Source organism: Capsicum annuum, chromosome 2 (genome assembly GCF_002878395.1).
Source record: "Capsicum annuum cultivar UCD-10X-F1 chromosome 2, UCD10Xv1.1, whole genome shotgun sequence".
Taxonomy (NCBI): domain Eukaryota; kingdom Viridiplantae; phylum Streptophyta; class Magnoliopsida; order Solanales; family Solanaceae; genus Capsicum; species Capsicum annuum.
Window position 1 is genome coordinate 48,470,632 of NC_061112.1, and position 72,089 is coordinate 48,542,720.

At 35.5% G+C, this 72,089-nt stretch overlaps 1 protein-coding gene and 1 pseudogene across 1 annotated transcript; one reads left to right on the forward strand and one right to left on the reverse strand.

Annotated features, from left to right (window-relative positions):
- The first annotated feature begins 29,767 nt into the window (after nt 1-29,767).
- On the forward strand, nt 29,768-30,946 carry LOC107857819 (cytochrome b561 and DOMON domain-containing protein At5g47530-like). The gene has a single exon (XM_016702626.2). It carries the CDS (start codon nt 29,768-29,770, stop codon nt 30,944-30,946), a length of 1,179 nt encoding a protein of 392 aa, XP_016558112.2.
- Nucleotides 30,947-31,665: 719 nt separating this feature from the next.
- On the reverse strand, nt 31,666-45,575 carry LOC107857817 (annotated as a pseudogene).
- Between the last annotated feature and the right edge of the window lie 26,514 nt (nt 45,576-72,089).

Sequence of the window (72,089 nt, forward strand, 5' to 3'; positions counted from 1 at the left end):
TTTAGATAGACATAGCCACCAACCTCGAACTTGAGATCCGTTCTACGCACATCTGCATAAGAATTCTGTTGGCTCAAAGCAGCCCAAAGTCTTTCTCTGATAAACTGGACTTTCTCTAAGGCATCGAATACCAATTTAGGTCCTATCATCGAGGCCTCACTGACTTCAAACAAACCAACTGGAGATCTATATCTCCTACCATAGAGAGATTTGAATAGAACCATCCAACTACTGGAATGATAGTTATTGTTGCATGCAAACTCAATCAAAGGCAAGTGTTCATCCCAACTACCCTTGAAATAAATTACACATGCCCTTAGCATATCTTCTAGGGTCTGAATGGTCCTTTTCTGCTTGACCATCTATCTGAGGATGAAAGGTTGTACTGAGATAAACTTGGGTACCAAGACCCTTTTGGAATGCTTTCCATAAATGAGAGGTGAACAAGGTACCTCTGTCTAAAATAATGTATAATGGAATGCCGTGTAATCTTACCAACTCCCTGATGTAGAGTTTGGCGTAATCCTCGAATGAATAAGAGTTATGAACTAGAAAAAATGGGTTAATTTGGTCATTCTGTGTAAAATGACCCAAACTGAAACATGATGGCAATGAGTACGAGTCAAACCCATGACAAAGTCCATATTCACTTCTTCTCACTTCCAAGCAAGAATATTGAACTCCTACATGGACCCACTAGGCTTTTGATGCTCTATCTTAACCTGCTGACATGTAGAGCACTTAGCCACAAACTCTACAATATCTCTCTTGATCCCACTCTACCAATAGATCTCCCGCAATTCGTGGTACGTCTATGTGTCCCCTGGATGAATAAAGTAGTGCGCACCATGTGCTTCAGTAAGAATTCGCTTCCTTAAGTCATCTACACCTAGAACACAGAGACGACCCTGACAATGCAATACACTATCTCCCTCGTGGGAGAAAACCTCTACTTTTTGGTCCTTAACTAACTCTTTCAACTTGACTAAACTGGGGTCTCTATCTTGCTTTTCTTTTACCTCAAAAACTAAAGATGATTCTGAACTACTCTGAACCCATAAGTCCCCCTCCTCTGAATCGACTAAGAGAATGCCTAGTCTAGCAAGCTAGTGGACTTCCTGAGCTAACTTCTTCTTACTGTCCTTGAAATGAGCAACACTACCCATAGATAGTCTACTAAGAGCATCGTCCACTACATTGTCCTTACTCGAATGATAAAGAAGACTCATGTCATAATATTTCAAGAGCTCTAACCACCTTCTCTGACAAAGATTGAGATCTTTCTAAGAAAAGACATACTGAAGGCTCTTATGATTGGTGAACACATCTACATGAACTTTGTACAAGTATTTTCTCCAAATCTTTAAGGCAAAAACTGCAGCTGCTAACTCAAGATCATGAGTAGGATAATTCTTATCATGGGGTTTAAGCTATCTGGAGGCATAGGCTATGACCTTACCATGCTGCATGAAGACACAACCCAAACCTACACTGGATGCATCACAGTACACTACAAACCTATCTGGACGGTCTGGAAGATCTAAGATTAGGGCTGAGGTTAGTTGAGTCTTTAACTCCTGAAAGCTCTTCTCGCAAGGATATAACCACTGAAACTTGACTTTCTTCTGAGTCAATCTAGATATAGGGGATGCAATAGATGAAAATACTTCAACAAACTATCTGAAATGGCCAGCCAAACCCAAGAAACTCCAGATGTCTAATAGAGAGACAGGTTTGGACCAGTTTCTTACCGTTTCGATCTTTTAAGGATCTACTCTAATGCCATCACCGAAAATGATATGGCCAAGGAATGCTACTGACCTTATCCAAAATTTGCACTTATTGAATTTTACAAATAACTAATGATTTTTGAGAGTCTGAAGTACAATTCTGAGATGGTCGACATGATCACGCTCACTGCGGGAATAGACCAGAATATCATCTATAAAGACTATGACGAACATGTCTAAGAATTGCTTGAACACATGGTTCATCAAGTCCATGAAAGTTGTTGGGGCATTGGTAAGACCAAAGGACATGACTAGGAATTCAAAGTGACCATACCGGGTACGGAAGGCTATTTTTAGAATGTTACTTTCTCTGACTCTGAGCTGATTATAGCCGAATCTGAGGTCTATCTTAGAGAAATAATTGGCACCCTGAAGTTAGTCAAAAAATTCATCAATTCTAGGGAGAGGATACTTGTTCTTGGTTGTGACTTTATTGAGTTGACGGTAATCTATACACATTCTAAGAGAACTATTTTTCTTTCGTATGAATAAGACTGGTGCACCCCACGGGGACACACTGGGCCTAATGAATCCCTCATCTAAGCGATCCTTTAACTACTATTTCAATTCTCTGAGTTTTGTAGGTGCCATTCTATATGGAAAAATAGATATAGGCTGAGTATCTAGAAGAAGATCAATATCGAAGTCTATTTCCCTTTCGGGAGGAATTCTTGGATGATCTTCGGGAAAGACATCTGAATATTCATTCTCTACTAGGACTAATTCAAGACTGAGAGTTTTGGAACTAGTGTCATTAACTCGAACAAGATGATAGACACATCCTTTAGAAATAATTTTCAGTGCCCGAAGGTAGGAAACAAACTGACCTTTGAAAAATGAAGTACTACCCCTCCACTCTAGGATTGGTTCATTTGGAAAATAAAGCTGGACTATTTTGTTTCTGCAGTCAACTGTGGCATAGTAGGAATGATGCCAATCCATGCTGAGAATGACACCAAAATTAGTCATCTCTAATTCGACTAAATCTGCTGAAGTAACTTTTTGAAATATCATAACTGGGCAGTTCCTGTATACCCACTGGGATATGATTGTTTTACCCAATGGGGTAGAGACTCAAAAGGGCTTTGCAAAAACTTTGGGGCTAATTCTGTAATCAACTGTTATATAGGAACTGACAAAAGACAAGGAAGCTCCTGGATCTAGCAAAGCATAAACATGCACATGAAAGATCTGTAATGTACAAGTAACCACATTAGGAGAATTTTCCTAATCTTGCCGAGACTGGAGATCATAGAGTCTATTTGGGCGTTGCCTACTAATAGTACTAGAAGTAGCACCCTGCTGATTTGGGCGATCGAATTGAGCTAACGAATGGTTCTGCTGACCCTGATAACCTGACTAGGAACAATCTCTGACTATGTGGTCTAGCTTGCCACATCCAAAATAGACATCGCTACAAGCTCTACAAACACCCTTGTGGTTCTTACCATAAGTCTGACAAAGGGAATTAGATCGGGCATTGCTGACACTACCCTGAGACTTAGATCCTGGCGCCCTATCTCTATTTCTATCCCTGAACTTAGGAGCTGGAGAACTAGATAAAGATGGTGCTAGAACTGATGGCTTAGGTGGAACTGAGAGAGTTTGTTCCCTCTAATTTGGGCTGAGCAAAGTTTAAACTACCTGTCTTTGCTCTCTTATTCTATTTCTCCCTCATCGTAACCTTTTGATCTTCTATCTGTGGATCATGATTTATAAGCCTGGCTAAAGTCATGTGACTATTCAACATTGCAGACCTACACTCGTTGACCATATATCGTTCACCCCAAAAATAAACTTACTCATCTTGGCCCTGCTATCTGTAACCACATGAGGAGCATATCTAGCTAATTGAGTAAACTTAAGAGAATACTCTTTCACCATCATATTGCCTTACTTTAGGTTGATGAATTCTAACACCTTAGCCTCTCTAATCTCTTGGGGAAAGAATCTATCTAAGAATACAGTGACAAACTCCTCCCACTCAATAGGCCCTGCATCATCTGAACTTTCTGACTTCCACTGTTTAAATCAAGTGTGGGCGACATCCTACAACTGGTATGCATCTAGCTCAGCACTCGCAACAGGAGTAACCCTCATGATGTATTTAACCTTCTAAACTTGATCAATGAATTCCTGAGGGTTCTTTTTTGACTTAAACTCGAGAAAAGGTAGAGGATTTATTCGGGTGAAGTCCCAAATCCTAGCTGCAACTGAATTGACCACTATATTGGCCAGAATAACGGTTGGTCATTCATTTAGAGCAGCAATTGACTGAGCAAGAGTAGTGAATACAGCTCTGAACTCTGCATGAGAAATATATTCGCCCAAAGGTTCTTCAGGCTGAGGGGCTGACTAATTTCCATTTCTTCTTTTAGGAGGCATATTCTATAGAAAAAATGGAGAAATGGATTAGACTGAGAGATTGACTCAAGATTATGCTCACTGGCATGACATAAATGCTTAAAGAAGGGAAAACTGTTCCTAAAACATCTTATAGCCTCCTGAACATAAATGTGGCGCACAACTTACCCATGTACAATACTCTACTAGATGCGGCTTTCAGACTTCCTAGGACACTATTTAACCTTAGGCTTTGATACCTGTTCGTAACGCTCCGAATCTGGTACTCGGAATGCTACATGGTGCTCACAACCCCGAAGGACCCCAAGCTAATCCATGATTGATATCTATACCTGTACACTATATAACATACTAAATATAATGCAGAAATGGAGGTTAAAAAGTCATAAGGATCAAAACTACATGACTGATAAAATATAACATCTAAGTAGGGTAATAGAATACCCAAAAATAAAATACTATCTGAACATACTGTAGTCTGAAAACCCTCTAAAACATAACTGTCTGGATAAAGAGTTGATGGGACATGTCCCTAACTAACTCCGACTTATAAATTAATTAATGAGATAATAAATAAATGATCATTTCCTCGAAAGATGAGGACTCACTGCTAACTCTGACTGTTGAGACTGGAATGCTACTAATGTTCTGGAGCTCGAGCTTCTGAACCTATGGTATAGGACAACATAGCGCAAATGCATCAGTACTTTGAATGTACTGGTATGCATTGAAGGTAGGCTAAATTTATGGGGTTCATATGCATGAACAATACTGGCTAACTGACTAATATGAATATGAGAATACATGCATGAATAAGTCATAACTTTATCTGAGATCGTGCTAATATGAATTTACTGATAACTAACATGACTGATAACTAAATTCTGATGATTGATATAACTGATGACATGAGTGACTATATCTGACAGTCCTGAATCTGATGGAACTACCAGAGTTTCGTGCTATTTTGAGTTGACTATATCTGACAGTCCTATATTTTATAGAACTATCTGAGTTCTATCACTGAGACAAAATGACTGTATCTGACAGTCCTGATTCTTTAACTAAAATTATGGGTAGTAGTTATGTAACCATCATTTCCCTAATACACCATTATGGATGAGTTGGGGTCCAATCTGTAACCCCAATTTGAAGGGTGTCAATATAGTGCCACTGATAAGGACAGGCTGTGAGTGGCCCTCATCTAAAAGTTTCCCCAAAAGAGAATAGTGAGGCCCTCATCTAACAGTGCTTATCCACCTTATCAACCCTCATTTGACAGTGTTGATGTCTTAACATATGCTGGCTACATAGTTTTGGAATGTAAGGATGACTTCTAAGAATCACACGCTCATCTGATAGTGTGTATTCCCATCTTTGGGTTCACTTGGTTCTAATTTCTACTCCCATCTGAATAGAAACTGATCATGGATTACTGAACTGAACTGGACTGAATTAACTGAGTCCTGTTGAATGACAGAATAGTACTAAGATTACTGTATTACTGAGCTTTCCTGAGTCACATGACTGACTGATTTTTATGGATCATGTCTTAACTGAGGATATCATGAAAACATGGCACGAACTCTAGGCACACAGCTATATTTTTTTTGGTACAAGTACCCCCAGGACTCGATAGAAGGAAACTGACTAAGCATGACTTTCTTGAGCAGAAGATCAATATCAACAATGCATAATCCATTGTCTAAGACATTTCATCAAACATTTGACATACATAACTTGTACATGAATGAATATTTTATATTATCATACTAGTATGGCACTTTTTCTTCACATAGGCATTTAATCAAACATAAGGGGAGCATGCTATGGTTATACAATCATCAACACATCTAATAATCAAGGATACATCAATCAACTTATGAATTGAATGGTTTATCATGAATACCGTGTAATTCCTCACAAGAATCAATTCTTGTAACTAATAGTCTATAACATGGAATGAAAACTAACAACAACATTAACATCACTTTTCAATTCAATCAAATCGTGAACATTCGTAAATATAAAAATTTTTGATTTTGAAAAGAGATTCTTGAGCTTCATGGGTGAAAGAGACCTATGAATCAATACATTACATACCTTAGGTCCTTATTTAGAGAAAATTGACGGAGAAACTTTCTTGAAATTTATTCCCTAACTAAAACCCTGGCTTGTTCTTAAGAGAAAATTAAGAGAAACTAGTATATTTTAGGTTTGAAATAGCTAAATCTCCTGTTAAGGGGCCTAAATAGTGGTGGGAAATTAACCCTTTTAACCCTGGACGTGTCTTTTAAATTGGTTAAAATTTTTTGACCTGGAACCTTGGTGTGACGCGATACTATCGCATCATGTCACTGGAATTTGACAATTGGGAAATATGGAAATGGCGCGATGTGGAGCCATCGCGCTTCCACTTCATTTGTGACCTAGAAATTTGGAGAAACATGGAAAAATCATGCTGGGACACTAGGAAAAGGACAATTACCATTTTATCTTGTGGCGCGGTGAGCCACTATTTAATATGGTGTTGTTTAATGATGAGGACTTAAAATAGTCATAACTTCTTACCCGGTTATCAGATTTAGGTGAATTTTATACGATGGAAATCTTATTGAATCTCCCACATGAAAAAAAGTGAAAATATTTAAAATTCCCCATGGAATAAACATCATTCAATTTATAAGCTAATACTTGATATTTTTGAGACAAAATTAGTTAGGAAACTTTGGGGTATTACAATATCTCCCCTTAGAAACATTCATCATCGAATAAGACTGACTGAGAGGGGTGAAATGATAATCCAAAGTACATACTAAACATGAACACTGAAACATGACTACATAACTGACATTTCTAAGATTCATACAGAGCATGCATATCTAATGCATGATTTCATGACTGAGCTGATACATGAATGCATGATTGAGAGTACTGATAAGTTGATCACACATATCTGATGTGTGAACACATAACAGAACTGATTACATGACTAAGATTTCTAATAACTGAGTTTTCTCACAAGGAGAATGCATGTCTGATGCATGAACACATGACTAATCTAATGCATGAACATATAATTGGATATGAAATGGTACTTAGTACCAAGTTTAAAAATGGAATTCTAAACATGAGGCTGATACCAAGTTATAACTAAAATATAGACATGAAAACTAAAAAGCTTAAGCAGAACTATTACCTTAAGCTTGATTTGAGTCAGCGTAGAAGAGGTAAGGGTACTTGGTACACATGTATACTTATGCTTCCCAAGTATCTCCCTTAATGGACTGATTTTGCCAAAGAACTTTGACTAGAGGGATTTCTTTCTTCCTCAGTCTACGAGTCTGGTAGTCTAGAATTTTGACTGGAATCTCCTCATAAGAGAGGCTATTCTAAACATCTATGCTCTGAATAGGGAATACAATTATTGGGTCACCTATACACTTCTTGAGCGGAGAGACATAGAAGACTGGATAAACTGAGGCTAGATCTAAAGGCAATTAGAGCGCATAAGCTACCTTGCCGAAGCGACTGAGAATTTTGAAGGGACCAAAATATCGTGGACTGAGCTTTCCCTTCTTGCCAAACCTTTTCACTCCCTTTACGGGAGATATCTTTAGATAGACATACTCACCAATCTCAAACTCAATAGCCTTTGTATGCACATCTGCATAAGACTTCTGTCGGCTCTGAGCTGCCCGGAGTCTTTCTCTGATCAACTGGACTTTCTCTAAGGCATCGAATACCAAGTCAGGTCCTATCATCAAGGCCTCACTAACTTTGAACCAACCTACTAAAGATATGTATCTCCTACCGTAGAGAGATTGAAATAGAGCCATCCAAATACTAGAATGATAGTTATTGTTGCATGCAAACTCAATCAAAGGCAAGTGGTCATCCCAACTACCCTTGAAATCAATTGCACATGCCCTTAGCATATCTTTTAGTGTCTTAATGGTCCTTTCTGCTTGACCATCTGTCTGAGGATAAAAGGTTGTACTGAGATAAACTTAGGTACCAAGACCCATTTGGAATACTTTCCAAAAATGAGAGGTGAACTGGGTACCTCTATCTAAAATAATGGAAAATAGAATACTGTGTAATCTAACTAACTCCCTGATGTAGAGTTTGGCATAATCCTCGATTGAATAAGAGGTATGAATTGGAAAAAAATGTGTTAATTTGATTATTCTGTCTACAATGACCCAAACAAAATCATACTGGCGACGAGTACGAGGTAAAACCATCACAAAGTCGATATTCACTTTTTTCCACTTCCAAGTAGGAATATTGAACTCCTGAATGGACCCATAGGGTTTTGATGATCTATCTAAACCTGTTGACATGTAGAGCACTTATCCACAAACTCCACAATATCTCTCTTCATCCCACTCCACTAATAGATCTCCCATAAGTTGTGGTATATCTTTGTAGCCCCTGGATAAATACAGTAGCGTGCACCATGAGCTTCTACAAGAATTCACTACCTTAAGTCATCTACACCTAGAAAACAAAGACAACCCTGACAATACAATACACCATCTCCCCCTTGGGAGAAAACCTCTACTTTGTGGTCCTTAACTGACTCTTTTAACCTGACTAAACTGGGGTCTATATCTTGCTTTTATTTCACCTTGGAAACTAGAGATAATTCTGAACTACTCTGAACCCATATGTCACCCTCCTTTGAAGCGAACGCTTAATTTGGCAAGCTTATAGACTTCCTGAGCTAACTTCTTCTTACAGTCCTCGACAAGAGTAACACTACCCATAGACATTCTACTGAGAGCGTCAGCCACTACATTGGCCTTTCCTGAATGATAAAGGATACTCATGTCGTAATCTTTCAAGAGCTCAATCACCTTCTCTAACGAAGATTGAGATATTTCTAAGAAAAGACATACTGAAGGCTCTTATGATTGGTAAACACATCTATATGAACTCTGTACAAGTAATTCCTCCAAATCTTTAAGGCAAAAACCATGGATGCTAACTCAATATCATGAGTAGGATAATTCTTCTCATGACGTTTAAGATGTCTAGAGGTGTAGCACTGGAAGTGGCACCCTACTGATTTAGGTGATAGGACTGAGCTGAGAAACGGTTCTGCTAACCTTGATAACCTGACTGGGGATGCAATAGACAAAATCCTTCAACAAACCATCTGTAATAGCTAGCTAAACCCAAGAAACTCCTGATGTCTAATAGATAGACAGGTCTGGGCCAGTTTCTTACCATTTTGGTCTTTTGAGGATCTACTCTAATGCCATCACAGAAAATGATATGGCCAAGGAATGCTAACGACCTTAGAAAAAAATTTTCACTTACTGAATTTGGAAAAAAACTAATGATTTATGAGTGTCTGAAGTACAATTCTGAGATGGTCTGCATAATCACACTCACTGTGGGAATAGACCAAACTTCATCTATAAAAACTATGATGAACATTTCCAAGTACTTCTTGAACACACGATTCATCAAGTCCATGAAAGCTACTGGGGCATTGGTAATACCAAAGGACATGACTATGAATTTAAAGTGACAATACCGGGTATAAAAGGCTATTTTTGGAATCTCACATTCTATGACTCTAAGCTAATGATAGATGTTTCTAAGGTCTATCTTAGAGAAATAATTGGCACCCTGAAGTTGGTCAAACAAGTCATTAATTCTGGGGAGAGGATACTTGTTCTTGATGGTGACTTTATTGAGTTGACGGTAGTCTATACACATTTTGATAGAACCATCTTTCTTTTGCAAGAATAAGACTAGTGCACCCTATGTGGACACACTGGGACTGATGAATCCCTCATCTAAGAGATCCTTTAACTGCTCTTTCAATTCTCTGAGTTCTGCAGGTGCTATTCTACATGGCAGAATAGATATAGGCTGAGTATCTGGAAGAAAATCAATGTCAAAGTTTATTTCCCTTTCGAGAGAAATTCCTGCAATACCTTTGGGAATGACATCTGAATATTCATTCACTACTGGGACTGATTCAAGACTGGGAGTTTCGGAACTAGTGTCCTTAACTCGAATAATATGATAGACATATCCTTTGGATATTATTCTCCATGCTCAAAGGTAGAAAACAAACTGACCTTTGAAAGCTAAATTACTACCCCTCCACTCTAGGATCGGTTCATTCAGAAACTGAAACTGGACTATTCTATTTCTGTAGTCAACTGTGGCATAGTAGGAATGAAGCCAATCCATGCCAAGAATGACATCAAAATAAGTCATCTCTAATTCGACTAAATCTGCTGAAGTGACTTTTTGAAATATTATAACTGGACAATTCCTATATACCCGCGTAGTTATGATGGTTTTACCTACTGGGGTAGAGACTAAAAAGGGCTCTGCTAGAATTTTAGGACTGATTCTGAAATCAACTGCTATATAGGGAGTGACAAAAGACAAGGAAGCTCCTAGATCTAGTAAAGCGTAAACATTCATATGAAAGATATGTAACGTACCAGTAACCACATCAGGAGAATTTTCCTGATCTTGTTGGGACTGGAGATCCTACAGTCTATCTGGGCATTTCCCACTAGTAGCACTGGAAGTGGCACCATACTGATTTTGGTGATAGGACTGAGCTGAGGAACGGTTCTGCTGACCTTGACAACCTGACTAGGGACAGTCTCTGACTCTGTGGCCTGGCTTGCCACATTTGAAACAGACATCGCTACCAGCTTAACAAGTACCCTTATGGTTCTTACCATAAGTCTAACAAAAAAATTAGTTTGGGCATTGTTGACACTACCCTGAGACTTAGAGCCTGGCGCCCTATCTCTATTTTCATCCCTGAACGTAGGAGCTGGAGCACTAGCTGAAGAAGAAGCTGGAATTGATGACTTAGGAAGGAACTGAGAGCGGTTTATTCCTTCTGATTTAGGCTGAGCAAAGTTGAAACTACCTTTCTTTTCTCTCTTATTCTATTTCTACCTCATCTTAACCTTTTGATCTTCTATCTACTAATCTTGATTCATAAGCCTGGCTAAAGTCATGCCACTATTCAACATCGCAGACCTACACTCGTTGACCACACTATTATTCACCCCAGAAACAAACTTACTCATCTTGTCCCTACTATTTGTAACCACATGAGGAGCATATATGGCTAATTGAGTAAACTTAAGAGAATACTCTTTCACCATCATGTTTCCCTACTTAAGGTTGATGAATTCTAACACCTTATTCTCTCTTATCTCTTGGAGAAAGGATCTATCTAAGAATGTAGTGACAAACTCTTCCCACTCAATAGGCCCTGTATCATCTGGCCTTTCTGACTTCCACTATTTAAACCAAGTATGGGCAACATCCTACAAATGGTATGCATCTAGCTCAGCACTCTTAACAAGAGTAACCCCCATGATATTTGTAACCTTCTAAACTTGATCGATGAATTCTTGAGGGTCCTTATCTGACTTAGACCCGAGAAAGGATGAAGGATTCATTTGGGTGAAGTCCCAAATCCTAGCTGTAGCTGAATTGACCACTGGGTTGGCTGGAACGATGGCTGGTCGTTCATTCTAAGCAGCAATTGACTGAACAAAAGTAGTGAATACAACTCTGAACTCTGCATGAGAAATATGTTTGCCCAAAGGTTCTTTGGGCTGAGGGGCTGACTAATTTCCATTTCTTCGTTTAGGATTCATGTTCTGTAGAAGAAAGGGAGAAATGGATTAAACTGAGAGATTGACTCGAGATTATGCTCACTGGCACGACATGAATGCTGAAAGAAGGGAAAATTGTTCGTAAAACATCTTATGGCCTCTTGTACATAAATATGGCGTGCAACACACCTATGTACAAGACTTTACTAGATGCATCTTTTAGACTTCCTACGACACTATAAAATGTTAGGCTCTCATACAAAGTTTGTAATGCCTTGAATTTGGTACTCAGAATGCTACACGGTGCTCCCAACCCTAAAGGACCACATACTAAACCATGACTGATATTTGTACCTGTACATTGTATAACATACTAAATATAATGCAGAAATGGAGGCTGAAAGGCCATAAGGTTCAAAACTGCATGATTGATAAAATTTAACATCTGAGTAAGGTAATAGAATATCCAAAACTAAAATACTATCTGAACATACTGTAGTCTAAAAAACCTCTAAAACATAACTGTCTGGATAAGGAGTTGATGGGACATGTCCCCAACTAACTCTAAATTAAAAAATTAATTAATGAGATAATAAATAAAAGATCATGTCCTCGACAGATGAGTACTCACTGCTAACTCTGACTTTTGAGACTAGAATGCTACTGATACTTTGGAGCTCATGCTTCTAAACCTATGGTATAAGACACTATAGCGCAAATACGTTCGTACTTTGAATGTATTGGTATGCATGAAGGTAGGATGAATGCATGGGGTTCATATGCATGAACAATACTAGCTAACTGACTATTATGAATGTGAGAATACATGCATGAATATGTCGTAACTATATCTGAGATCGTGATAACATGAATTTACCGATAACTAACATGATTGATAACTAACTTATGATGACTGATATAACTGATGACATGAGTAACTCTATCTGACAGTCCTAAATCTGATGGAAGTAGCTGAGTTTCATGCTATTTTGAGTTGACTACATCTGACAGTCCTAAATTCAGTAGAACTATCTGAGTTCTATTACTGAGACAAAATGACTGTATCTGACAGTCCTGATTCTTTAACTAAAATTGTGGGAAGAAGTTATCTAACTGACCAGACCCTAATAAGCCATTATGGCTGAGTTGGGGTCCAATCTGTAACCCCAATTGGAAGGGTATCAATACTGCTCCACTGGTAAGGACAAACTATAAGTGACCCTCATCTGATAGTATCCCCAAAAGAGAATGGTGGGGCCCTTATCTGATAGTGCTTATCCACCTCATCAACCCTCATATGACAATGTTGATGTCTCAAACTATGTTGGATACATAGTTCTGGAATGCAAGGATAACTTCTAAGAATCACACCCTCATCAGACAGTGTGTGTTCTTATCCTTGGGTTTACTTGGTGCTCATTCCTACTCCCGTCTGAATAGACACTGATCATGGATTACTGAACTGAACTAGACTGAATTAACTGAGTTTTGTTGATTGACGGAATAGTACTGATATTACTGTATTACTGTGCTTTCCTAAGTCACATGACTGACTGAGTTCTATGGATCATGGCTAGACTAAGGATATCGTGAAAACATGACACAGACTCTAAGAACACAGTTATATTTTTTGGGTACAAGTACCCCCAGGACTCGATAGAAGGAAACTAAAAAAGCATGACTTTCTTGAGTACAGGACCAACATCAACAATACATAATCCATTGGCAAAGATATTTCATCAAACACTTTACATACATAACTTGTACATGAATGGAGATTTCATATTATCATACTAGTATGGCACTTTTCCTTCACATAGGCATTTAATCATACATGGGGGGAGTATGCTATGGTTATACAATCATCAGCACATCTAATAATCAAGGATACATCAATCAACTTGTGAATTGAAGGGTTTATCATGAATACCGCGTAATTCCTCACATACTAGAATCATTTCTTGTAATTAATAGTCTATAACATGGAATAAAACCAAACAACAACATGAACATCACTTTTTAATTTAATCAAATCATGAACATTTGTAAATATACATATCTTTGATTTTGAAAAGAGATTCTTGAGCTTCATGGGTGAAAGAGACCCATGAATCAATAAATGTCATACCTTAGTTCTTGATTTAGCAAAGATTGACGGAGAGACTTTCTTGAAATTGAATCCCCAATTGAAACCCTAGCTTGTTCTTGAGAGAAAATTGAGAGAAACTAGTATATTTTGGGTTCCAAATAGCTGAATCTCTTGTTAAAGGGCTTGAATAGGGGTGGAAAATTGACTTTTTTAACCCAGGATGCGTTATTTAAATTGGTGAAAATTCCTTGATCTGGACCCCTGGCACGACACGGCACTATCGCGCCCTGTCACTGGAATTTGACAATTGGGAAATAGGGAAATGGCACGATGCGGAGACATTGCGTTGCCACCTCATTTACGACCTGGAAGTTTTGTGCAATGCAAAGAAATTGTGTTGGGACACTAGAAAAAGGACAATTGCCATTTTATCTTATGGCGCGGCGCACCACTGACCAATATGGCGATGTTTTATGATGGGGACTTGAAATAGTCATAACTTCTTACCCAGTTATCGGATTTAGGCAAATTTTATATCAATGGAAAGCCTATTGAATTTCCCACATGACAGAAATTGAAAATCTTAAAAATTAACCTTGAAATAAACATCATTTAATTTATAATCTAATACTTGATATTCTTGAGGTAAAATTAGTTAGGAAACTTTAGGGTATTACAGATGTCCAGAACAGCCTTTTTTATGAGGAAATCCCAGTTGAAATTCTGGATTATCAGGTTTGTAAAATGAGGAACAAAAAAGTTCCTCTATTCAAATTTATTTGACAGAATCAGTCCGTTGAGGGAGCTACTTGGGAAGAAAAAGTAGACATGCGGACCAAGTATCCTCACCTCTTCTCCGTAAACTCAGACTCAACTCAAGGTGTTGGTTTTCCTTGAAATCACTCAGTTCGATGCTCAGTTTACCTTTATAAACTCTGTATCGGTTCAGTTGCATAGCATTATCATATCATGCATACCTTTATAAATTAACTCATCCATGTGTCATGCCTTTAAAATTCAGTCATGTTTTAGTTATGCATGGTCAATATGAAAACTCAGTATATCAGTAGTTTCACTTATGAAATCATGCTTTAGTTGTGCATGTCTAGTATGTAAACTCATTCTATCAGTATCCTCAGCTTAGCCAGTCTCATTCGAGGATGAATGTTCCCAAGAGGGAGATACTGTCAGACCCCAAAAAATCCTAATCTTAACTCAGTCCTTTAGAGCATTAAAAGAGGTCCTGGACTCAGAAATTTTAACTAAGTATTTATACGTAGAATTTTTTGTCTTCATAATTTGGAAATCTTATTCTATGACCCTTAGGACCTTAAAATGTCGATCCTTGGATTGAATCATGATCAGGTATGTCAATAGGTCACTTCGGGTGAGTTTTGGATTTTTTTGACCTCGTTTGAATAATATTTAGGTGACCAAAATAGTGAAACGATGCGATCTCGATGCATCACATCGCCCATCGCATCGACGGATATTTTTCCCAGCTTTCAGTGTAAATTCCAGTGAACCAATGTGAATTTGATATGGCACGTTGGTCATCGCATCGACTCCTTCGATGGGGTGCGTCGGTCTGTGCGTCATAGGGTATATTTTTTGTTTTTTTTGTTTTGTATCCAGATGGGTATTTAGGTCAATTTTCCCACCTTATTTTGGTCCCAAAACACGAGATTAAGCCATTCTAAAGGCAAAATCCACTTATTATTCAATTATCTTCTCAAGAACAAACCCTAAGTCATCAAATTCAAGATCCAAGTCCTGATAAATTGACCACAACTTTTAGAGAATTAACAATCAAGGTATGTTAGGTTTTCATCCGAGGGTTTTCTTCCACCCTTAGAGCTCAAGAACCCTTTTTAAATTACAAGATGATTGTTTTCATGAATTTCATGTTGAATTAATTGTATTCATGATTATGATGTTATTTGGGTTTTAAATCCATGATTTATTACAAGTTTCATGTGAAGTAATTTACACGTGTATAGGGTTATGTGGATTTATGTTGAAAGCCCCTTGAATTTGTGAGTTGGAATTGTGATCATGATGCTTGCATATTGATTATTATTATGTGCACAGATTATGTCCTCAAGGTTTGATAAAATGCTCATGTGAGTTGAGTAGTGCAATCATATCATGTTAGCATGTATACAAGTCTACACCATGCAAGTATTTGATAAAATGCCTCAATCAATGAATTGTGATAAAGTGACTAGTTATCATGTTTTTTAAGATTGTGCTATGTTTTTTTTACTATCTATGCTATCGAGTCCTGGGGGTATCTAATACCCAACAATCTAGCTGTTTACCTAGATTTACAGCAGTTTCTGAATAGTCTCAGTGATGTCATGAACAGTAGTATTCAGTTAGTTAACAGAACTCAGTATGTTCAGTCAGTAACAGAACTCAATATGTTTAGCCAGTTAACAGAGCTCAGTGTATTCAGTCAGTTAACAGAGCTTAGTGAACTTAGTCCAGTTCAGTCAATTAGCACGATCAGTAATAGTGCAGTCAAGCCTTGTACAGTCTAGAAATTAGTTCAGTGTTTATTCAGTTAGGAGTAGAAATCAACACTGAGCGAACCCAGGGATGGGGGCATTCCTCTCAGTAAAGGGTTTGACCCTTAGTAGCAATCCCTGTGTTATAGAACTACGTAGTCAGCGTAGGTTGAGATATCCTCCTTCTAGTATAGGGTTGATACATCTTGTATGAGTTTTCCTACCAGCGAGGGTTGATGAAATGTCTTCCTACCAGAGAGGGTTAACTCATAGCCATTATTAGTATCCCTTGGCAAGGTGCTAACTCCCTTCCAACTGAGGTCACAAGTTGGACCCCAACTTAGTTCATAATTGGGGTATGCCGGTTACATAAAAACTCCTACAGTGTTAGTTTTAGTTTCAGACTCAGTATAAAACCTCAGTTCAGTTTCAGAATCAGGACTATCAGATACAGTCACCCAGCTCAGCACGAAACTCAGTTCAGTTCCACAGAATCAGGACTATCAAAAATAGTCACTCAGTTAACTGTATTACAGTATTAGTAAACTCGAATATCATTCATTCAGTTTTCATAACTCATTATCCAATGTTAATGTAAGACCCCACAAAATTCTCTCATAGTCTGAGCCTTAGAGCGTGATAAGTGAAGTGTAATTCCACTTTTAAAAAGATTGAGAAGTGACTTCCAAAGTTATAAATATTTTAAACCGTGTAGAATTTAATGAATATTGACTTTTTTCATGTAGAGAATTTAATAAGCTTTCCATCGAACCAAATTCGCCCAAATTCGACACTCGGGCAAAGAGTTAGAGCCATTTTAGTGAAACAGTGTGCCACCTGGCACTTTAGCGCGTTGCGGGGCCAGCCAAAATGGCAATTGTCAAATTCCAGTTAGCCTCTGTGATTCCACTGCATCGCGGTACCTTTCCAGTTTGCAACCAAGGTGGCAACGCGATTTCCACCGCATCGCGCCAAGGCTCAATTTCCCAATTGTCCAATTTCCAGTAAGTTGGCGCGATTATGGCGCGTCGCGCCAGCACGTAAAATTGGAATTTTTCCAGTTTTGGATAATTCTAGGGGAAAAAAGGTTCTTTTCCCAACCCCTATATAAACTCTTTAAGCACATTTACACCCAAATATTGTTGGTTTCTCTCAATTTTTTTCAAGAACAAGACCTGGGGCTTCTAATCCAAGACCTAAATCATCAAGGTTTCACCTTGAATCTTTTAAGAATTACATATCAAGGTATGTTAGATGTTGATTCTTGGGTTCCTTCCACCCAAGAAGTTCAAGACTCCTTTTTCTAAATTCAAAGATCTTATATTTATGAGTTTTCATGATTCATGTGAATTGAAATTGAAGTTCATGTTATTATTGAGTTAAATTCACGTTTCATTTATAAAATCTCAAGAGTTGATCCTAGTATGTGATATTCATGTAATGTTCATTATTAACCCTCTTCAAGTTGCATGTTAAGTGATGTGTTTATGTCAATTGAGTGTAGAAATTGTTGAATAACCAAAGCATGCTCCCCATATGTTTGATAGAATGCTTATGTGAAGGAATTAGAGCCATTATAGCATATTAACTAGAAATCCCCAATTGTGTGTAAGTTCATCCATGCCAAGTGTTTGTTGAAAAGCCTTAGTGAATGAATTGTGATATGTTACCATGAAATTTCCTAATTATGTGCTCTTCAATGCATGTAAAATGCCTGTTGTAAGACCTTGTTGAATGGAGTATGAGCCAATAGCATGTCTCCCTATACTATTACATGTTTATGATTTCCAAGTGCTTAAAGAGATGCTTTGATAATTGTAATGGTGAATGAAAGTCCATGGTCATGATTATTTAAGATGGTTATATTTTACTTTTATGTTATCGAGTCCTATGGGATAATTATACCCGACAATTTAGCTGCAAGTCTAGAGCCCGTGTTAGTTTTCAAGATAATCTCAGTCAAGTCATGATTCTTAGAACTTAGTCAGTTATAGAATTCAGTACTCTCAAATAGTTATAGAACTCGAGAAATCTCAGTAATCCAAGTATCATTAGCATTCTAGCTTCAGTTCAGTACTCATCACAGATCTTAGTAGTATTCAAGAATTTAGTTCAGACCTCAGTAATATTCAAATAAACAATTCAGAACTCAGTATCATTCAGTCAGATAATGAGATTCAAAACTATTCCATCAGATAAAGGAATCAAATAAACTCAGTCAGATCAATCAAGTAAGATAATCAGTAATAGATTTAGCTCAGTCTAGAACAACATCGAACGAGAGCAGGGATGACAAATTCACCGCTAGAGAGGTAGAGTCATTAGTAATAGTTACTGAACTTCAAAACTACATAGCCAGCGTAAGACCAAGAGTCACCCATTAGATTAAGGATTGACTATCATATTACCTTAGGCTTGACTTCCTGTTCTGGGTCACTCATTAGAGAGGTGAGACCATAGCAGAGATATTTACCCATGGCTTGGTATTGGCACCCTTCCCGCTGGGGTTATAGGTTGGACCCCACTAGATTAAATTTGAGGCATGTCGGTTAAGTGAGAACTCCCATAGTTGCAGTTTTTATATCAGTCTTTAGAGTAGAACTCAAAAATTAGGACTGTCAAACACAGTCACCCATCTTAGTAAAGCACTTAGATAGTTCCACAAATTCATAGACCACCTGCTAGATAGGCCTGGTCTCACATAAAGTTAATCAGTATCAGTACTAATAGATTTAGAGATCACCCGTTAGATAGGCCTGATCTCAAACTCAGTCCATCATTTCTATTATTAAAAGATTCAGAGATCTTTCGCTAGATAGGTCTGATCTTAGATACAATCATTCTTTATCATTATTAGTAGATTCAGAGATCATCCATTAGAAAGGTTTGGCCACAGATTTAGTCAGTCGATAGTAGCAAGCTCAGAACTTAGTCATTGATATGAGTAGATTCAGTTAATCAGCTCCAGTATCATTAGTTTCAGAGATCACCCGCTAGAGAGGACTGATCTCAACTTCAGTACTCAATTATCAATGTTAGAAGATTCAGTTATTTAGTATCTCAGTATTAGTAGTAAGTTCAAATGTTAGTAAAGTAGTATCCGAGTATCAGTATTCAGAATCATGATAATTTCAGTTATGGGTTGTGCATTCATATATATGTCCTTATTCAGTACTCTCATGATTATTCAGCTAAGTTATGTTCATGCATAAGTCCTTGCATTTATCCTTACCTCATCTAGCAGACCAGTATATTTAAAGTACTGATGTATACCTTTCTCTTGCACTATGGTGTCTTATACCATAGGTTCTGCAGCATGAGATCCAAACACCCTTAGCAGTCCAGACTCAGTCATCCGCAGTAGATAGAGCAGTGAGTCCTCTTCATTCGAGGATGATCCTTATTTTATTATGGCATTAGACTCAGTTTATTTTTAGTAAATGGAGTTATTTGGGGATATATCCCATCAAATCCACAGTTCAAATAGTTAGAAGCTTTTTAGATAGATGTATTAGTATTTAGTTTTCAATTTTGAGTATTTTAAATTTTTTGAACCTTATGGAAAGTTTCCGCTTGTTTTCTGCATTTATTTCAGTATGTTATGTAGTGCTTAATTACAGATATCAGAAAGGGTTAGCTTGTGGTCCCTTGGGATCATGAGCACCGTGTGGCATTCTGGTTTTACAAAATTAGGGCATTATAGTTAATGTGATCTCAGTTGCACTGTATGTAGTTATGTGCATAGCATTGCATAATCAGTATTTACAGCAGCTTTAGATATACATCTACTCTTGTTCAATTATACTCATATCATTTAGTTAGATATTGTTCATGCATATGAACCTATGCATTCAGCCTTACCTCATCTAGCATACCAGTACATTCAAAGTACTGATGTATACCTTTCTTTTATGCTATGATGTCTTATATCATAGGTTCAAATGCACAGGATCCCGACCGTACTTAGCATCCCATATTATCAATAGTAGATTTAGTGGTGAGTCCTCATTGTTTAGGAATATAGTCATCTTTTCAGTATTTCAGTTTACTTTTCAGTAGTCGGAGTTAGTTGGGGACTTATCCCATCAACTCCACCTTCAGACAGTTAGAGGTTTTCAGACTAGATTATTTCAGAAAGATATTTGGTTTTCAGTATTTATTTATCAGTATTTAGTATCTGATTTTAGTTATGAACCTTATGGAAGATTCAGTATAATTTTTCCACTTATTTCGTTATTATTATTTAGTGATCACAGCAAGTACCAGTCATGGTTTAGCTTGTGGACCTTCGGGGTCGCAAGCATCGTGTGACATCTGGGGTGCAGACTCAGGGCGTTACATGTCATTTACTTACTATTTTAGGAATATTGAAACATGTTAGGCAATCTGTTTCATTAATGTGTAACTATTAAGCTAAAATAAGAAAATTAGTAAGTCCCATACTCTATCAATTGGTATCTGAGCAAAATTATCTTAAAAGGGTTGGTATTTAAGATAAGATTATTATGATGAATTCCGCACCACCTAATGATCACAGTGAAGGAGAATCAACTACTCGACCACTTATCTTTGATGGTTTTCATTTTATTTGGTAGAAGGCTAGAATGTAAATATTTCTGCAAGGAGAAGATTATGAGTTATGGGATAGGATAACTGATGGACCAACAATTCCTATGAAATTGGTTGATGGAGAACCAGTCAAGAAGGTCATAAGTGAGTTTACTGCTGACAATTTAATTGCATGAAGGAAAAATATGAAAGCCAAAAATATCTTGGTGTGTGGACTAGATCCTGCTGAGTATAACAAGGTGTCAAACTGCACAACTACTAAATAAATTGGGGATGCTTTGGTAAATGCACATGAGGGCACTAATCAAGTAAGAAAATTCAGGATTTCCTTGCTTTTCACTGAGTATGAGCCATTCAAAATGAAAGAAAATAAATCACTATATAAAATGATGACAAGATTGACCTCCTTGACAAATGAGTTGACATCTTTGAAAAATTTTATTTCCACTGAGGAACAGGTAGAAAAGGTACTGAGGGTAGACAAGCAAAGGATCTCACTAAGATGACCTTGGATGACTTAGTTGGCAACTTGAAGAATTATGAAATACAAATATATGAGGTGAAGAAGGATGAATTTACTCCTAAGAAAACTCTTGCCCTAAAGACATCTGGTAGTGATAAGGATATGGAGCTAAGTAAGGAACAAGTTGTATTCATTACAAAGAACTTTAGTAAGTTTTTGTAAGAAAAGAAAGGAATAGGTAGCAAGAAGTTGTCCAATGATAATTAGGTTGGTTACTACAAATGTGAAAAGACTGATAACCAAATCAATTATTGTCCTATCTGGGATATTGAATGGAGAAAAGAGAGAGCTGCAAAGAAATTGAAACAAAAGGCTAAGAAAAAAAATAAAGAGTATGCTATGGTAGCTATATGGGGATAAGACTTTGATGAATCAGATAATAAGAATGTAGATAAAACTGCTCTCATAGACATTGGAGATTCAGATATGAAAGAAGAAGATGGAACCTCTGAGGTAAGTATCCCTGAATATAAAGAGAAGCTACATTTATTTTCAAAAAAATAAAAGCTTGTTTCCTTAATGAGTGTTTTACTTGATGATTTCCAAGATCTAACCTCTGATAGGGTAGAAATATTCAGCAGTCCTGCATACCTAAAGTTTGACTATATTTATCTAGAGGCTTGTAGAAACACTGTTGAAAAAGAAACCAACACTCTCAAAGAACAAGTCAGCAAACTTGATTCAATAAATCTGACTCTCAAATCCGAAGTCTTAAAACTGTCTTTTTCTAAAAAAGGTTAAGAGTGAGGAGTAAGAAAAACTTAAGTCAGAATTGACTAAGTTTAAACAAGAATGCTTTTACGAAAAAGAAAAGGTGAGTAAATTAAGTCAATAAGTGTTCAAACTAAACTAGATCTGCAAAGGGTAAATAGATGGACAAATTTCTCTAGAATTCTCCACAAACTCAGTGAAAGAACCCACAATGAAAAGGTTAGATTGGGGGGGGTTTTAAAAGTTCTAATGCTACTAATGATTTATGCTATATATGTGAAAATCTAGGATATCAACTATTGAATGTCCAGTTGCTGCAAAAAGCAAATCTAGAAGAAAAAAAACTAGCAAAGGAATCTGACTCCATGTTAGCACAGGCTAATGAAAGAAAGTTAAATATAGTCAAAGAAACAGGTCACACAACCTGTTGCCTTGATAGGCTAGAAGAAACCTTATTCACCTTTTTAATTATGAGAAAGGACCCAAGTTTGTCTAGGTTCCTAAAACTAACCCCTGAATTATTTTGTAGGTAAGAGTGAAAGGAAAAAGTAGTACTGGTACTTGGATAGTGCTTGCTCAAGACACATGACAGCAAATAAACTTAAATTCCTTTCACTCTCTAAAATTGATGAGGGAGGAGTATCATTTGGTGATGGCAAAAAGGGTACTATTCCTGGAGTTGGAAAGATTAAAAAATCTAAATTAGACCACTAGAAGATGTCTATCTTGTTGAAGGACTAAAGCACAACTTGCTTAGCATATCACAATTATATGACAAAGGTAATAAGGTAATTTTTACTTTTATAAGTTGTAAGGTCAAAAGGATGGATACCAAGGAGGTTGTTCTAATTACTGAAAGACACAAAAATATATACAAAGCTTATATCATGGGAATTCCTGGAACAAGATTGACTTGTTTAAGTGCAATCAAAAATGATCCCCTCTTTTGGCATAAACGACTTGGACATGTAAGTTTGAAGCAATTGAACAAACTAAGTTCCAAATACATAGTACTAGGCTTGCCCAAAACCAAGTTTAAAGAAGAGAAAGTTTGCAATGCTTATGCAAGGGAAAAGAAGGTAAGATCCTCTTTCAAACCAAAGAACCATGTCAGCACAACCAAGTGCCTTGAATTGGTCCCTATAGATTGTGGACCAATGAGAGTGCACAACAAAGGAGGCAAAAGGTATGTTTTTATAATTATTGATGACTATTCCAGGTTTCCCTGGACACTATTTTTGGCTTCCAAAGAAGATGATTTTGATGTCTTTTCTATCTTCATTAAGAAAACAGAAAAGAAACTAGGCACTTTCCTAATTTCCATAAGATATGACCATAGCACTGAATTTGAAAATGCAAAATATTTAGAATTTTATTCAACAAACGGTATAATTCATAATTTCTCTGCTCCTAGAACACCACAACAAAATGGAGTAGTAGAAAGGAAATATAGAACCTTAGAAGATATGGCTAGAACAATGATGCTTGAAGGAAATCTTGCAAAAAATATTTAGGTGAGGCCATAAGTATTGTTGGGTACATTGTAAATAGATGCATAATTAGACCCCTTTTAGAGAATACCCCTTATAAATTACTTAAGGGGAGAAAACCAAATATTGCTCATTTTAGAACCTTTGGTTTCAGATATTTCATTCATAATAATAGAATAGATAATTTGGGAAAATTTGATGCTAGAAGTGATGAGGGAATCTTTCTAGGGTATTCTCACCATAGTAAAGCTTATAGGGTCTTAATAAAAGAACAAAATATGTTAAAGAAAGTATGTATGTTATTTTTGATAATCTTGTGCTGAGACTAACATGTAAGATGAAAGTAAAATTGAAGAACAAGAAAAGGAATAGGTTGTACAACCTAGTCTAACTGTTGAACAAATTGGATGCAAATGGATAGGGGAACTGAACCACCAACCACTCCAGCATAAGTCATTCATAGTAAGCCTAGTAGCTCACAAGGATTGTTTCCAAAAGCTACAAATATCAAGGATCTCATCTAATTGAGAATATTCTCACTGATCTTACATCAGGGATCACAACCAAATCTAGATTAAAAAATATGTGTGCCTTCAAAGATTTTTTTGTCATCCATTGAACCAAAAAAAAATGAATGAAGCACTTCTTGATACAGATTGGATCATTGCAATGCAAGAGGAGCTTAACCGGTTTGAAAGAAGCAAAGTTTTGCACTTAGTTCTACCTCTTCAAGATAGGATTATAACTAGAACTAAGTGGGTGTACAGAAACAAAATGGATGAGCATGGAATAGTTACAAGGAACACGGAAAGGCTAATGGTCCAAGGGTACAATTAGGAGGAAGACATAGACTATGGTGATACTTTTTCCCTTGTGGCAATATTTAAAGCAATTAGGCTTCTTGTAGAATTTCTAGCCTACAGGGAATTTACTTTTTATCAAATGGATGTAAAGAGTGAATTACTAAATGGTTATCTCAAGGTGAAAGTTTATGTAAAACAACCTCCTGGGTTTGAAAGTGGTGAATTTTCTGACCATGTGTACAAGTTGGCAAAGTTTTGTATGGACTAAAATAAGCTCCAAGGGCTTGGTATGAAAGCTTGTCAAAATTCCCTTTAGAGCATGGACATGCAAAAGGTAAAATTAACAACAGTCTTTTCTTAAAGACTAATGGGAAGGATCGTTGATTGTACAAGTTTATGTAGATGACATCATATTTAATTCTACCAATAACAACACGACTCATGACTTTGCAAAACTCATAAGTAGTGAATTTGACATGAGCATGATAGAAGAACTTAACTTTTTCTTGGGATTACAAATCAAACATATAGCTATCGGAATAATGATTCATCAACAAAAGCATGTGAAGAAACTTTTCAAAAGATTCTCCATGGAGGAAGCAAAGGAGATAAGCACTCTCATTACCACTGCCATAAAACTATGTATGGATTAAACATGTCCATCTGTGGAACAAAAGATATATAGAGGTATGATTGGGTCACTTTTGTATCTCACAGCTAGTAGACCTGAAATTGTCTTTAGTGGGGGACTATGTGCAAGATTCCTAGCATATCCAAAGGAATCCCACCTCAAGTTTGTTAAGAGAATCTTAAGATATCTCAAAGGAACTACTGACTTGGTTCTGTGGTTTCCAAAATAGAAGAAATTTAAAACTGGTGGGATATGTTAATACTGACTATGCAGGTTATCTAGTGAACAGGAAAAGCACCACAGGTATGGCCACTTCCTTGGATCATGTTTGAACTCCTAGTCTACTAAGAAGCAAAAAACTTGGTAGCATTGTCTACTGCTGAAGTTAGAGTATATTGTTGTTGGGTCTCAATCTAATAAGAGGTAAAACCTAGCCCACCTAGACTCCAAAGAAAGCTCAAAGATCTGCTAAATCACCATTTTTTCCTTTTGAGAAGATTTCAAAGGATATCAAGCTATTAAAAGCACATTATACTCATCAATATGAGAACATCGATACCCATATTGCACCATTGTGCTTCAGGTCTAAAAATCATACCAACATCCTATATGGGTCCCACTTACAAAAATTACATTTCTGAAATCAACCCAATATTTCTTCATGCTTAAGGAATCATTATCCTTAAAATAGATAAAATTCGAGCTAATTTGGGGCTAAAATCAAGCCTCCAAGGTTTTGGAATTTTTTAACAAGAAATGAGAAAATTCACTATGAAAAGGGCGAAATCTTGCCACAATAGAAAGATAATTGCATAAATATGTGTTAGACAAGCTACCAAATTACCCACAAGCTCTAATTTTAAGACATCTCACTATTTAGGATTTTAGCTCTCTTGAAATGGATAAACAATGGGTAAAATCATGCAAAAAGGGTCTATTTATACCCATACCAGGTTCTCGGGTATCGTTATCGCAATTCGAGACTCGTGATAGCCATAATTTAGGGTTGCATGAGTGAGTCACGATTGCGTACTTTGACTCACGACCACGACATCTATTGTCCTCCTCAAATGAGTTGCGATTACAGCCCAGACCATCGCTATCACGATGTACCAGATACAACTAAGACTTGGAAAGTCTTCGCCAAGCCCTCGGGATTCATCCAAAATCTCATATACACAAACGAACTATGTAACGATACCAAATTTGATATTTCGTACTCAACAGAGCAATTAAAAATTATATTCGAGGTTGTTTTGATAAAAAGTGGGTCCCACATCCAATTTTTATTTTCTTAACTTTCTGACCAATAGGTCGAAATGAGCCTGGATGCCTCAGGATCCGAATCAAAAGTCCTCCTAGCCTAAAATTGATATTTTAGAGCTGCTGGAATAGTTATAATTTGTATTTGAGGTCGTTTGACTAAAGTTTTTATTCAGTGGCCATTTGGAACCAGCAAAGACTTTAAAATAGGAAATTGACTCTAAAATTCAAATGAATTACTTGGTAACTGAACTGTCAGTTCTAGCAAGTCATAAATGACTTGGGGTGACTATAAAAATGCTCAAACGGTAAAAATAAGCAAAAATATAGAAAATAACCTGAATGGTCATTACTTGCTTAAGTGGTTTTAGGAAAAATGGTAGATGCACAAGGTAGTGGTTTATCATCATCAAAAAGGGGGAATTTGTTAGGATCATTGAAGTTTTGATGATTGCCAAATGAATGAAACATGTTACTCAAGATGGTCCACAGATGATCCAATTATATGCAGAGTCAAGGATGCAAATCCACAGATATATTAAGATAATAACACTTGATTTCAGGAATGGATAAGTTGATGCAGTTAATAAACTCAAAATGTTAATCACATGTAAAATAGAAGATTTTGAGTTTGATTACAACACTTGAGGATAAGGATGGTTGAGCTAAATTAGGAGTTTTTCTTATGGAAGAATTTCACTTCACAATAAATTCTGAACAGTTGAGAGTTGCACTAGAAATGGAAGTCTGATATGAAGAAGGAATCTTTGAAGAGTTGTGTTTAAATAGAGGGAGTGAATTACACAATCACTCACGCACTGAGAAAGAAAAAGACAGTTTAAAAATTTACTTATAGTTCATAGCTTAAAGAAACACATATTTAAACCTGTTGCTATTACTTAGAAAGTAAGGTGTCTTAGTTTCTATGTATTAGGTTGGTTCTTGAGTTGTAATGTTTATTTAATTATAGTCTCAATAAAATTATAAACTAAGTTAGGGTTATTGTCTTCAAGTTTGGCAACTCAAAGACTTGGGAATCACATACCTTGGGAGGTTTGTGAGTAGTATTGAAGTAGGAGTTAGAGTTTATAATTTTTAGATTACAAATGTCTTGTAATTTGTTATTTTCTGAGGCTCAAAGTGTTTTAGTGAAGTTTGGGGTGAAATCCTGTAGAGGTAGAGGTCGTAGTTTTTTACACCTTTTTGAGTCGGGTATTTTTCACGTGAAATCATTATGTCATTTACTTATTGTTTTAGCATTGTTGAAACACTTTTGGCAATCTATTTCATTGATAAGTAATGGTTAAGTTAAAACAAGAAAATCAGTAGGTCTTGTTGAAACACATTAGGCAATCTATTTCATTGATAAGTAATTGTTAAAGCTAAAACAAGAAAATCAGTGGGTGTCATACTGTACCAACATAATACTCTTACATCAAATTTCAACATAACGTACATAAATATGATTCAAAATAAATGAAAAATGCAAGTCTATAACCTTATTCAACAATGAATTTTACTTTAATTTATGAATTAGAATACTAACAAAATTGTGCTAAATGAAAAAATAAACATAAAAATTTTTTTTTTAAAAGATAATACGAATATTGCATAGAATCACAAGAAATAAAGTTGAAAAATGAGAAGAAAATGAAATATAAATAATATAAATTAAAAATACGTATTTTAAATTTTTTTAGAATAATAAAAATAAAAATAATAGAAATAATAAATAAATTAAAATAGAAAAACGAAAATAAAAATAAAAAGTAACCAGCTTGTAATTACACCATCTAACTACCAGCAATTTATAGTTTCCCTCTGTGAATTGGAGAGTGTAATTATCCCTGTCAATTTCACCCAATTACTTGTTGATCAAGTTATTACCTGCCTAACCAGATATCTCAAACAGTGTAAACACACCCAATTACACCAAATTCAATTTTCAGGGTGGCTTTTCAAACAAGCCCGAAGAAATCTCCTATTTTTGGTTGAATTTTCTAGACAACACTTGATTCGTCTCCTTCACATGCATGATTTTCGTCTTTACATTATCTTCATCATTGCTGCTTGACATGCTTAAAATGGAGTCATTTTGGGTTAAAAATATTTGAGCCTCTTCAATGAGTTCTTTATAGGGTTAAAAGTGAGCTTTATTTTCAAATATTTAACTGTAGGATTTCATTTACAATTGTCTCCAGATGTAGTATTTTAGATTTTTCTTAAAACAAAAAAACTTCATTATCGTGAAGTTGGTTGCAACTTATATCTTGGCATGTCTTCAATCTGGACAATTGGCTTTGATACCAATTGTTGGTCAAAATTGGTAGGGCATCATACGAAAATTAATAGTTGCAAACCATCTGATCAAGTGACCTACATAATCTAAAAACTAATATTGAAAATATTCAAAAATAACATAAAACTATTTGTAGAAAATCTTCCACTAAAACAGACTCTTTTAAATAGGGGTGTACAAAAATCGGTTCAACCGATAAACCAAATCGATAAAAATATTACTGGCTTATCGATATCGGGTTATTGGATTAACGGTTTTTAAACGATTTGTAATTTTTTTTATTGGGCTATTTTAATTTTAAGATTTTAGTTAATGGTAAACCAATAACCCAATAAGATTATATTAAAATTATATTTTATTCATAATTATATAATAGTTGCTTTAAATTTAAATGCATATCTTATTGTCTTTTGTGTTTTATAGTTGTTGTCTTGGTGGTTATAATTTATGTAGACTTTATGCATGAATATAAGTATAGATCAAATGAAAATAAGAGAAATTAAAAAAAAAAATAGGAGAATATTTTCTTATCAGTTAAATCGAAAACCAAAATGATAAGGACCAAAAATTGATTACCCGAAACCCGATAACGAATATCTTATTGGTTAGGTTATCGGTTTAGTGTGTTTACAAACTGAAAATCAATAAATCAAATCGATAATACACAAAATTAAACCGAACCAATCAATGCACATCCCTACTTTTAAATGACTACATTGTAAATGTTATGGTATTATGGAATAAGAAGAATGATCTTCAATGTATGGAGGTACAAAAAAAAAATTTCAAGAAAAAGGTTAGCCAAAAGGGAAGAGGGTTATATTTTTCTTTTTAGAAAAAGTAAACTAATTATTGTAATACTGTGACTTTTCCTTGAAGGAAAAGTAAACCTCAAACTTGGTAAAAAAAAAAATCATGCAAAAACCGTAACACCAATAATAGAAAGATAAAGAATACGGAAACTTTTCCTGTTCCCACTCATAAAGGGAATCCTAATCCTTTCCAACTTGAGTAAACTTTCTAATCTCATTCTAAATGGGATTAGTTGACCTGTTATAAAAATGGGACACACGACCACCCTCAGATGATAACAAATTAGTAGCTTCATGGCATACTTTAATAACTTGTTAGCGTTTTACTTCTTGTTTTTCTCCTTGTTGTTCCTCTCATCATCTGCTCAAACAAACTGCTCGGATTTCCAGTTCCGTGGAAAATCCTACGACTCGTGCAGTGATCTTCGTACTCTGAATTCCTTTATTCATTGGAACTACAACCTATCTTCTGGTAGAGTTGATATCGCCTTTAGGAAGTCCGTAAACAAGTACGGGAGATGGCTTGCTTGGGCTATAAACCCAACATCTACAGGGATGATTGGCTCGCAAGCTTTTGTTGCATTGCAGCGTTCAGATGGTACTCTCGAGGCATATACATCACCTATCAACACCTATGGAATTGTGAAAGGCAACTTGAGTTTTAGGGTTCACGACGTTTCAGCTCAGAATATCAACGGACATGTCATCATCTTTGCAAGGTTTGAGCTACCTATGAATGGAACCAATATTGTGAATCATGTTTGGCAAGAAGGACCATTACAAGATGATGATACACCAGGAAGTCATGGCATGTCAGGAGATAACATGAAATCTTTTGGGACTTTAGATTTCCATTCTGGAAAAACTGAGGTTATAACTCATATAAAACCAAATTTAAGGTCTAAGGTAAAGATAGCACATGGGATTATCAATGGGGTTAGTTGGGGAATGATGATGCCACTAGGTGTTGTTCTTGCTAGATTGAGGTATCTACCATTACCACAGTTGCCAGCTTTGTGGTTCTATCTACACATATATTGTCAAAGTATAGCTTATGTTCTTGGTATTGTTGGAGGAGGTTTGGGATTTTACCTCAGGAAACAATCTCCTGGGGGAGTTAAACACACTTCTCATAGATATATTGGTTCTGCACTTTTAGTCCTTGCAACGTTACAATTCTTAGCTCATTGTCTACGGCTGAAAAAGGAACACAAACACAGGGTGTATTGGAATATCTACCATTGGTGCACTGGTTATGGTACTATCATATTGGCAATTGTCAATTGTTTCAAAGGTTTCCAACTGATGGATGATGGGATGTGGATGACGGTTTACACTGCTTCCTACATTGCTTTTCTTGCTTCCTTGGCCTTTGTTGCTTTTGGTCTTGAAGTTTTGAGATGGTACCTGATGAGGGCGACAAAAGAAACTACACCAAGAAGTTCTGCAAATGATATAGAAGATAAGGCGTAGAGTTGTAGCTGGTTATTTTCATTTATGTTCCACCCTCTAGAGATTAGACTAGATGTACTAGTTATTGATTGAAAAACGGTATAAAAGATTTAAGCGCATGCTGTGAAATTTCATGTGTTATTAAGAAGAATGATATTACAAGGAATCTGCAGTAAAACAGGTCATATTTCTACTAAGACAACTTCAATATGTTATCTACTTATAATTGAAGCATTTGGTTGCCTATGACTTGGCATCAATAACAGACCATGAGCTCAAATCTTAATGTTCTTGAAATCTTTCCCTATTAGTATGATCTCAAGAGATTCAAGGTTTCAGATTGTCATTCCTCAAAACTCTTTCAAGCTTCAGCACTTCAATTGCGGAACTTCGCACATTATTCTCTTATTGCTATTTCTAACCAGAGAAACACAGAAATATTCATTTATTTGTATGTCAGGCTTATTTTAATATACAGTTCAATTTGAAAAAAAATTATTTTGTTTACTTGAATGTCAAGCTTATTTTAATAAATACAGTCCAATTTGAAAATTTTATGTTGTCCTTAATTGAATGACTACCTAATAGCTACTCAAATTTCTAAATTAACGGACAGATGTGTAATCCACGAGGTTGCGTAGGTTGGCATTTATTTATGGCTAACTATAACGTTATCTCAATAGAGTGGAATAAATAAACTCTTAGATAACCTACGTAGATTAACAAGATTGAAGCGCTGAAATAACAAGAGAATTTATTGCTTTCAGGGACCTCAGTTGATTTACAATCCTTCACATACAGTGGCAAAGTTGGGAACCAACACTTCTGGATTTTACATACAATTATAAGATGAAAATCCTACGCCATTCACCTTGAGAAAGCTATTGGTCCCTGTTCAAACGATCATCCAAAAACAATTCAGATAAGAACGCACAGACGCGAGGAACATGAAAAGATGAACCAAAATTGGTAAAGGTATAAAGAATGACCAGAAGCAACAAGAGTTCATACTAACTTTCCAAATTTGTAAAGAAAGAAACTTATCATATAACAAATAAAAAGAGTGCATCATACGGACTTCGAAATAGCAGTTTAACCCACACTTGTTTCAAATATCTACTTGGATGTTTTCCAAGGTGTGGTAATGAAAATTCTATATTGAAGTGCTTCATCCCGCCGCAACATAGCAAGTATCTTCCCACTTGCATGTCAAGAAACTTAATGAGTCGCACACATATATAACAGTACTTTTTTTCTTCCAAAAGAGAGGAAATATTTTAAACATTCCGTGATGAGAAAGTGAATATCATCAGAAATGTTGTTCCAGTAGAAAAAATGGTATTCAAGTGTTCTGTTTTGATTTTCTACAGAAAGAATTTTATTTATACGCACGAGTCATTGACAGTTGACATTTGTGTGAAATTTGTCTTGAACATTTCTCGAGTAAATACCAGCATAAATTTCCTTGATAACATGTCACTATGTGGATTCCAACATCCCAATTTCAAAGCACAGAAGTTGCCCCGATAGTTTCACGTTACAAGATACAAGAAATAAAGCACCACGGCTTTTACAGTTCCAGTTGCACTATTATTCATCACACTTCAAGATGCAGTTAATGACTTAAAAATACTATTCAACAAAGTACCTTGTGTATATATACGCAGTCTCTCAGTTTTTGTACTTCATGGTCTCCTTCTCAAACCCAATTGTAGGGAACTGCTTTGCGTACTCCTCCACATTATGGCGAAGTTTTGAAATCTCAGACTGGATGGATGCCCTTGACTGTAGTTTTGTCACAAAGTCTTTCAATTTTGTTCCTGGAACGTAAATTGGTGAAAACGTGGTAAAGGGAGGATTGTTGGTGGTTAAGAAACAACGTAGGTAAATGATGTAAGCAACTGAGGTAACAACATCCTGTCAATAACTAGAAAAATGTAGTGCACATTACTCAGTAAATTAGAAGAAATGACCAGTACGTCGAGATTCATGAATGCATAAAGAGTCAGAGGGAAGCTATGGACAAAGATTGTGTTATTACAGGTATTCAGTAATATTTGGAAGCTTACTGACCTGAAGTTTCAGCCTTAATTTTCACTGCTATCTTCACAGCAGCATCAAAGAATTCAGCAACTTTCACAAAATCTTCATCGATAAATCCCCTGGAAGTGAGTGCAGGAGTTCCTACATACAAATTTTAATCAACTTGGTGGGGAAGAATAACTAAATGGTATCAAAAATTTCACAAGGAAAAATATGTACCCATTCTGATTCCACCAGGGACCATGGCAGATACATCTCCTGGAACAGTGTTCTTATTGGCTGCAATATGTACCGCTTCCAAAACCTTTTCAACCTTAGAACCATCAATACCCTGCAGAACCATGGGTCAAAATTGTGCCATCTTCTATCTCTCATGATAAAGCACAACAAGCATCAATATAGTATATATATGTAGCAAACTCATTCACTAATACCTCATCTAGTTACAAACTTACAATGGGAGGCTGGTGCCTGTGCTTAGAAGAAAAGATCAATGAAAAATCAAAGAGAGGTGGAAAGCTTCAGGAGGTAATAAAGTGATTCCAAAAAGTATTGAAGTCAAACAAGGAACACAGAACGAATCATTTCCAAGCCTATGGGGATCATTCTTCCAGAAAGTTTCTTTTGAATTCATTACAGCACAAATCACACTATTTCGTATTTTAAAACCATTAGTTTCAGTTTGCAGTCTTCTAGACCAAGTAGTTGTTTCACGAGTTCTCAAATTTCCAAGAATATATTAAGATTTTCCATATATAATAGTTCAAAGTTCTAACAGCTGCTGATTGGAAAACAAATCTGCAAACATGAGTAAATGTATTTTACATATTTCTCAAAACCATTTGCTGAAAAAACACTCCAGACTCGAAAGCGTTCAGTTCTTAATCCCCAAAAGGCTTATTTTATCAATCATCAGCTAGGAGAAATGATCTAGTATTTGCACAAAGCGAGTCAAACCATAACACATTAAGTCTGTCGCACTGCAATTGAAAATATTATCAATGAAAGTAGTTGAAAAAGATACATAACCTGTTTCAAAGCGACTGACAAGCCAGTAATTGTATGATTGTGAGGACCACCTTGAAGTCCAGGAAAGACTGCTTGGTTAATTTTGTCCTCATAATCGTACAATACCTTCACAAAGAACCCAAAAAAACATATTTAATTAAATCAGATACTGGGTGATATGTCTTATACTATCTAGCAAAGCACTGTTCAAATACTAACCTCCTTGCCTTGCTTGTTAACCTCCTTCACACCCTTCCTGAAGAAAATCATGGCACCACGAGGTTCACGAAGGGACTTGTGGGTTGTGGTTGTCACCACATCTGCAAAATCAAATGGTGATGGGATGACTCCAGCTGCAACTAACCCACTAATGTGTGCCATATCTGCCAACAAGATAGCTTTCTGCTTGTCACAGACCTGTAAAATACACAGGAGAAGGGAGTTAATTTTGTTCAATCAAAAGTCCCTTAAATTGATCTAAATAACTAAAGCAACAACTGTATAATAGTCTGATAAAATGTACCTTTCGGATTCATGCATAATCATAAAGACGTGCATAAGCACTAGCACCAGCAACAATCAACTTTGGCCTAAAGAGTATGGCACTTTTCTCAAATCTATGAAGAAAAATCACAAGTAATGGAGAAGGTTCAGAGAGGCATCAGTTATTGGAGATTCAACGTCAGAAATTATGAAAACTAGATAGCTTGTAGATCTTGAACAATACTTCTTATTACAGACTAAACATTCCCGCGTCTCCTGCATACGTCCAAATATAACTGGATGAAAAATCACTCGTAATATGTAAAAGGAAGGCCAGAAGAACCTGAAAATTGAAATCCACTCAAAATCATGCAGGACATTAAATTGTAATCACAAAAAGATGTACCTCTAGCAGTTGTTTTTTGTCAATTTTACTTTGTTTTATTTTCTGTGTCAACCCTTATTATTGAACTAATAAACTGATTTTTGCAATGCCGAATGTCGATATAAAACTGCAGTATTCAAGAAGACAGGCTAGAAAGAATAATGAGATAGCAGAAAACTGCCTGATCATAGTTTATATAGCCAGTGCTCTCATTCAGTCTGTATGGCATAGTCTCGAAAAATATAGAGACGGCAGATATCTTCTTTGTATCAGTCTGTTATATTTAAATATAACATAAGAAAAACCATACATAGCATAATTAGAATAATTTTATTGAATACCTACACTAGAAAGTAGAGATTGTTAGATTTTTTGTGGAGATATGCCAACTCCAACTCCAAACACATACACCATATAGTCGGGATACAGACACCAAAATGAGTTCCCTTTCTTAAATCCACTAACTGAAGTTGTAGATTTCAGAACAACTGTGCACAAAAAGTAAATCAACTTTTTCAGGAGATAGAGTCAACTAATGAATAACAGAAATTCCGGAAATGCTATAAATCTTCAGAATTTCACATATAATATGCACAACCTGAAAGCGGAATTTTATGTCCTTCAAGTGTACGGTGTCAAGGAAGTTCTGTACATCGAAGACAGCAAAATACAGGCCAACCTCATGGAAAGTGCATGCGGAAATACAAAGCATTCATACTAGCACAATCTTAGTACAAGGTTGTATATCAGATAGCTTATGGTGCATGGCCTAGAACCCAGTGAAGTTCTGAATCCACAAGAAAGCTAAAGCAGAACAGGGAAAACAAGGAAATAATATAACCAAATGTACTTATCCCAGAAAACCATTAATCATTCAGGAACGCGTAAGTATTCACACTACAGCCACTGTGCAAGTTTCTTATGTAATTGGACCTTTAACGTTGTGATATTAGTCCATGGAATCAAGATAAGAAAACATAGAAGGAGAAACAATAGAACATAAAAGCACCTGATATCCATGAGAAAGATGTCCACCATGAGGAAGATCAAGGGCCATGATTTTTTCATGAGGTTTTAATAATGCAGTGTAAACATGAAAATTAGCAGGTGATCCTGACAGAGGCTGCACATTCACTGCATCAGAAAGGTTAATTGGAGGTAAATACAGCTTTTCTAACAGTAGTTCAAGTGTTGTGGCCTGCAAACTTCTGAAATATAAGTTATTTCAAGACTATGCAGAAGTTGATTAGTAAATTATCTCCCCATTTTGCAGGATCCAATTGGAATGCGTCTAAAGCATGTTTTTGGCATAAGGTTTCCTCCATGTCAATATACCTAGACAACCACTCATTCCTTCAGAATGAAAGTAGAAAATCCGGCAAATAATAGCTGATAAAAATATACTATAGCATCAGAATACTTAGGATTTAGGAAAAACAAAGAAAAATTTGAGCATTTTTGCGTACTTGTTTCCTCCATAGTATCTAGCCCCAGGATATCCTTCACTGTACTTGTTTGTCATAACAGATCCAACAGCTTGCATTACAGACATAGAAGTGAAATTTTCTGAAGGAATAAGTTCAAGTCCCTACAAATTAAAAATTTTCAACTCATGTCTACTACTGCAAAGTATCAGCTTCCCGGCCAAACTTCAACAATGAATTTTACATGAAAGCAAAGAGTATCAATAGAAATAGATAATTACAGCAGATAAGATGACTAAAGGAGCAAACTTTTTTAAATCTTAGCAACTCCAAAAGCATCATAATTTACGGTAAGAATCATACGAAAAATTCAAAACTTAAGTTTTCCAACCTACTATGCTAAAATAAATTTCAAAAGACTAATTCACTGCCTAGACTTTAGTTAGAAACTAAAACAGCATACAGACTAGTTTGTTGCTACTCCCTTAGTCCCAATTTAAGCGTCTTACTTTCCCTTTTGGTTTGTTCCAAAAATAGTTTCTCTTTCTACATTTAGTAAGTTTTCCAATTCCAACATCCTACCTGACAAGTTTAAGATCACAAGATTTAAAGGACTACACACATCTTTAATCGAAAACCACAAGATTCAAAAGTCTCCTTTTATTTCTTAAACTTCATACCCAGTCTATTTAAGATACTTTAAATTTGGACACAGGAGCAATATTTAGTTAGAACCAAACATATACATGGACTCAAATATTTATTACTACTATTTTTTGATAGTCGTGGTGTCTGAGCCAGCTTTCGCGCGCCTCAACTAATTCCACGGAATACTTGCCACCTCCCACCAACAATAGGTACCAAGTATATTACTACTAATTGAAGTAAGTTCATCTATGAACTTCAAACTGAATTATAACCCGATCTACGGAACCTTCTTTCTTTATGTAGATTAGACTATAAACATACACATGGACTCAAACTGATGAATTGTTGAGCATGAATGCTAGAAGAAAAAGAAGAAGGATTGAAGAAAAGATGGAAAAGAAGAAAGATTGAAGAAAAGATAGAACCTTCCACTGGCGTGCTTTTTCATGCTCACTAATGTCAGCAATTTCAGGATCAACTTCCTCTAGAGGGGCATTCAGTTGCTTTGGCCACTGGAATTCCAGGTCTCCCAAGTTAGAAAACATTCAAAAGACATGAGCAGAAATCAAATAGAAATACAGTACAGATTCATAAAAGTTCAAATGCTTACTGTGACACCATTTTTTTCCTTCTCATAAGCAGCTTCATTAGGCAAGGATGACTGCAGGAATGAACTGAAACAAACTTAACCCTACAATTAATAAATTAACACCACTACGCATTCAACTGCACTTAGTATTTTCGATACAGAACATAAACACAAATAAGTGAAACCAATTAAAATTTTAGCACAACAACATATCTAGTGAAATCTCACAAGTGGTGTCTAGGGAGTGAAATCTCACAAGTGGTGTCTAGGGGGGCAGAGTGTATGCAAACCTTACCACTACCTCGTGGAGTTATAGAGGCTATTTCTGAAAGACACTCAGCTCAAGTGCAACAAATTCACGTACAATGAAGAAGGAAACAATGAAGAACCCAATAAATTTTAGTAAAATATTAAATCTTGACGATATAATTTTGCAAGTATAATAAGTTCAATCTGGAGAGCCTTAAAAATTGAACAATCAAATTTAAATCGCAATGTCCCTGACAGCATAGCAGAGCTTTAGTGCAATAGGCTGCCATTTTAATGCCTGTTATAACAACTACAGTATAGCAGGAAAAAAAAATGATACAACTCAATAAGAACAACCCAAAAGCTAAAGTAGGAGAGCCCAAGATCATATAAACACACATAACACGACATGGGACTGAATTTACATATCTTTGATATGAGAATATTGTAATGCAGTGAAGTAGTTGGCTGAGTCAGCATTAGTTAGTTGAGTCATGGATGAGTCATCATAACTGATTAGTTGATCAGGTTAGCTGCTAGTTCGTTGGTTAAGTGATTGTTAGATAGCAGGGAAAGTTGGTTACTACAAATACTTGTATGGACTACAATAATGAGGATAATTTTGAACAATAATACAGTTTTCCTAATTGAATTCTATTTTCATCTTCTTTCCTAACCCACCCCATAGCTGATTACTCGAGTTTTCTCCGTAAAAACTCTTGTCCAGCTGCTAAAACCTCGGATTCCTCTGTGAATCCCTGCATTTTGGCTATTATTGGTATCAGAGACACTCAGATTCTTGGCCACAATGACGAAATCAACAAGGTCTAATGATAATTCTCCAACGGAAATAGGGGAATTAAGAGAAATGATGCAGAAATTAGTTTCAGAAATGGGAGTCCTTACAGGTGAGGTAGCATTGTTGAAGAAATTGGATCGAACAGTATCAGAATTGAAGGAACAACTCGAAGGAAATCGAAGGGATAATTCTCCTGTAGAAGATGGAGTTGAGGTTTCAGGGGTTAGACAGTCGAGAGAGAGACAACCAATGGAAGAGGAACCCAGAAACAAAAACCTTATGGGGTACCAGCAAGGTATTGCTCGTTACTCTAAACTTGATTTTCCAAAATTTTCAAGGGAAGATGTGAAATCCTGGTTGTTTAGAGTCTAACAATTCTTTAAATTTGATGAAATTACTATGGATCAAAGAGTGGGATTGGCATCAATACATCTAGAAGGTGAAGCTATTCAATGGCATCAATCTTTTATGAGGTATAGACAGTACACCCACCCGCCTACTTAGAATGAATATGCAATGGCATTGGTGGAATGATTTGGGGTCGATTATGATGATCCTATGGAGGAGATCAAGAAGATTAAGCAAATAGGTTCAGTGAAAGAATATCAAGCTATCTTTGAGAGAAAATTGGAAAGAGTAAATCTATCTCAAGAAAATGCAATTAGTTGCTTTTTAGGAGGGCTTACAGATGAGTTAAATCTAGCTGTGAAACTGACCAATCCTACTAGTTTACTGCAAGTGTTCAAAACTGCTAGAATGCAAGAAGCCTACTTGACTACTCAAGCTAAAGCCATAAGACAGAATTCTTTCGCTAATACTCAGAATTTTTCATCCAAGAGATCAAGTGATCCAAGGTTTATTAATAAACCTTTATTATCAACACCAAATCCTGGTATTCCAGTAGCTCAAAAGGGGGTGAATAAGAGGAGGTTAAGCATTGAAGAAATGAATGAGAAGAGGGCACAAGGGTTATGTTACTTCTGTTCGGAGAAGTATAACCCTGGTCACAAATGTATGAATTTGAAATAGTTGTATATCTTGGAGATTGAAGAGCAAGAAGAAATGATGGATCAACAGTTAGATTACGGTGAAAGCCACAAGTTGGTACAAGAGCCAGTTATGGAGCAAATGGAAATCTCGATTCATGCCTTGAATGGGTCATTGGGATATAGAACACTGAGAGTAACTGGTTATCACTCAATAAAACCACTGCATATATTGGTGGATAATAGGAGTTCCCATAATTTATTGACCCTGAATTGGTGAAACTTTTGGGATGTAAGGTCTAGGAAACTAAACCTCAATTAGTGGCTGCTGCTAATAGGAATCGTATGAAGGTAAACCAAGTCTATAGAATTTCATGGTTATTGCAGGGTGCTGAATTCACAGTCAATTTCTTACTCCTACCTTGGGATCTTGTAGAGTAGTACTTGGAGTCCAGTGGTTGCTAAAACTAGGTGATATCAAAATGAACTTCAGGGAGCTCACTATGGAGTTCTGGTACAAAAGAAGGAAACACTTGCTAAGAGGTGCAGGGAAACAAATCACAACTTCTAGTGCTGGTAAATAGGAAAAACTCACAGGTATTGAATCTCAATTGTGTATGATTCAGGTGGTGCCTGTGGGGTGTAACAAATTATAGTGGTACTCATTAGAGGTATAAGGTGCATCTGATAAAGATCCTCAAATTTTAAGCTTGTTGAATGAGTTCCAAGAGGTATTTAATGAGCCTAAAAAGTTACCACCTTCAAGAGGTGTTTTTTATCACACCATAGTACTGCAACAGGGAACGAAACCCATCAATAAGAGGCCATATAGATACCCAGCAGTTAAGAAAGATATCATTGAGGAAATGGTCCAACAAATGTTAGATGAAGGACTAATACAACCTAGTAGCAGCCCTTTTGCATTGTCCGTTGTGTCGGTGGGAAAGAAAGATGGGACATGGAGACTATGTGTTGATTATCGAGATCTGAATAAACATATAGTGAAAAATAAATTTCCAATCCCAGTGGTTGAAGATCTGTTAGATGAGCTTGGTGGTTCTAAGATTTTTTCTAAAATAGATCTTAGAGCTAGATACCATCAATTGACGATGGTAGTGGAGGACATTCCTAAAACCATATTTAGGACACACTCAGGCCATTTTGAATATCTGGTAATACCTTTTGGTCTATCTAATGCACCCGCAACTTTTCAAGGACTAATGAATTTTGTGTTCAAGTAGTTTCTTAGGAAGTTTGTACTAGTGTTTTTTTATGACATTCTGATATACAGTTCGAATTTACATGATCACCTTGCACACCTTAAATGTGTATTTCTTGAAATGGGGAAAGATCAATTGTTTGCTAAGCAGAGCAAGTGCTTTTTTGGGGTTCGTAAAATTGAATATTTGGCCCATTTCATATCTGAGATGGGGTAGCAACTGATCCTCAAAAGGTCACAGCTGTACAAAATTGGCCAATACCAATATCTCTAAACCAACTAAGGGGCTTCTTAGGATTGGCTGGTTATTACGAGAGATTCATTAAAAATTTTAGGGTGATATGCAGGCTACTTAATGATCTTTTCAAAAAAGACAATTTTAAATGGTCTACTAAAGCTGATTCTGCTTTTGTTCAAGTGAAGGAAGCATTAACAGGAGCTTTTGTATTAGCACTACCCGATGCTAGTAAAACTTTTATGATGGAAACAGATACTAGTGGATATGGTATTGGAGCAGTCCATATGCAGCAAGGTCATCCCATTGCTTTCATTAGCAAGGGCCTCTCTAACAGGCATGCTTCTATGTCTGTGTATGACAGAGAGCTTTTATCAATTGTGCATGCTGTGATAAAATGGTCCCAATATCTTCTTGGTTAAAAGTTCATTATCAGGATTGATCAAAAGGCTTTGAAGTACTTAAAGGAGCAGAAAATTCATACCAACTCTCAACTGATGAGGCTGACGAAATTGATGCCTTTTGACTACACTATTGAGTATAAACAAAGAGTAGAGAACAAAGTGCCTGATGCCTTATCCAGGATTACGGGTTCTGAGCTTATTTCCTTAATAATTTCACCCTCAAGTTCTGATTTACTGCAAAGGATTATATCCAGTTGGGATTCAGATGTTGACATAAAGCATATTGTTGAGCAATTAAAAGCTGGTAAAAGCATCTCTCAGTTCACTTGGCACAACAATCAACTTAGAAGAAAAGGTAGATTGGTAGTGGTAAGAGTGTCAAACATAAGAGAATCTATCATCACATTATGGCACAGTACTTCTCAAGGGGGTCACTCAGAGGTGGATGCTACTTTGAAGAGGTTACTCACATTGTTCTATTGAAAGGGTATTAGACAAGATGTCAAGTCCTTTGTGCAAAAATGTGATACCTGTCAAAGAAACAAAGATTATTTGGCTGCTTACCCTGGGTTGCTGCAACCATTACCCATTCTCGAAGTTGTGTGGTCTTATATTAGCATGAATTTTATTGATAGACTTCCTAAATCAAATGGTCATGAGGTTATTTTGGTGGTTGTTGATAGGTTAAGCAAATATGGTCACTCCATCCCTTTGAAACATCCCTATTCAGCTCAATCTGTGGCTAAGGTGTTTATTGATTTAGTTGTACTATTGCATGGTTTTCCCGATGCTATCACGAGTGACAGAGATGCTGTTTTTCTTAGCTCTTTTTGGCAAGAGTTGTTTACAGGGAGTCCAATTAAATACTTCTTCAGCTTATCATCCACAATCTGATGGCCAGACTGAAGTCCTGAACAGGTTCTTAGAGACGTATTTGAGGTGCTCTAGTAATGAACATGCCACGGATTGTTATTCTTGTTTACCCATGGCTGAGTACTGGTACAATACTTCCTTCCACTCAGCTATTCAAACCACTCCATATGAAGCTTTATGTGGACGTCCTTCTCTCCTACACCTCCCATACTTAGCTGGTGAATCAGTTTCCCCAGAGGTTCACAACACATTACTTAACAGGAAAATAAAACTGCAACTACTTAAACATCACCTTAAGAGGTATCAAGTGAGGATAAAACAGCAAAAAGATAGTCATAGGAGTGACAGGGTATTTGCAGTCGGGGATTGGGTCTATTTTAAGGTGCAACCTTATAGACAAGTCACTATTGCTCAACATTCTTTCCACAAACTTGCAGCAAAATACTATGGCCCCTTTTCAAGTCATTAAAAGAGTTGGACCTATTTCTTACACTCTTTTGTTTCCTTCATCTATTAAGATTCATCCTACTGTACATGTATCTCTCCTAAAAAAATGTCATGTTGTTCCGGACCAAATCTCCTATCCCTCTACCACTGATATTGCTGATCCCCAGTTCCCAAATCCTGAGTCTGTGTTGCAGAGGAGAATGGTTAAGAAAGGCAATAAGGTTGTTGTCTAGGTGTTGGTCAAGTGGCAAGGCTTATCTGCAGAGCATGCTACTTGGGAGTTTACAACCATCCTTAAGACTAGGTTCCCTCACTTTGATCCTTGAGGTCACGGATCTCTTATTACAGGGAGTACTGATATGAGAATATTGTAATGCAGTGAAGTAGTTAGAGTCAGCATTAGTTAGTTGAGTCATGGATGAGTCATCGTAACTGATTAGTTGATCAGTTTAGTTGTTAGTTAGTTGGTTAAGTGGTTGTTAGATAGCAGGGAAAGTTAGTTACTACAAATACTTGTATGGACTACAATAATGAGGATAATTTTGAACAATAATACAGTTTTCCTAATTGAATTCTATTTTCATCTTCTTTCCTAATCCACCCCCATAGCTGATTACTCGAGTTTTCTTCATAAAAACTCCTGTCCAGCTGCTAAAACCTCGGATTCCTCTATGAATCCCTACTTTTTGGCTATCAATCTTGCAATGGACCATAACAGAAAAAAAAATTAAAAAAAGACAAACCATGTAATAGAGAGAGCCCCCATTATAGAGACACTTGATGGGTTTATTAACAGAAGAGGAAAGTCTACGAAGAGCTATTGCCATGGGCATCCTAAGCCTCCTTCTGCCCCTGTTTTAGGCACCCAATGAAATGAATGACTTCTTTTGTGTAGGGGTGATCATGGGTTGGTTTGGGTCGGATATTAGTCAAAATCATAACCAAATCAACTTAGTTGGTTTTTAAATTTCAAAAACCAAATCAAACTAATACAAGAAAATAACTGTTATTCTTATCTGAATGATGAGAATTTCATGTAAAAAGGTCAAGTGTTCAACTTATGTAATTTGAGGCAGAGCATTAATACATAACGAGATAGATTAAGTTATCGATATATTTCGTCACTATATTTTATACTGCTTCTCATATAAGTATCTAACAACATTTCGTATACTACTAATGCATCAGTTTGTGCCTCTTTCATAGAGTATTACCTTCAAGTACCTGGTCTATCACACAAACAATTCTCTTTCAAATAGATAAGGCCTTGAAATATAAATGTATAAAAATATATTATTGTGTATATATTAAATGCAAAACTTAAAAAAAAATAACATAAAAGTTTTAAGAAAAAAAGTGTATTAAAAAGAAAGATAATAATTCACCATCACACGAACAATAAAGAGAAACAACAACAACAACAACAACAAACCCAGTGTATTCCCACCTAGTGGGGTCTGGGGGGTAAGATGTACGCAGTCCATACCTCTACCTCTGATGAAGTAGAAAGGCTGTTTCCGATAGACCCCCGGCTCAAGGCACGAGATACCACACAAACACATAGTGCAGCACAGAAGTCAAAATCTGCTTTAAGTCACACCATTCCTGCTGCCTGTTGTCTGTATTCTCTGGAACAATGCTGGAATAAACAAAAAAGGATTAACTTAGTAAAAAAAAAAGCACTATATGAAAATAAAGAAATATGCATGTGGGAACCTAGGTAACATAAAAGAATTACATGAATACAAAGTTTTTCAAGAAAAAAAGTCTCAACCTCATCTTTCTCATAAACGAATACACAGTCTTTCTAACAAAAATTAGACAAACCTACCTACTCGATGGCTAGCGGCTGATATACACTATCAAATATTCACATATGCACATAGGCTTTAAAATCCTCAGAAAAAAATTAGCTATTGATGTTCTTGTTACTTGTCCTTTTCTTTTAAGATAAAGGGGACGAAGATACTTCTAGTTTAATGCCTTGGATATCAAGTGGCAAAAAATAGGAGAAATAAAAATATACAAAGATATTACATGAGCCAACGACTACAAGGATGAAAAACCCCAAGCAAAATACGACCAACACGATACTGATTTCCCAGCTATGTGTACCCATTATTTATATGGATATATGAGTATCATTTCCCTTCTGGCCCATTCTTTGCTAATCCATAATCAGAACGTAAACCGTAATCTTTCAACACATATTGATCATCTTTAAAATAAAATATGATGAAAAAAAGAAAGAGAATTGGAAGTAACTCATTGAATCTATTACGATGTTTGAAGCCTTAAAATCCTTGTATATGACTGATTTGTCGTTTTCATGGAGGAAGGCGAGATCTTTTGATTCTCCCAATGATTTATTCATCCTTATTGACCACGATAATATGATCGAAAATTCGACAAAATGCCAGAAATACATACATGACAGTTACTTATATCAGGTTTTCTAGTGCTAAAAATCACATGCTGCTACTTAATTTTTTCTTATGCTGTAAAAACAGGATCAATTTCTAGACCATGATCTTTTGAATACTATGATGTAATTCATTTTTTTATAGCCCTATATTCAAAATTCACAGTGAAAAAGAAAGTGTCAACTTACTTTCAAATAGTTGATTCTCCAAGCATTCCCTCGATAAGAATTCATAGACTAAGAATCTAACAACACAACAGTAAAAAAAAAAACTTTGAAGAGAGAAATAAAAAATCGAATCATTATGATTATAATACTATAAACCATCACCTTAACAAATTAGTGCAGCATATTGTTGGTTTAAATAACAAATACACGTTTAAAAGGAGTAAAACTTGCCACAACCAAAAAGAGAACCATTATTCTCGTCATACATAGTTAAAAAGGAAAAGAGATAAACCCCTTTAATTTTTATAGGTACTTCAATTGACAGATGACTACATTCATCGGCAAGTATGCATATTTAGTCCAATTATTTGATCAGAAATTTTCAACGGGAGAAATTATCAAAAAGAAAAATTTATTGTCAATAGTTCGTTATGTATAATTTATATTAATTATGTATAATTTATTTTACACAAATTCAACTACTATATTATAAATAAAAACACAAATCAACATATCATTATAATGTAATGCTAAATTCATAAGCAAGAAAGGAAAAAGTTTTAATTACTAATAGAAGCATAGGCATGCACATCCTACCAAACAACATATTTTTCTTCGTGTGGATCTGCAAAAAAGAAAAAGAAAAAGTATAAATTATGTGATTAAATTTATATTTTTTTTAGATTATTATATATAGAGAATAAGAGCGAATTTCTCTCTTTCAACTTCTTCTTCTTCTGGGTAATTAAGAAGAAAAGTTTAAAATAGAAGAGAATCTATATTTTTGGTAAACTTGATTAAAATATACTCAAAGAGAATTGTAAATTGTAATTATAAAAATAATTCTTCCTCTTCCTCCTCCTCCTCCTCTTCTTCTTCTTCCTCCTCCTCTTCCTCCTCTTTTTTAAATCCTTGGGAGAATTTTTTTTTAATACAAGTAAATTTAACTTAATTTAAAGTGTTGAATATTTAGATTTCTTACCTAAATTAAATAAAGACTTTAATAAATTTTTAGTTAATTTCAAAGTCCATAACTTCAATCGTATTTAGAACTGGGTATCAATTCAAATTAAAATGGTAAGTCTGTACCATTAGCGTGCATCCTTCGTGGACTTTCCATAGGTATAGTTAGTAGCTATGTACAAAAATTTAGTAATTTTAATTTTAGTTGGTTTCAAATACTCAAATGTTTTAGATATTTAATCAAAGAATAATTTTAAAAAATATGTGAAAAGATAATTTTGTGTAAAGCGAACACTTTTAATGAAGGGCAAAAAGTTCAAATCAATTTTTTAAGGGTGTTCACAGTTTTAATATATTATTGATTATAGATATAGATTATAGATATATATACAATCTATATCTATAATCCATAATCTATATCTATATTTATAATCTATCTATAATAATATATTAATCTATATCTATATCTATACTCTATCTATAATAATATTAAAAGCGTGAAAACTCAAAAAAAGTGATTTAAACTTTGTTTTTTCGCTACTTTTTTAATTTATTATTTAATTATTTTTTATTATATTAACTAGAATTTTTAAATATATGAATCTCCTAAAATATATGGTAGAAGAATTAATTAATATTTTCATTTTTATTAGACTTCCTAAAATATATGGACTCCTAAAATATATGGTAGGAGAATTAATTAATATTTTCCTTTATCTACTGTTCAATTAGAAAAATATTCCAAACATAAGACTCTATTAATAAAATACTTCTATAAATATTGAGATGTACGTTAAATTAGAGAATAAACTAGTTGGGAGAATATGATTGATGTTCATCTAACTTGATTCGATTACATGTCTAGATTGGTGGATGCTTGATTTTCTAACTCTCAAACTCCTTTACTATTTTTGTCAGCATAATAGAATTCAACATGTGTGTATATATATATCTTCTTTGTTTTCATTCAAAACCATTCCTTAGGGTCAAAACTTTTGGTCAGGCAAGAATTAGTTAGATCAAAATCAAAGTTTTGTGATCACTATTATATTATTTTTTTTTAGTTTATAGGTCGTAGATGAATGTTGGTTGACTTTGAAGAATTCTTGTGTAAAGATTAAATTTATTTGTATTATTTTGATATCTTTATTATCTTATTATTTTATTTTAATTTACAAATATTAGATGAATGTGGGTCGGCTTTGAATTTTTTTTTATGTAAAGGTTAGATGTAATTGTATTATCGTAATATCTCTATTAGTTTGTTATTTTATGGTAGTTTACAGTTCGTAGATAAATCTCGATCGGCTTTGAAAAATTTTTGTATGTAAAATTTAAGTTTAATTGTATTGTTTTGATATTACTTTTATCGTATTATTTTGTTGCAGTTTACAGGTGATAGATAAATGTTGGTCGGCTTTGAAATTTTTTTTATGTAAATGTTAGGTTTAGTTGTATTATTTTGATATCTCTATTATCATATTATTTTGTTATTGTTTATAGGTGGTAGATGAGTGTCGGACGACTTTGATTTTTTTTTAGTGTGTGTAATGATTAGATTTAATTGTATTATTTTGATATCTCTATCATTATATTATTTTGTTGTAATTTATAGATGATAGATGAATGTCGGTCGACTTTTAAAAATATTTTTTATAAAGATTAGGTTTAATAAATAAGTTCTCCATCTTTACATGCTCAAAAGATATTAAATTTAATTATTATATTCATCTTTATTATTTAAACAAATATCCTATTTAGTGTAATGTTTAAACTTATCAAAATAAGTTACACGTGCAAGGCGCCTAACCATATATATATATTGAGAAATATAGATATATATCAGACAAGAAATTTTAGCATTACCAAAGGCTAGACTTTATCATTTCATTTACCTAAAACCCGTTTACAACCAGAAATAAAACAAAGGCCGCACCCTTTCCAGGCACCAGCCGTCAAATGGAAAGGGAGGGAGACTAACTACTTCAACAGACTGCGGGGCCACACCTTCTATTCGAGTAAATTTCATCCATACTCACTTAATTTTGTGTCTATTAAACAAAAGTCACATTTCTTTTCTTTATTATACAAAAGTTATTTTACTTTGCTCCGATCATTATAAAAGTCATTATGACCGAATTTTACAATAATCACACCGAAAAAATGATATGACAACTTTAATTAGTTCTTGATTTTAATTTAAGAGAATATAATATATTAATCATATTTTGATCTTTTTTATATGTGTCCAACCCAATTTTTCTTATGCATTATTTAACGAAAGAATATTAATTTCTGAATAAATTAGACTACCTAGTGAAGATTATTTTTATAAAAAAAAATTGATTGATATTTTTATGAAATAAAATTATTTATTTATACTATATTATATATAAGGGAGGATACCAAAATTTGGTAGTCCTCACAATAGCACTATGGTAGTTTTAATTTTCTTAAAATCCTCTAAAATTGAGATATGTGTTGGTAAATTATCTTTCTCCTCTAAAATTATGACATATAGTTGATAAAGTTATGATAATTGTAATTTTTTAAAAATTCTCTAAAATTGTGACATGTAGTTGATAAAATTACTTTTTCTCCCTCTAAAATTGTGACATGTTGTTGATAAAATTACTTTTTTCCTCTAAAATTGTGATATGTAGTTGATCAAATTATTTTTTTCATATATTTCTTTTCTTGCCACTTGGACCTTTGCATTCGATATATAATAATAATATGATAAAATACTCTATTTATTGAGTTTTTCTTTATGCTTTTAATTGTTTGACTAATTGTTTAATTCTCTTAGAAGTTTTTATTATAATATTCAGTTTCTGATAAATTATATATTAATTAATTAATTAATTTAATTGATAAATATAAAAATTAAATATTCATTATTATTTTATCTATTAAATTACTTATATTTTATAACTTTTACTAACACAACTGTTAATAACATTATTTGTACAAATTTTTACAATACTTATTCGATGAAAAAATAAAGGTTTTATTTTAAAACTATCTTTAATATGTTGATTTATCTTCAAAGAATTAAAATAATCTTAAAAAAATAAAATTATATGCGTATTTCTATTTTATGTGTTTTGAAGAATTTATCTTGTTTATTACTCCTTTCTATGCACCTTTTTGACAGGTAAATGTAATATTATGAGATGTTTCATAAAAATATCAATCGTTTTTTTTTTATGAAAATAGTCTTCATTAGGTAGCCTATTCTATTAAAAAATTGATGTTCTTCCGTTAAATAGTCCATAAGAAAAATTGGGTTGGACAAATATAAAAAGGGTCAAGATATGAGTAATATATTATATTCTCTTAAATTAAAATGAAGAACTAATTAAAATTGCCACATAATTTTTTTGGTGAGATTATTGTAAAATTCAGTCATAGTGACTTTTGTTTAGCCAAAGCAAAATAAAATGACTTTTGTATAATGAATGAAAGAAAAGTGATTTTTGCGTTATAGACACAAAATTAAGTGACCATGGATGAAATTTACTTCCTTCTTCTAAAGAAAACCTCTAAACTATCACATTTAAATTAGGAAAATAGACACAAAGCTAAGTGATTTTTGCGTAATAGACACAAAGCTAAGTGACCTGTCTACTCTCATTTATTAGTTAAGCTACTATACTTATCCACGCTTTCCACGGTTATAAGAAAAAATTAAATATATTTTTAATAATTAATATACTATTTCATAAATATTCTAATGAATATTATAATTTAAAGAATTACAATTAAGCTATATCAGAAGTTTGCTTTTTTAGTAAATTGCTAAAAGAATATCCTCAAACTTTAAGCAATTAAAATCTACCATTAAAAACGAGGAAAACATAAAAGTTGATGTGATAAAGATTCATTTATAATTTGACAATATAATTATTAAAACTTTGTACAAAATTCAGTGATTATTATGACAACAATGTTGGTTCAACCAACAATATTAAGTTTACTCGATCATAAATTAAGTAATTTTTTTTTCTATAAATGAATTTGAAATAAATAAAGAAAATAAAAATATATTTGTGATAAATTAAGGCGAGAAAAATACTTGAATTATATTCCAATACCAACATAATCATGCACAAATTTAAAAATTTGAGAGATCCTTTTTTTTTTTTGGCGGGGGGGGGGGGGGGGGGGGGGGGGGGGTGGGGGGTGGGTAAGGGTTGGTATTTATTAGTTGTACTTACTCTCATTTAATGTGTATCTACGTTGCACAAGATTCATAAATATTAGGGATATCATATTCAAAATTTCATTCTAATAATGAGCATTGTGAGAAGGAAAATTAAGTTTTGATAGTGAAATATTAATGTTAAGTTTATATTTTTGTAATAAAAAATAAATTAATTAAAATACACGACATTAAATGAGATGTAACAAATATATCATGATATCCTTCTCTTTAAAGTATCAGTAATGTCATTATTTACCCCGTCCGCTACAATATTGGCTTGGTTAAAAAAAAATATCCAACCTTTCTATTTATTTTCTGCTACTTATACTTTATATTCCTCTCATGCTTTATATCCACATTTATATGCAAGAGAACATGTTTATGGACTATGACTTTTCCATAGCAAATGTGAAATCTTCATGGAAAAACATTTCTAATAATTGAAAATTTTGCGTAATACTTTTTTTAGCTTGTAAGTTGTAATATATGCACTTCCATTTTCAAGTTCGAGGATACATGTATTAACAGGCACAAGAGATAATTTTTGAAAAACATCTCATTAGTCATTTTTTTTATTATCTCTTTTATTATTTTATAAGAAATATATGTGTGTGTGTTGGTGAAATTACAAAAAATATTACAACTAAAAAAATTACAAGTGAAGAAAAATCAAAAGTTATCTTCTTTTTCTTCTTCCGCTGAGGCGCGGATATCTCACTCTCTTTAAGGAGATTCAAGCCCACTGCAGCAAATTATTTCACCGGTCCAGCAGTAATCTTCTTGACTAGTCCTCTCCAGGATACAACAGCCTTCTCATAAAGAACAACTCTAGACAAGAGTTGAGTTCAAAGCTCCACAAAAAGAACACCTCCCTTCAACTAATGAACTCTTTTTCTTACTATCTTTTGTAAACTCAATATTATCCTGTATATCTCAAAACCATGCAAGACCACCTCTATTTATAGATGAAGTAATCTTTCATGCAATGAATAGGAAGATAAATGTGGTAGATGAATAGCATAGAAGTTACAAGAGTTACAAATGTAAGAGTTACAACAGATAAAAAGTAGGATAATGAATGATTAAAGAGTGGGAAGTTACATGAATAATGTCATGCACATCCCTTGACATTATGTAACGTCTCGAGCCTGGTGCTCGAAACGCTACACAGTGCTCATGACCCCGAAGGACCACAAGCTAACCATGAATGATATATGTACCTGTACACGGCATAATATGACATAATAATGTGGAAACATGCACTGAAAGGCCATAAGGTTCAATACTGAACATGATCTGAATGATATAACATCTGTGTGGGGTAATAAAATACCCAAAACAAAATTGAACATACTGAAGTCTGAAACATGATAGTCTAGAAAGTCTCTAACTGACTGAACTGTCTGAGTAAGGAGTTGATAGGACATGTCCCTAACTAACTCCAACCAATAAACTGATTAATAAGATAATAGGGAAATAACTATGTCATCGAAAGATAAGGACTCACTTCTAACTCTATCTGCAGATATCTGGAATCTATTGTTTCTTTGGAGCTCGTATCTCTGAACCTATGGTATAAGACACCATAGAGCAAATACGTTATTACTTTGAATGTACTGATATGCATGGGGTTCATATGTGTGAACAATAATAATAACTAACTCACTATCATGAGCGTGAGAATACATGCATGAGACATAACAACTGACACTAATACTGTGATAACATGAATACTGAATCTGAATATAACTGATAGCATGAGTGATTGTATCTGACAGTCTTAAATCTGATGAAACTATTTGAGTTTTGTACTGTATCTGAGTTAACTATATCTGATAGTTCTGAATATTGTAGAACTATCTGAGTTCTATTACTAAGACTGATTGACTGTATCTGATAGCCCTGATTCTGTAACATGAAACTATGGGAAGTAGTTATCTAACCGATATGCCCCTAATATGCCATTATAGCTGAGTTGGGGTCTAATCTATAACCCCAATTGGAAGGGTATCAATACCACACAACTGGTAAGGACAAGCTGTGGTGACCCTTATCTGAATAGTGTCCCCAAAAGAGAACGGTGGGGCCCTTATCTGACAATGCTTATCCACCTCATCAACCATCATCAGACAGTATTGATGTCTCAACCTATGTTGTCTACATGGTTCTGGAATGCATGGATGACTTCTAAGAATCACACCCTCATCTGATAGTGTGTGTTCCCATCTTTGGGTTCATTCAGTGCTAATTCCTACTCCCATCTGAATAGACTCTGAACATGATTAACTAAACTGAACATGGGATGAGTTACTGAATTCCATTAACTGACAGAATACTACTGATATCTGACAACTGACTGAGCTCATGAGATCATGGAGATTTCCTGAGTCATAAGACTGTCTGAAGTCTAAGGATTCATAGCTTGACTGAGAGTATCATGAAAACATGACATGGCTCTAGGCATACAACTAATGTTTTGGGTACGAGTACCCCCAGGACTCGATGGAAGGAAACTGACCAAGCATAACTTACTTGAACATATAACTAACATCATAATCCATAATACATTTATAGAGGCATTTCATCAAAACATGTGATAAGCATAACTTGTACATACATGGGGATTTCATGGTATCATGCTAGTTAGGCACTTTCCTTCATCTAGGCATTTAATCAAACATATTGTAGGCATGGTACATATAAACATCATTGTACAATAATTAAACATCATGGTTCAATTCTAATTTCATCATTCAAGGGTTTAGTCATAGGTTTGCATGAATCTATATCTTTAATAATTTAACCCACATAGAATTTATCACCCAACATGGAGTAGAATTCAATTTCTCATTAGCCACATAAACAAGAGCAGCCCAATCATGAAATTCATAAGAAAATCCATAAACTCAAATTTAGAAAAGGAATTCTTGGGCTTCATGGATGAAAGGAGTTCATGAATAAACACTATGCACACCTTAGTTCGTGATTTCGTGAGGATTGATGGTGAAACCTTCTTGAATTCGAATCCCCAATAGAAACCCTAGCTTGTTCTTGAGAGAAACTTGAGAGAAACTAGTATATTTTGGGTGAATAATAGCTAAATCACATGTTATTGGGTTTAAATAGGGGTAGGAAATTGACCATTTTAACCCTTGGATGCGTCTTTTTAAATTGTAAAAATTTTTCGAATTGGACCTTTAGCGTGACGCGACACTATCGCAATGGTGCGATACGGGGCCATTGCGTTGCCACTTTCTTTGTGAGCTGGAACTTTGGCGCGATGCGGGGAAAATTGCGCTAAGACACTGGAAAACAGACAATTCTGAATTTGGTCCCTAGCGTGACGCGCCACAATCGCGGACCCCTACTGAAATTTTCCAAATGTCATTTCCTCTTGTGGCGCGGTGCGCCACTGACTAATATGGCGTTGTTTTACGATGGGAACTTGATATAGTCGTAACTTCTGATCCAGTTATCGGATTTGGGTGAATCTTATATAGATGGAAAGCTTATTGAATTTCCATATGACAAAAAGTAAAAATCTTAAAAATTCCTCATGGAAAAACCATCATTCAATTTAGAAGCTAATACTAGGCATTCTTGAGATGAAATTAGCTAGAAAAAAGTACGGGGTATTACACATTAACAGGCATTAGGTGCTTTTCAATGTATAAGGATTAATTTCTGCTACTTAAGGCATATGAACTAAATTCCAAAGAATGTAACTCAAGCCAAAGTATGTAACTCAAAGCACTTAAGGTGCTTAATGGTGCTTACTGCCAAGCATCGGCAAAAATACTTCATTAAAAGAATTAACATAAAACATAATTAATATTATATGATAAATAATAAAATGCTCAATATCCATCAATCCCCGCTCATTTTAATATTAATTCAAGAGAGTCTACTAGCTTAAGAAGGACTATCATGCATAATGAAGGTGTGCTCTGCATTGAATCTACACTTAGTAAAACAGTAATTTTTACTCCAGAGTCGTAGTGGTCTCAGACTTGAACTATGACAGCTTAGGAAAAATAAAAAGTTACCGCTTACACATAATAGTCAAGGTGTTGACATAAGCTTTATAGCCAATACATTACGGCCTTGTGCTATCCTAATTTTAATGAGTGTCTTTGAGAACGAGCCCAATTCTCATAGGAAGCGGCCTACCTTTATACCCACATAGGTGAAATCCGTTGAGAGTGCTCCTGTAATTTATCACCCTACTCATACGAGCTATAGATTTTCATTAAGAGTTTTTTAAACTCAACCTCACAATCTTTACAGGTAAATGCACTCATACCATAGAGAGGGATAAGAAATAGGGCATTTTGCACAATAAGTCATCATGTGATTCATTTTCCCATTAAAACTGGTTATAGGATCTTTAGTCCCCATGTTGTATTTCCTCACATATGACTCAAGATTCAATAGGCTTCAATCCCATTCCCCTTGATGTGCTCTCGATCTTTTCTCTTGCTAAGGCCTTAGTCAATGGATTTGCAAGATTATCACAAGATTTGACATAATCAACATTAATGGTACTATTTGTCAAATATAATCTCACATTACTGTGTTTTCTTCTTACAGGCCTGGATTTACCATTGTAATAATAGTTTTAAACTCTGTCAATTGTAGCGTTGCTACCACTATGAATTAAAATGAGAGGAATTGGTTTTTCAAAAAAAGATATTTAAAATAACAAATCTCTCAACCAATTCGCTTCCTCACTAGCCGAAGCTAAAGCAATTAGTTCAGCCTCCATAGTAGAGTTAGCAATAATTATTTGTTTTTTAGATTTCCAACAAATAGCACCACCACCTAAAGTAAAAATATAACTAGTAGTGGATAAAAAATCACCTGATAAAGTGTTTCAATCCGCATCACAAAAGCCTTCTAGTATAGCAGGATATTTTTTATAGTCCAAACCACAATTTTTTGTTCCAATTAAATATCTCATTACTCTTGTTATAGCATGTCAATGTTCATTATCTGACTTTCTAGTAAACCTTCTAAATACACCTACTGCATATGCAATATCAGGCCTAGTGCAATCAGTCACGTATCTCAAACTTTCAATTATGCTAGCATATTCCTTTTGATTTATAACATCATTTTCACTTTCAACAGAAAACAAGTGAACACTAGAATCAAATGGAGTTACAAATTGCTTGCAATCAAGGAAATTATATTTTTTCAATATTTTCTCTTATAATGTGACTGGTCAAGAAAAATTCCATCACATGTTCTAGTAATTTTAATTCCTAGAATAAAATTTGTCTCACCAAGATCTTTCATATCAAAATGGTTTCTAAGAATATTTTTAGTTTCACTAATAACATTCATATTAGAGCCAAAGAACAATAAATTATCAACATATAGGCAAATAATAACATGTGAATTATTTCAAGACTTATGGTATATGCACTTATCACACTCATTGTAATATCCCGAGAAATTTTTCGTTGAAATTTTATGCGTAAACGTGTTGGGTTCTATCTTCTAAAATAAATTATAAATTTTCCGTGCGGAATATCTTAGATTATGACCCACCATTGCGTAGAGTATCGAATAAGATTTTCAACGATATATGGATCATCCAAAACGGACACCCGACCGACGAGTTATGAACATTCCGATCGAACCGTGAATAGTAGTGAATAGTAAAATATGCAGGAAAAAGTACTGAGGCCTGGCGTATTTTTGCTCCAAATTTAAATGATCATAACTCGTTGTACATAATGATCAGGGTGATCTACTATATATCAATGGAAAGATCTGCGAGTCCTCTTTCCAATGAAATCAGTTTCATCCAATTTGTCTATCGAAGCAAAAAGTTATGGTCGATTTACTTCAGCCTATCAAAAGCGATTTTGTTGTCAACTTCAAACGATCATAACTCCTCATACACAATGATCTGGGTGAGATACTATATATCAACGAAAATATATGAGAGTCCTCTTTCTAATTAAATTAGTTTCATCTAATTTAGATATCGGAGTAAAACGTTATGGTTGATCTACTTCAGACTATCAAAACAGTCCACCAAAGGACAGATTCAAAAATTATTTAATTTTTAGGGGTGTTTTGGTCATTTCTCCTCACCCAAAATCCGTCCAAACCCTATATTAAAGCCTATTAGAAGCATTATATGTTATATTTCATCAAATTCCCTCAAAAAGAAAACCCTAAGCTCCTACATCCAACTTCAAGAGCCCCCAAAGTTCACCATTAATTCTGTAAATTTATTCAAGATTCCAAGTTCCTAGTTTAAGAACTTCAAGAACCTCCAAAGTTCACCATTAATTCTGCAAATTTATTCAAGATTTCAAGTTCCTAGTTCAAGAACTCCAAGAACCATCATTCAATAATAAAATTAACATCTCAAAAATGAGTATCGATCTAAAGTTCATCATTCAAGGTATGTAGGGTTTTTCAACAAGAACTCTCTTTCGTTCTTGTGCCCAAAAGTAATTTTCTTTACAAAGGCATGATTTTTATTTGATTTTTATGAATTTGAAGCATGAACCCATATCTTATGATAATTATTATAAAATCTTGATGTTTATGATTTTGAAAGATGAATTTACATGTGTGGAGATATAAAACATGAATCTTGAACGATATTTATCATGATTTTGATATTTGGATCGTGAATCCCCATTAGAAATTGTATTTTTTTGAGAAAGTGTGTGTTATAAGCACGTTGATGTTGAATATTTGAGATATTTTAAATGATTTGACCTTTTGGTCTTAATGGAGTTGTTTTGAACTCGAGTGTGAAAGAAATCCACAATGTGGTTGATTTTGATAGATGGGAAGCATGATAGCTCCCGATGTATATTTATATATTACTAAAATTATTTTGTTGTGGATTATCTTTGAACTGATCTAAGCTAAGTCCAGGAGAAATCTTTAGCACCGAGTGGGAGGTATAAAGCAACCTTACTTCCCTAGAACTACGTGCCCTCATAGGAGTGAACCTGAGGCTGATTTATATAGTGATCACTAGTTTGTTTGGATTTGATATCGATAGTCCTACTCATATGGCAAGGATAGGACGGCTTTCCCCAACGTGGGTTGTACGTTGGACTCCATGTAGCTCATATGGTTTATGTCGGTTATAGGATCTCCCAGTGTATGTATGTTTCCTTGTGTCTATGGTGAATGGTGAAGTGATTTGAAAGTGAAATTGTGAAAGTTATTGTTTCAAAAGATTTAAATGATATTTACATTATGAGAATTGATATTCTTGATGAACTAAAAGTGATTGACAAATTATATGATGACTCACATGTGTTATAGTACTTATTTCATCCTCTCATGATTATGATGATTTTCTTCGGGCTATGTGAGTCTTTCATACATCCTGCATATTTCTTATAAACATTTATGATGATGATGTTTAGAAAACTGCATACACCCCCATATACTCGGCTCCTTTCCATGGTACTGACCCACATCTTCGGATGTGGGTTGCATTGTCTTAGAATGTAGGTTCAGGTGCTCTGTTCCAGGTTCGACAGTGATTCTTCAAGCACGCTGTTCTACATTCTTTGTTGTGGTGAGTCCTCATGTTCCGAAGACGTAATGTCTGATGTTGGTTTCACAGAATCGTTTACATTTGATAACTGAGTATGAGTCAGTTGGGGCATGTCTCAATGGCTCGCTGGTTTTATTGATTTTCTTAGAGGCTTTTCCGACTAGTATAGATGTTGGGAGTTGACTAATAAGTCGTATTTTGTTATCTTTCTGAAATTCTTTTATTCTTGGATAATGATTACTCTATTGATATTTAAGGGTTATTTATGGAAACTCCATTGATTCGTGTTGAACTGAATGAAAATGGCTCAAAGGGTTAGCTTGGGGATAATCGTAGCCTCAAGCACCGTGTGACGCTCCGGGACCCATTTTCGAGGTGTTACAAACTTGGTATCAGAGCCTAAGGTTTTAAGGTATCCTAAGGAGCCTGACAAGCCGCATTAAGTAGAGTCTTGATCATCGGTGTGTAGCACGCCATATCTATGAGCAAGAGGCTACAAGACGTTTTAGGAAAAAGTATGATTCTTTCTTTCAGAAGTCTATCGTGCTTAAAATGTCTCTCTCTGCTATTGATTCCTGCTCTCCTCTTTCAGAAATATGCCTCCACGTCGAGCGAGAAGAAATAATGATGGTCAGTAACCTCAACCCGCTGACCCATTGAATGAAAATGTGTCTCATGCTGAATTTCGGATAGCCTTTCAGGCGCTGGCCCAAGCTGTTACTGTAAATATTTAGGCCAACCCGGCCCCGGCTCCACAGTAGCAGGGAGGTGATTCAGCTGCTGCCAGAAGCTGTGACTTCATGCGGATGAATTCGCTGGAATTCTATGAGTCCAAGTCTGATGAGGATCCACGGTTATTTTTAGAGGAGGTGCGGAAGATTACTCAGGTGATGCATATATCTGAGTAACATAGTGTGGAGTTGGCTGTGTATAGGTTGAAAGACCTTGCTTATGACTGAGTTGTTGCTTGGATAAAAGGTAGAGGTGAGGGAGCTGTCCCTACAACTTGGCAAGAGTTCCAGGATGCATTCCTGGATAAGTTTTTTCCTTTGGAGATGAGGGATACAAAGGTGGAAGAGTTTATGAACCTGTGACAGGGCTCTATGACTGTTAGGGAGTACTTTCTAAAGTTTAATCCGTTGGCCAAGTATGGTCCTGACTTAATGGCTGATAATCGGGCTAGTATGAGTAAGTTTGTGGCTGGAGTGTCTAGTTATGTGGTTAAAGAGTGTAGGTCTACTATGCTGAATAGTGAGATGAATCTTTCAAGGCTGATGACTCATGCCCAATAGATTAAGGCAGACAAGATTAAGGAGAGATATAGAATGAGAGGGAATAAGAGAGCTAGGTTCGAGCAGCACGAATAGGGTCAGACTAGATCGCAGGGAGGGAGTCGCCCTCAGTATCAGGATTGTTTGTCTATGCCAGCACCGTCATCTGCTAGTGCTCCCGTGCCTAGAGGTAGGCAGGAGCAAGGTAGCAGGTCATATGCATCCAGGTCCCAGTACAGTTCTGGCAGTAAGCCAAATCATCCCCTGTGTCCTAAGTGTGATAGGGCTCATTGGGTGAGTGTTGGGGTGAAAAGAGAGGTTTTTTCTGGTGTGGTGACATGGGTCACAGAGTTAGAGATTATCCACAGGATGGACAAGGGCATCGTGACTATCGCCCTCAGACCCAGACTCAGACTGTTAGTGCTCTAGTTCCAGCGACTCGCCCAGCCCCAGCCCAAGGCACCTCTTCTAGCAATGCTGGCGGGCAGCACCAGAATAGATTATATGCTTTACCTTTCCACCAGGAACAGGAGAACTCTCCCGATGTTGTTACTGGTATTCTTCTTATATTTCAATTTAATGTGTATGCTTTATTGGATCTTGGATCCAGTTTCTCATATTTTACACCTTTGATTGCTGTGAATTTGTAAATAAGTCCTGAGATTCTTCCTGAGCCTATCCTAGTTTCTACCCCAGTGGGTGATTCGATTGTTGCCCAGAAAGTGTATAAAAAGTGTCCTGTTACCGTTCTTTATAGAGTCTTGTTGGCTGATCTGATTAAGTTAGACATGGTAGATTTTGATGTGATTCTGGGTATGGACTGGTTATATTCTTCTTATGCCTCTATTGATTGGCGGACTCGAGTGGTCAAGTTTCAATTTTTGGGTGCATCCGTCTTTGAGTGGTCTGGGAATTCTGTGTCACCTAAGAGTCATTTTATCTCTTACCTTAAAGCTAGAAAGCTTATTTCCAAGGGGTGTATTTACCATTTGGTTAGAGTCAAAGACACTAAGTTTGAGACTCTAACTCTCCAGTCTGTTAATGTTGTCAATGAGTTTTCTGATGTCTTTCTGGATGATCTCCCAGGGATACCTCCTGATAGAGAGATAGAGTTCGGGATTGATCTTCTTCCCTATACTCAGCCCATTTCTATTCTTCCTTACCGTATGGTCCCTGCAGAACTTAAGAAGTTGAAAAAGAAACTCAAAGATCTACTAGATAAGGGTTTCATAAGGCCAGTGTTTCTCCTTGGGGTGCTCCTGTGTTGTTTGTAAGAAAGAAAGATGGCTCTTTGTGTATGTGCATTGATTACCGCCAACTGAATAAAGTCGCCGTAAAAAATAAGTACCCCCTTCCAAGAATAGATGATTTGTTTGACCAATTGAAAGGTGAAAGTTATTTCTCAAAGATAGACCTTCGTTCCGGCTATCATCAACTCAAAGTTAGGGAGTGTGACATCCCAAAAACCGATTTCCAAACTCATTATGGCCATTTTAAGTTTCTTGTTATATCTTTCGAGTTAACTAATGCCCAACAGCTTTCATGGACCTCATGAATCGAGTGTTCAGACCATATCTAGATATATTTGTCATAGTGCTCATCGATGATATACTGGTGTACTCCCGTAGTGAGGATGAACATTCTGATCATCTCCGAACTATCTTGTAAACCCTTAGAGATCACAAGTTGTTTGCCAAGTTCAGTAAGTGTGAGTTTTGGCAAAGGTCAGTTGCTTTTCTGGGTCATATCATTTCTTCAGAGGGTATTAGAGTTGATCCCCAAAAGACCAAAGCTATTAGAAATTGGCCTAGACCTATTTCTCCGACTGATATCCGAAGTTTCTTGGGTTTAAATGGCTATTACTGCCGTTTTGTTGAGGGTTTCTCCTCTATAGCGTCTCCTATGACTCGGTTGACCCAAAAGAAAATGAAGTTCTTGTGGTCCGAATCTTGTGAGAAGAGTTTTCAGGAGTTGAAGACTCGACTCACTTCAGCCCCTATTTTGACTTTGCCTGATAGTGTTGATAGTTTTGTGGTGTACTATGATGCTTCGAGAGTTGGGTTGGGTTGCGTATTGATGCAGAAGGGTAAGGTGATAGCTTATGCTTCTAGACAGTTGAAACCCCATGAGAAAAATTACCCCACCCATGACCTTGAGTTGGCTGCTATTGTATTTGCTTTGAAAATCTGGAGACACTATTTTTATGGTGTCCATGTTGATGTTTTCACTGATCATAAGAGTCTGCAGTATGTGTTTACCCAGAGAGAATTGAATCTTAGGCAGAGACGATGGTTAGAATTGGTAAAGGACTATGATATGAGTGTGCTGTACCATATGGGCAAGGCCAATGTTGTGGCAGATGCCCTAATTAGAGTGTCCATGGGTAGTGTTTCGCATATGGTAGAAGGTAAGAAAGAGTTGGCTCATGATGTACATCATTTGGCTAGATTGGGGGTTAGGTTGTTTGACTCTGCTGAAGGTAGTATAGGGGTTCAGAGTAGTTCCAAATCCTCCTTAGTTTCTGAAGTGAAGGAAAAGCAATATTTAGATGCTAGTTTGGTCAGACTGAAGGAGTCAGTCAAGGACCAAAAAGTAGAGGTTTTCTCCCAAGGAGGAGATGGTGTGTTGAGATTACAGGGTAGATTGTGTGTCCCGAATGTTGATGATCTGAGACAGAGGATTATGGATGAAGTGCACGGGGCTCGATATTTTATTCATCCTGGTGCCACCAAGATGTACCGAAACTTGCGGGAAATCTATTGGTGGAGTGGCATGAAGAAAGATATAGCAGCGTTTGTAGCTAAGTGTGCAATATGCCAATAGGTTAAGGTTGAACACCAAAGACCTGGTGGTATGATGCAAGAGTTTAGTATTCCCAGCTGGAAGTGGAAAGAGATAAATATGGACTTCGTGATTGGTTTACCTCCTTCCCGACGCCATCATGATTCCATTTGGGTTGTGGTTGATAGGTTGACTAAGTCTGCTCATTTCTTGCCTGTTCATACTTCATATACTGCTAAGGATTACACTAGATTGTATATCCAAGAGCTAGTCAGACTGCATGGAGTTCCCTTGTCTATCATTTCGGATAGGGGTACTCAGTTCACTTCGCAATTTTGGAAAGCTTTTTAGAAGGGTCTTGGTACCCAAGTGCTGTTGAGTTTTGCTTTTCATCCGTAGACCGATGGTCTAGCTAAGCGGACCATCCAGACCTTAGAGGATATGTTGAGAGCTTGTGTACTTGACTTTAAGGAAAGTTGGGATGATCACTTACCGTTGATAGAGTTTTCTTACAATAACAGTTTCCACTCTAGTATTGGCATGGCTCCATTTGAAGCCTTATATGGGAGGAAGTATAGATCACCCATAGGTTGGTTCGAGGTGGGTGAAGCGGCTGTGAGTAGTCCTGATTCGGTATTTAAGGCTATGGAAAAAGTTAAGTTGATTAGGGAAAGGTTGAAAACTGCACAGAGTCGTCAGAAGTCATATGCGGATATTAGAAGGAGAGACCTTGAGCTTGAAGTTGGTGACCTAGTGTATCTAAAAATTTCACCCATGAGGAGGGTGAAGAGATTCGAAAAGAAGGGGAAGATTAGTCCCCGTTATGTTGGTCCTTTCAAAATTCTTAGCCGTGTTGGTAAGGTAGCTTATGAGGTCGAGTTGCTTTCCGAGTTGTCCTCTGTTCATCCAATATTCCATGTCTCCATGCGTAGAAAGCATATTAGCGATGCTGTGGTAGTGAATTCCTCTGTGAGTGCTGACATTCAAGAAAATCTTTCTTTTGATGAGATTCCTGTTGAGATTCTTGATTTCAGTGTCCGAAGACTAAGGAACAAAGAAGTTCCCTTGGTCAAGGTGTTGTGGCAAAACCGATCTGTTGAGGGTGCAACTTGGGAAGCTGAGGCGGATATGTGATCCAAGTACCCGCACCTATTTTCCGCAAACTCCGATCAAACTGAACGTACCGTTCTTTCTTAAATCAAGCACTTTTGATAAAAGTTGCAGCAGTTCAGCTGTCATTTATTATGTGTTCAGCTGTAGTTTCTCGAATTTATGCATTCTATGTTGCATTCGGAGTGAGAAATAATGTGGTGCTAAGTCTAACGAATGGTTTTAGATGTATGCTCTATTCCCTATCTAATCTTGGCATGTCTAGCATCATTAGAGGATGAATGTTTCCAAGGGGGGATAATGTAATACCAGGGGAAATTTTTCGTTGAAATTTTTTGCGTAAACGTGTTGGGTTCTATCTTCTAAAATAAATTATAATTTTTTCGTATATAATATCTTATATTATGACCCACCATTACGTAGAGTATCGAATAATCTTTCCAACGATTTGTGGATCATCCAAAACGGACACCCGAGCGACGAGTTATGAACATTCCGATCGAATCGTGAATAGTAGTGAACAGTAAAATGTGCAGGAAAAAGTACTGAGGCCTGGCGTATTTTTGCTCCAAATTTAAATGATCATAACTCATTGTACATAATGATCAGGGTGATCTACTATATATCAATGGAAAGATCTATGAGTCCTCTTTCCAATGAAATCAGTTTCATCCAATTTTTCTATCGAAGCAAAAAGTTATGATCGATTTACTTCAGCCTATCAAAAGCGATTCTTTTTGTCAACTTCAAACGATTATAACTCCTCATACACAATGATCTAGGTGAGATACTATATATCAACAGAAATATATGAGAGCCCTCTTTCTAATTAAATTGGTTTCATCCAATTTGGATATCGGAGAAAACGTTATGGTTGATCTACTTCAGACTATCAAAACAGTCCACCAAAGGACAGATTCAAAAATTATTTGATTTTTAGGGGTGTTTTGGTCATTTCTCCTCACCCAAAATCCATCCAAACTCTATATTAAAGCCTATTAGAAGCATTATATGTTATATTTCATCAAATTCCCTCAAAAAGAAAACCCTAAGCTCCTACATCCAACTTCAAGAACCTCCAAAGTTCACCATTAATTCTGCAAATTTATTCAAGATTCCAAGTTCCTAGTTCAAGAACTTCCAGAACCTCCAAAGTTCACCATTAATTCTGTAAATTTAATCAAGATTTCAAGTACCTAATTTAAGAACTCCAAGAAACATCATTCAAAGGCACGATTAACATTTAAAAAACGAGTATCGATCTAAAGTTCATCATTCAAGGTATGTGGGGTTTTTCAACAAGAACTCTCTTTCGTTCTTATGCTCAAAAGTAATTTTCTTTACAAAGGCATAATTTTTATTTGATTTTTATGAATTTGAAACATGAACCCATATCTTATGATGATTATTATGAAATCTTGATGTTTATGATTTTGAAAGATGAATTTACATGTGTGGAGATATAAATCATGAATCTTGAACGATATTTATCATGATTTTGATATTTGGGTCGTGAATCCCCATTGAAAATTGTGTTTTTTTTAGAAAGTGTGTGTTATAAGCATATTGATGTTGAATATTTGAGATATTTTGAATGATTTGACCTTTTGGTCTTAATGGAGTTGTTTTGAACTCGAGTGTGAAAAAAATCCACAATGTGGTTGATTTTGATATATGGAAAACATATCATGATGGCTCCCGATGTATATTTATATATTACTAAAATTGTTTTGTTGTGGATTGTCTTTGAACTGATTTAAGCTAAGCCCGGGAGAAATCTTTAGCACCGAGTGGGAGGTATAAAACGACCTTACTTTCCTAGAACTACGCGCCCCCATAGGAGTGAGCCTGAGGCTAATTTATATAGTGATCACTAGTTTGTATGGATTTGATATCGATAGTCCTAGTCCGATGGCAAGGATAGGACAGCTCTCCCCAACGTGGGTTGTACGTTGGACTCCATGTAGCTCACATGGTTTGTGTCGGTTATAGGATCTCCCAGTGTATGTATGTTTCCTTGTGTCTATGGTGAATGGTGAAGTGATTTGAAAGAATGGTGAAAGTTATTTTTTCGAAAGATTTAAATGATATTTACATTATGAGAATTGATATTCTTGATGAACTGAAAGTGATTGACAAATTATATGATGACTCACATGTGTTATTGTACTTATTTCATCCTCTCATGATTATGATGATTTTCTTCAGCCTATGTGAGTCTTTCATACATCCTGCATATTTCTTATAAATATTTATGATGATGATGTTTATAAAACTGCATACACCCCCACATACTCGGTTACTTTCCATGGTACTGACCCACATCTTCAGATGTGGGTTGTATTTTCTCGAAATGTAGGTTCAGGTGCTCAGTTCCAGGTTCGACAGTAAATCTTCGGGCACGCTGTTCTACATCCTCTGTTGTGGTGAGTCCTCATGTTCTGAGGACATGATGTCTGGTGTTGGTTTCACGAAATTATTTACATTTGATAACTGAGTATAAGTCAGTTGGGGCATGTCTCAATGGCTCGCTGGTTTTATTGATTTTCTTAAAGGATTTTCAGACCAGTATAGATGTTGGGAGTTGACTAATAAGTCATATTTTGTTATCTTTCTGAAATTCTTTTATTCTTGGATGATGATTACTTTGTTGATATTTGAGGGTTATTTATGAAAACTCCATCGATTCGTGTTGAACTAAATGAAAATGGCTCAAAGGGTTAGCTTGGGGCTATTAGCCTCAAGCACCGTGTGACACTCCGAGACCCGTTTTCGGGGCGTTACACTCATTCATTTTAAACCCATTATCAATCATGCAGGAATCAAACTTTTCATGCCATTGCTTTGGTGCCTGTTTTAAGCCATATAGGGATTTATTAAGTTACACACTTTGCTTTCTTGGCCATCCTCAACAAAACACTCGGATTGTTCTATGTAGATCTCCTCATTTAGATCTCCGTTTTAAAAAATAGTTTTTTCATCCATTTGATGAATTTATAAATAAAAAATTACCGCAATAGCAACTAAAAATCTAATGGATGTAGTTCTAGTTACTGAAGAAAAAGTATCAAAAAGTTCTAGGCCTTCTAGTTGTTTAAAACCTATAGTCACTAGCCTAACCTTGTATTTATCAACAAATCTATCCGGTTTTAACTTTTTACGTAAGATCCATTTACATCCAATTATTTTACAACCCGGAGGTAAATTAACTAGCTTCCATGTTTTATTGGAGATTAGTGATTTCATTTCATCATTTACAACCTCTTTCCAAAAATAACATCATGTGAAGACAAAAACTTTTTTTAAAGTGAGAGGGTCATCTTCAACATTAAAAACATAATCCCAAAATCTTTTTCTACTCTAGCTCGTTTACTTCTTCTTAACTCAAAATCATCATTTTCTTTATTTTTTAAAGTAGAAGTAAAAGAACTAGGTAGTGACAAAATATTTTCTTTATGATAAAAAAATGACCTATGAAGTGCTAAAACAACCCACGAAATGACACAAAACAGTCCACTATCACAAGATGAACAAGAAACACAGAATAGAAAATAAGTTGACTATAACTAAGAGGATAAATAGTGAGACATAATATACTACACGTTATAGGAACTAAGATGTATATTAAACATCAAAACACAAACATGAATACAAGACACCTACACTCTTACGGAGACCTCAAAAGAATTGAAACTCCCAAGCAACCACCATTTCTAAGCAAGTTAACAACACAAAGATTCCACCTTGCTACAAGGATTCCACCTTGCCAAACACTCTCAATGAGTTTACAAGATATATCATCAAAGTTCTAAATAACAAACTAACCTAAATGTTCTATTTATAGACTAGGGAAACACTTATTACAAAATTGACCAAAAGGCCCTTAATGAGCCCAAAAAAAGGGCGGCCTTGTAGTGTTCTCCTTGGAAAGTTTTGGAGTGTTGGGACTTGTTCTCAACACTTCAAAGCTTGTTCCTTGGATGGTCATCCCCACAAGCTCGGGTCTTCACTCACGTCTTCATGTCCTCGATGCCTCTTTGACCCGTATCATCCTCCTTTCCTTAGAAAGAATTCATCCTCGAATCTGAACCTTGCAAAACAATAGAAAGGACAAGCAAACAAGTTCCTTAAGGTATGAGGGTTAGGATTAGTGTAATCATCATAGCATCTTGCCATGGTGGCTAAAACTTCACATACAACCAAACATCCCTCTTACCCGAATACCCTCTCAAGAAAGAATAAATTAGGCAACCCACATAAGTATGACAAGAAACAAGGAACAAGAGTTGCTTATCAGATGGAAAATTTAGACACTTCTTGGAACAACAAATAGGCTTGAAAGTCGAGATAGGAAAACCATACATTCCATGCACATTCATGTCATTCCAAAACACATCATCACCATATTTCAAATGATTATCGGGGTCAAATGGATGCAGTGTCCATGGGAATGGGTTGGGAACACACTTACCTACCCTTATACTACTACAATTACGGTCAATTTTTCCCTCTATACTATCATGATCTACAACAAAAACAATTAGAGGGTTATCCTTAGTCAATCGGACAACATGTTCAATATCACCATTTTCACACACAAGTTGGTCTTCATGACTTCCATAAGATGATATAATATCACTTGACACAATATCTTCAACACTAGGTGGATCAACTAGTGTATCCACAATCTGAAGTTGTACATTATCATCACAAAATGAAGGAACATTTGGCTTACCTAAAGAAAAACTATCATTCACACTTAGTTGTTTATTTGCCTTATTCACTAGAGTGCAAGAGTTTGTTTGATTACCTAGTAGCTCATCTGGAGCTTGGCCACTCACGGGAATTATATTAGGAAAGCTTGGCTGCTCTATCAAGTTAACCAACTTCTTGCAAATAGAGCTCTCCGTCCTTTCTATTCGTCATTCCATTATTTCTATTATTCTTTTAATTTTTTCTATTCATCTTTTCATTCTCTCCATTTTCCCTTCAAAATATCCCAAGCGGCTATCCATGACATCAAACTTTGCCTCGATGGATTTAAACCAACTAGGCTTTTCACCTTCATCCGCTATTGTACCTATAAAGAACTACTAAATAAACAACACAAAACCAGCAAACACATTAAAGGTTAGCAAAAATCAGTCCACAATTCATCTCAAAATAGTCTGCAATCTCTCAAGCTCATACTTTTGAAGTTTCACTCTATTGGTCTCACAAGTGTTGATAACTCGCTTATACTCCAATGAGGTTACTTGGTCCCAATTTTGGCTTGAGATTGGAGTATATTATTGTTTGAAACAACTTGAGAAATGATGTTCGAACTTGGACCAAAGAAAATACTATGACTTAAAAACGAGAAAAGCATACAATACAACGTTTAACATGAAAGAAAACGTACTCAAAAACTAATCTACAACCTAGTAGGTATTTACTATTTGCTAATTAGCATGAGAATCAAAAAAATTGAAACTAATGGAATCAAGAAAGTGAAACTAGAATATCCAATATTCTTGAGCTCTTTGATGACATGGCACTTAACTATTGGACGTTGGAATGTGGTTGAATTTGAAAAATTTTTATTTCAAGAAACTAATTGTTCAATTTCATGTGAAGAGGAGAATTTCGGCCAAGGTATGAGACAAAAAAGGTCTAGACTCTACTTTCAATACTCATAAAGTCTTTCACCTACTTGCACCAAAATGTCAAGACAACCTTTTGGAGGTCTTGTCCCCCTTTCCTCTTTTGTCTTGTCTAGTAAAAATGAATTTACTCCCTTTTGGTATGAAGACTTTTGGGAGGTCTTTTGTTCTTTTTCACCTTTGGTAATGTCTTGAAAGTTGTTTCTAAGACTAATAAGAACCCACACTATCTTACCTTTGAATTTAGATCAAACAACAACCTTTTACTAGACTTTCACCACAACACAAGAACTCCAACAACAACAACAAAGCCGTCCACTCTTCCCACAACAACTTGTAATTTTTTTTGCTCAGGAACTTGGGTTAGACTCAAGTAGTGTTAGAGAAAAATAAAACCAACACAATAAACAACAAATACAATCAAAACAGAACCTAAATCTAGACACAAATTTGGCCAAACAACAACAACACTTTGTCCAAGACACCAAACTCGTAGAATAGATTCTTTTGGTGAGATTTTCGACCTTGGACACCTCTTCTAATGTTAGGAAACAAATATATAACACTAGAAAACACAAAACACACAAAAATCACAAGAAAAATAGGTTTTAAATTTTGGCCTAAGCACAAAAACGTGGACAGATTACTATTTTTGAGTTTTTCAACACTTTTTTTTTAATTTTTTGAGGGAACAAGCCCAAGATTGATCTAATAAAAATGAAATCAATGATAGATCTAATACCAAATGATACAAGAACGACCTATAAAGTGCTAAAAAAGCCTACGAAATGGCACAAAATAGTCCACTATCACGAGATGAACAAGCAATACAGAACGGAAAACACGTTGATTATAACTAAGAGGATAGATAGTGATACATAATGTACTATACGTTATAGGAACTAAGATGTATATTAAACATCAAACCACAAACAACATGAATAAAGACACCTACACTCTTACGGATACCTCATGGGAATGGGAACTCCCAAGCAACCACCATTTCTAAGCAAGTTAACAACACAAGGATTTTATCTTGCCACAAGGATTCCACCTTGCCAAACACTCTCAATGAGTTTACAAGGTATATCATCAAAGTTCTAAATGACAAAATGACCTAAATATTCTATTTATAGACTAGGGAAACACTTATTACAAAATTGACCAAAAGTCCCTTAATGAGCCCAAACAAAGGGTGGCCTTATATGTAAGACCCCGTAAAATCCTAAAGCTTAATTCAGTCCTTTAAGCTTGTCAAGGGGTGCCAGACTTAGAAAATTCTAGCTAGGTTCCCAGACTTAGCCTATTATTGACCTTCAAAATTTGACAATCTCATTTCACCACCTTAACGTCCTTTAATGGTCCATATATTTATTAGTTCATGATCAGGAAGGTCAATAGGTGTTTCTGAATAAGTTTTAGATTTTTCAAAACACATTTAGATCATGTTCGGAGTCCCAAAATAGTGGACCAATGCAATCATGGAGCACCGCATCGCCAATCGTATTGGTCAATATTTGTGCAGGCTGCCAGAGCCAAAACTTTTGAGGTTCGACCCAATCATAGCGCGATGCATCGCTTGTAGCGTTGACACTCAGTTTTTAGTCATTAAATGTCTGCATTTTTAAGGGAAAAAGGGTCAATTTTCCATCCTTAGATAAACCCAATAATACGTGATTCATCCATATTTCAACCAAAATATAGAGTTTCTCTTAAGTTTCTATCAAGAACAAGCTAGGGTTTTTAATTAAGGATTTAAATTCAATACTCAAATTCAAGATCTCTCCGTCAATCTTTGTAAAATTAGGAACTAAGGTATGTCAAGTGATGATTTACGGATTCCTTTTATTCATGACGTCCAAGAACCCTCTTTCAAATTAGAAAATATGATATTTATATTGTGGGTTGTTTGTAACCTTGTTTATCTTGTTGTATGATTCCCAAGTTGGAATCTTTATGTGTTTTCATGAAACTACGTTAGCATGCAAGATGAAATCCATGAATTAAGTTGTTTATGATGTGTAATTTAATGATTTCACCTACGTCCTATGTTGTGCATGTAGGGTGTTTGAAAAAATGGCTAGGAGTATTGAAATTGGGTATTATAGCTCAATTATGACTCAAATAATAAATGCGTACTTTACCCTTATGACCAAGACTGACTTCCATGTTATTGTGTGCATTATGAGTATTTGATGGAATGTTCATGAGATTAGGTTGATGAAAGTATGACATATCTATATGCAATTCCATACATGTACAACATTATGACAACAATGTGTTTTATGAAATCCCCAACTTATTATATTATGAATTATTGATATTGGTTATGTGTTCATAAAGTGTCAAGTCTTATCAGTTTCATGCTATCAGTCCTGGGGGTACTTGTACCCGATAATTTAGTTGTGTTCCTAGAGGTAGTTTTAGTTTTCACGATACTCCCATTCAAGCCATGATCATTATAATTCAGTTAGTTACATGACTTAGGAAAACTCAGTAATCTCAGTAATCTCAATAAGTTAACCGATCTCAGTACTATTCCGTTAGTCAATGGAATTTAGTGAACTCTATTCAAATCAGCTAAAAGATACTATCAGTAATAGTTTAGTTCAGTTTAAATCAGTTCAGTGTCTCTTTAGTTGGGAGTAGGATTCAGCACCGAGTGAACCTAAGGATGGGGACTCACCTGTTAGTCAGTAGAGGGTATGATCCTTAGAAGCAATCCTTGCATTCCTGAACTACGTAGCCAGCCTAGGTTGAGATACACCCTACGAGTTTAAGGATTATACACCTGATTTGAGTTTTCTTCTAGAAGGGGTTACGGAAGAGCTCCCTGTCAGAGAGGGTTTACTCACAGCTTGTCTTTACCCGTGGCATAGTACTAACACCCTTTCAGCTGGAGTTATAGGTTGGACCCCACAGTTTAATTTCGGGGTATGTCAGTTAGATGATTACCTTTCACAGTCTTAGTTACAGATCTAGTCTTAGTAATAAAACTCAGTTCAGTTCTACAATTTTAGGACTGTCAGATACAGTCGCTCAGCTCAGTACGGAACTCAGCTAGTTCCATCAGAATTAGGACTGTCAGACACAGTCACCCAGTTAATAGTATATAATTATACGAAATTCATGTTACCAATATTCAGATTTTAGGACGGTTAGATACAATCAATCAGACCAGTTTTTCATAATCAAAACTATCAGAAATAGTCATTTCTTTATCAGTAATATGACATTAGTTCCTCAATACTTAATAGACTTAGTA

Excerpts from the sequence above, each read along its gene's own strand:
- LOC107857819 (XM_016702626.2), top strand. The coding sequence starts at position 29,768 with ATGGCATACTTTAATAACTTGTTAGCGTTTTACTTCTTGTTTTTCTCC.